Below are 59,915 nucleotides of genomic sequence, written 5' to 3' on the forward strand. Positions count from 1 at the left end.
AAGAAGTGATATATAAATTTTATGTCGAATTGTAACATGATTTCGAGCTTTATTTGAATTAATTATGCAATATTTACTAAGAAAATATTTTTTTAGTATAATTGAAAATTTTAAACTATAACATGATTAAATATTATAGACTATTTGATTGTGTTACAACTTAGTCATTATTGATTTCAATTTAATATGATTAATAGAAAAACATTTAGGGAAAGATAAAAACTTAATCTTAGACTAAAAAATTGTTTAAAAATAAATTACTGAAAATACAAAATTAAAAAATAAATAAATTAAAAAAGAAATGTAAATATCTGATTAAGGAAATGAAATTGGAAAACAATTACAATTAAATAGAAAGGGTAATAGAAAGGGTAATAGTGTAAAGGTATTGGAGCATTAAATGACCTATTTGAGCTATAACATCTAAATTTTACTAAAATGCCATTTTATGGCCCGTCATAATGTGGCCATGTAGCATTTCCCTTTTTTTATATATACATTCCTTAGACGTGTTTCCTATATTTATAAAAGCCCATATTAGAAAAAAGTCCAATAAGAGAGGAGAGCTATTTATAGATAGCTCTATGATGGGAAACAACTGACAAAAAAAACCTCATAAATGAACTTATAATTTTATTTGACTCAAAAAATATCTAAATTACAGAAATAACAGAACGACTTAAACATAATCCAAGAAGAGGGGTCTGGCACCTTGATGTTGAGTCTGGGCCTCGTGCTTGAGGTGGCACGGATGGCCTGTTTGAAGAAGCAACTGAACTCAGGCTTGAAGAATGGGTGGCTGATGGTATGTCCGTACTGATACGCGCTTCATTTCTGTAGCAAGACACATTCATTATGAAGTGAGAACTACCATTATGGTAAAAAAATCCTAGTAAAATAGTAATCATCAAGGAAAAGTCACGATTCGAAGGTCTTCATTACCGAGTTCCTCTTGCTCCACCTTTATTTTTCGAGCTGAATCCACCAAAGAATCACTACATCGTAACAACTTAATTGACTTAAGTGTTGGTATGTCTCCCATGCATGAAGGTATCTCCCTCAACGTTTCTATATAGCCAAGATGAAGGTGCTCAAGGCGTGGAAAGTGGGTGCTGTCTGTGATCCAACATTCTAGATCACAACCATGAATCAGCAAGAACCTGAGATTCAAGAATTGGTCTTCCAATGTTTCCCACTTAAACCCCATAAAGGAACTTGTTTTCAGCTTGAGAACTTGAAGATGGGGTAACAAACCTATTTTTGTCTTCATGTCTTCCCATTGAAGAAGGGTATATTGCAATGTCAACTTCTTGAGCGAATCTGGAAACCTCACTTGTCGCGTAAAAGAACACTTGATGCCAAGAGATTCGAGCTTTTGGAGGCAACAAATGTTCTCGAGCTGGCAAATTTCATCTCCTCTACTGATGCCTATATAGTACAACTTCAATGTTTTGATATTGGGGTCTGGGGATTCTTTTTAGCACCCCCGCATCAAACTTGAGATTGTTCACACAGTAAAGTGACTCAAGGTTTTCCATCACCATATCCTCTTCGTCGTTGAGAGGATCGGGGACATTAAATGTACCACCACCATTGCTCGATGATTCCAACGTGCCTAAGTTGAGGCATTTTCCAAAGATCGAAAGCATAATTCCTACACGTGTCATGTATAATCATTGTCTGCAGATTCCAGAGAAAAGAGATGGAGGAAGGAATTCTGTATAATCCATCGACAACCCTAATAAAAAGAAGATGCGAGTTAACTCGCTTAAGAAAATTCTTCTCATAATCTACCCCAGGGAATGCTTCAAACATAGATACCCTCAACAATCTGAAGTTATTTGATAAATTCGTTGGAGCTCTCCCAAAATAAGAACGGACAGGTCCTGTGGATTTCAGAGATTGAATGAGTTGAGTTGGATATTCCCATTGCTGTAAGCTGCTTGCAATACGTCGATAGGATATATGCCCTCTGGAATGCTCTGCTCTTCCAACACATACAGAAACCTCAATTTCCGAGCTTCTCTCAAACACACATCCCTCAACAAGTCATGCATTTTTAACCATTTCAGTTTCCCATAGTGGTGCTGTTTTTCAACTATAAGGAGATTTCTATCAACAAGTTCTTCTACGTACTTTTCTGCTACCTCTTCCAAACTTTCCCACTAATTGGTTTTATGAATCCTTCAGCAGCCAATTCTAGGTTGACTTGAGATACTCTAATCACTTCATCTTCACCATATCTTCCAAAATAGAGAAAACGTGGTTTTAAATGAACTGGCAAATTATTATAACTCATGTATAATATTTGCAAGCATCTCTCATTATCATCCAAATTCACAATTGAACTTATATTTATTTCAAACAATCCCCAACTTTCTTTGTTCGTTCAGATTTTGATAAAAGCCCCCCTATCACGGCAACTGAGAGTGGAAGTCCCTTGCAACCTTTCACAATCTTTTTCCCAACGTCCTCCAACTCAAGAGGGCAAGCTTCTTCCCTGAACACAGTTTTGCAAAATAGGTCCCAACTAGCATCCTCATCCAAAAATTTCAGATCAAAACCGTTGGCGTAGTTAATTTGAGATGCCAAGTTTGATAGTCTTGTCGTCACTACTATTCTACTCCCGTCTTTATTATCCGGGAAGAATCTCCTAACTTGATCCCATGCCTCAATATTCCACATATCATCCATCACCATGACTAGGAACTTGTCTAAGAATTTCTCTTGCATTATAATCTTGCGAAATTGCAGACCACGCACAAACATTAAAATGTTGTTGGACAAGTGGACTTACATAAATATTCCGAGCTAGAGTAGTCTTGCCAATCCCACCCATTCCAACAATCGGGAGAATTTGGCGTTTGAGTCCTCCTCCAGTGATCTTGTCCAGCATTTGATCCAACACATCATCAAAACCAACCATTGTAACCCTATGAGCAGCGGAAACAGATCTTAACGAGGCTGCATCATCATCAGCAGCAGCAGTGTACACAGACTTTACGATGTGGAGTTGATCTTGGAGAACCATCTTCTCATCAATCTCAATCTTGATCAAATTCATGTTTTCTATCACCTTCTCCAGACCTGTTCAAGACCAATGACTTGATTAGAGATTTAAGGGATTGATTACTTGAAAACCGAAATCATGATATATATAAGGCTTCAACCAATCAACAATACCTTGATAGAATTCAGGTGAGCTTAAGTGTTCTGATCGAGCACTAATTTGGTCGACAATATACGACTCGATCACATCTTCAGCTTCATAAGCTGCTTCAGCAATGCGGCACTCCCAGACATCTTCTTCTTCAGTGTAGCCACCGTGGGGAAAATAGCTTTCAAGAAATTTTTGCAAGGAAGTAATAAGTTGGGTGAGAGATTCAACCTGATTTTGGTCAATGGAAATTGGTGAGTTTGGAAGAGTTTGAATTTGATCTATAATATGCATCACAGAAACTAGAGCGCCATAGGCAGCCATTCCTCTCAATCACAATTCACATATAGTTGTCTCAGAGACTAGCAAGGTGAAGAAGACTATGTTTGTATTAGAAATAAAGGAAAAACTAGTTTATCATGAATAGTGTAGCCATTCCATAAGTGATGCTTGTGTGTTGCGCACTATCTGTTATGGGATGCTAGCTGTAAAGTCTTTACTCGCTTTTTATGCTATCAATAATTCAAACCTAAAACAAAAATAAAATAACTAAGGTAATACTGGTAGATAGGGAATAGTATAATTTTACTGAGGTATATATATAGAGTTGTGATCAATATCGAACCAATTTTAAAGACCGAACTAGAGACCAAATTAGGGCCATTAGACTACAACATGTTTTTACTTGCTTCCATTAGGTTTTGAAATGATTCAAGATATGCTTCATTCGAATTCATTGACCTGGGTTTTTACTTTATTCACTTTAAAAAATGCAATTTATTCAAGTGGATTTATTACTTCATTCACAAACGTTATTACTGTTGGGAAAAGTGGTGATAATTATCACAGAGTATCAAAAATAAATTGATACTTGCACAGCGGAACTAGGATAATTCTTTTCCCTCTTGCTGGATTAAATAATGGGACCAAACCAAGAAAACAAATTTGGTGCAGAATAAAAGTGTGAGACGAGAATTTTACGTGGAAACCCAAATCGGGAAAAAACCACGAGACCGAAGTCTAAATCTTCCACTATGTATATAGTAGGCTTACAAATCTCCCTACACTCTATAGGGGAAACACAAATCTCAAGTTGAATAACTTGGAATACACACAAGAGGATTGAGCTACAATTCTAAGGGAGATAGGAATTTTTCCTCACTTTTTCTTCTCTCAAAATGCACTCACTGAAACTCTCTCTTGTTCTCTCTCACTAGCTGATATGATTCTCAGCTCTTGCACTGCCTTCACCGATGGAAGTGAGCTCTATTTATAGAGCAATTGAGCAGCATTTTTCCACTCCTATAGCCACCCTCTATGGCCGCAATATTTGAAGAAATATAGGAGGTGTGCAGCAATCTTACTGCAAATGTTGAAAACCCATTTCCAAACACTAATCTTCACAAGCTTAGTCAACAATTGTTGGCTTGTGGCACGTCCACATTGAGGTGGATTCATCTCAACAATTCTCCCCCTCCACCTCATGTGGGGATTCAACGAGACCGGCTTCTTGCCTGCAGATCTCAAGCTTATCTCGGGGTAAGGACTTGGTAAGCATATCGGCACCGTTCTCATCGGTGTGCACCTTCTCCAGCTGCAAAAGCTTTCTGTCAAGTGCTTCTCGTATCCAGTGATACCTCACATCAATATGCTTCGTTCTTGAGTGAAAACTCGAATTCTTACTCAAGTGAATTGCGCTTTGACTGTCGCAGTAAAGCACATACTTCTCTTGCTTCAAGCCCAACTCTTGTAGAAACTCCTTCAACCACAATAGGTCTTTACAAGCCTCCGTCATAGCTATGTACTCAGCCTCCGTTGTGGATAATGCCACGCATTTTTGAAGTTTCGATTGCCACGAGATAGCTCCCCTTGCAAGTCTCATCAGGAATCCGGACGTGGACTTCCTGGAATCTACGTCACCAGCCATGTCTGCATCCGTATATCCATCTAGTAGGATATGGTTGTCGCCAAACTTCAGACAAAGTTTAGAAGTACCTCGCAGGTACCGAAATATCCATTTCACTGCGGTCCAATGCTCTTTTCCCGGATTAGAGAGAAATCTACTAACCACACCAACTGCGTGAGCTATATCTGGTCTGGTGCATATCATAGCATACATTAGACTGCCCACCGCAGAAGCATATGGCACCTTCCGCAGCTCTTTCTTTTCTGTCTCACTTGTCGGGCATTGCGCAGAGCTGAGCTTCATATGACCCGCAAGTGGAGTGGTGATTGGCTTCGACTTGCTCATACTGAATCTTTCAAGAACTTTCTCAACGTATTGTTCTTGAGATAACGAGAGCTTCTTGCTCTTCCTATCCCTGGAGATCTTCATTCCAAGGATCTGCGCAGCCGCGGCCAAGTCTTTCATCGCAAAAGACTCGCTTAGCTCTTTCTTGTGATGATGTGGGACAATTCTTGATGGGGACAATTCTTGATTGGACAATATTTACATAAATGATGTGAATACATCCCTGGCGTGAAATATGACAAAATAAATGAAGAACATATATTAATGTTCGAGTGAGATTTAATATTGTGTGATGGTCCGCATGTCAGATACTAATATACTACACTTATCTTAGCCAAAAGTTTCTTAGCAAAGCAACATGTGGGCCTTTTATTAACTTTATCACGTGATCCAGCATATATATAATTAATTGAGTATCTTTGACTGAAACCTTCTTATATAGTGTACTACTACTATTTGTCTTTATAAAAATATATTACTTGAAAAAATACCTTAGTTTTGAATTAAAGCAAAGAACAATTATTTATGTGGGACTACTATTAACTTTACTATATGCTGAAACATGTAAATCTGAAGCAAGAGGAATGAAATCAAATCAAATATTGAGCTTATGATCAAAATCCAACCTAGACTCATCTTTGATCTAAATTGCAATTACAAAACAAATTTCAATATGTAGCAAGGGCATACCTGACTGAAGATCACAGGAAGTCAGATGTTGGAATTATTTGGATTAATTTTTTTTTTTATCAGTTTCCAGATTGAAGATCACAGGAAACCAATATTAATGCGTAGCACCGCCATTTCTTTCAAGCATTTCGTCGAATACGTCTTAGGCGGGAATATATGCAGCAGCAGCAGCAGCAGCAGCGGCGCAAGAGATGGTGTCCGGCGTTTGGACAAACATGAACCCAGATGCCACCTTCACCTTCCCCCAATTCAAAGATCGATGTGATTTTCCTCCACAGCCATGAGCAAGATGTGGTGATTTTCGGAATGGTTTCTTTTCTTCACAATTCAGTTTTTTAATTTATTTAAAACCGTAACAAAATCGAATTACACTTAATATATGGAATAACTTTTTATTATATTATCTAACTTTACTTTTGACATCCCCTAACATTAAAGGCATATTATAATCTACGATGAAATTCAGCACTTAATAATTGAGTGAAAGCAAATAACAAATTAATAATAATAGTATAATGAAGTGCAACTCAGTTGCTAAGATGCTTCACCTCCAACCGATAATTCGAGAGTTGAGTCTTCATGAAAATATAGATGAGGAATCATTGTTGATCCTTAAAAAAAATTAATACTAATACGTGGGGATTTTTTTTTTTTTTTTTTTTTTTTAATACGTGGGGATTTTTTCAGGCTGTATATTTCTTGTCAAGCATTTCGTCGAACACGGTTTGGACTAAACCACATATTTACTCAATTTCAGGTATTTTTTTAAATCGTGATAATAAAACCCACCATCATACTTAGCTTAATCTGTTTGTACCGATTTTTAATATAGTTATATAGGAACTAAAAAGCTCAATGCTCGATCTTCATCATGATTACATATACAAAAGGAAAAAAGTAGTCAAAGAAACCGGTTTATGCACAAAACAAAAATATTACTCCCAACAAACAACATATAAAAGCATGAGCACAAAACAAGTGAAACAACATAAAAAATAACCAAAATCGAATCAAGAAGATTCCAAAAAGTCAAAAAGTATAGAGGAGTATTGATTATTTGTATCAATTCAAACCAATTAGTGAAGTTGACAACACCTGCAAATTACATCTTCTTAGCTAACTCTCTCCTACCACAACTTAGGCACACAACAAAGTAACATGATGCACATTCCAACCCACAATAGTCAAACACATTCCTAGAACAAAGGTCACATCTTCTCTTAATAGAGACACAACTGAATGTAAGAGGGTGACTAGGGTGAATACCACGCATCATAAAACGTCGCCCAAATTTGACGTTTTTTAACCGGCCAGATGAGGACTTGAGGCAATAGAGGTGGAAAGAAAGGTCGCATTGCCGACAATGATACATCCACATCTTGGGATGCAATTTCCTTTCACAAAAATCACAAATAAAGCCGGAGGGATGGTCGAGAGCTGCATCAGATAACAACATTAATGAATGGTATTTGTCCCACTCATGCCTTGTTATGCTTGCAGGCAGCAGCATAGCACATCTCAAGTCCAATTCAAAATCACAATCTTGCCGGCTGCAGCAATATGTAACTTTCTTCGTGTGAAATCCACAGCCATGGCAGTGCTTCCCTTTGCCACCTTCTGATGGATTCAAGACTAGATGTTTGTGATATGCGTGAAATTCATGTCTAATACTAGTCGGTAGAGACGCACACTTGACATCTATCTTCATCTCACACCCTTCACACTTGTATACTGTTCCATTTGTAATAAAACCACAAATCTCACACTTACACAAACTTGTATTCATATCCAACAATTCTGAACTTGTGTAGAGTGTGAATTCATGGTTTTTATCATGTGTTTTAGAGCATTCACCATAAATATTAGGAGAAGATGACGACGATAATGTTTTGGGTAACATGTAGCAAATGGCATGGATGAAATATTTGCAAGAAGCGCACTCGTAATATGGAGGTAAAGATATGGGTGTTACACACACATCACAAACCTTCAATTCATCATTTGTTGCCTCGTCTTTGTCTTCGCTTCATCTTCTTCTTCCTCATGCATGATTTTGTCATCATCATGATGCTCTGCAACCAAACTCAAAGGATGGTTGTGATAATTGAATAGAAATGAGAAACTTGCTGTGGTCTGCGGCATATTCACAGTTGAAGGCATATCTTTGACATCTGGGATCTTGTTGAGACCGTTTTCTCTCATCACAAAAGGTGTGATTAGCTCCTTAGATATGTCATGGGCATATAGTGGGAACTCAATCATAGTAGTATCACACTCTTCTCTGAAATTAACAAAAACAAATCCCATGTAAAAAAACCAAATTAAACAAATGAAATTACAAAAAGAGAAAAGGTATCTAACAAGATGGAGTCTTGTTTTGTGGTCTCAGCTGTGGTGAATGCGACACACCTAAGATGAGCAAAGAATCTGCAATGAAATTTGACTAGGTAATTCTCCACATTTCTTATGGAGGATAATTCTATTCGAACAATTTTGCACTGTGCAAACATATGCCAACTCCAAATCAGTTACAAGATCACCACACCCATAACAATCTAGACTATTATTGTCACTCACATTTTCAGTGAGAATGATAGGAACTCGCCAACGGAGGAAGAGGATCATACCGCCGAGGATGAATCCGCACCAACTCGAATGGAGCAAACCCAGCAGCCCAAGCCCAGAACCATGAAGAAGTCAGCCCAACCAAGACGAGAACAACCCAAGCGCAATGTGTCTCGACCCAACAAGTACAAAGATTACGTATCAAGATGATCAGCAAGAGTTTATTCGCTTTCCTTTATTTTGAGAGATATTATTTGGTTTCCTTAATTATCGTTATTTTTGTTTAGATAGATAGAGTCAAATCTTTTCGGGTTTTCTTCTTGATTCTTTCCCGAATCGTAAGTCCGAATCAAGTAGGGGGAATTCTATATATTATAGAATTCCCGTAGATCGAGTCTTGAGAAATAAGTAATACAAATTGCCTATTGTCTCAACCCTAGTTCTCGTCCACAAATTCCCAGCACCTCCACTGGGGCAATTCATCGAACATCTTGCATACAATCTGTGATAGGACCTTAAATCCTATCAACTGGCGCTTCATTGAGCCTCTCTTCCCCCGCTGTGTTGTTTTTTATCTACCAGCCATGGCGTCCGACGACGTTGTCACCGGTGGAGACCCCAAACTCGACTACACCCTCCAAGAAATAGGACAGATACAGTCGAATCGCTTCGCGCAGGAGGCTTTTGAACAACAACAAACTCAATGGAATGCGAGCATGGATGGCCATATGACTCGTCTGATAAAGGCGATCGAAAATCTGGGCAAAAAGCCTCCCGACGCGGCAGCATCGGCCTCAACAATGGCTACCCCTCGTGGTTGGAACTTACCACCCTCGACCACGATCAAACCGACAGGATTTAACCAAGATTCTTGGCCGAAATTGAAGATGGATCCACCCTGTTTTAATGGCGAGGGGGTTGTTATGTGGATCAAGAAGATTCAGAAATTTTACAACCATAGTTTCACCCCGCTTTCTGACCGTTTATATCTAACGGAATTTCTATTGGATGAGGCGGCAGAGGAATGGTTCGAGCGGTGGGAATCTAATAACACCAACCGAGGATGAGACGATTTCTTACTCGACATTAAGCGGCGCTTCGATCCGGATTTGTATGAGGATTACGTTGGGCGTTTGGCCACTCTGCGACAGACAGGATCCTTGGAGTCGTATCTCGCTAAATTCGAGCCCATATTGAGGAAGGTAACACACGTAGGCGACGACACTTTAACATCGCTCTTTATCGCAGGGCTTTCGGCTTCACTCAAGCACGAGCTTTTGATTCGTCGCCCCGCTTCTCTCAGCGATGCAATCGCGCTCGCCCAACAATTATCAGCTTGTCAGGCGGCTACTAGTTCCGATCAATCACTGCGACCTCGCCCGACTTGGCAGTCTCGTGAATTCAAGCAGCCACAGAAAGCTGCGAGCACTGCACCGAAACCGACCGACTCTGTCCGCCTGCAGAGTTCCCAACCCCGCCAGCAGCGCGAGTCACGGGGCCCAACTGATTACCCCGTCATCCATATTTCGGCTGCAGAGCGAGCGGAACGCACAAAAAAGGGGTTATGCTGGTGGTGCCCGGAAAAATACTCGAGATCACATATTTGCAGCAAGAAGTTTTATGCTTTTATGGGTGACGATGAGGATAGTGCCTCTGTCCATGGTGATGAGGAGACATTTGCAGACGAGGAAGCCGAGAATATGGTGATTTCAGCCGACATATCTCGTGTCCTTGTTATTGGACCCAAGCTCAAACCACGCTCGATTCGTGTCACGGGCATGATTCATAAAGTTCCGGTATCAGTGTTGATTGACGGTGGCAGCACGCATAATTTCATAAAACCCACCGTCGCTGAACAGCTAAGTCTTTCGTTGCACACTATTTCTCCTTTTTGAGTATTTGTTGGCAACGGTGCCTCATTACGTTGTGATTATGTGAGTCTTAAGACACCGTTCTTTCTGCAGGGCACTCGTTTCGACATCGACCTATTCCTCTTACAAGTGGAAGGCCCTGATGTTATATTGGGAGTGCAGTGGCTTCAGGATTTGGGAAAGGTGTTGTTGGATTTCCGAGACTTGACCATGGAATTCTTATGGAATCAGTCGCCGGTTATTTTGAAGGGAGAGGATAAACCACCAAAGCAGGTATCTTATAACAGCCTCTTCTCGCTCATTGGCCGGGACCAGGAGTCAGAAATTTTTGAAATTATTCCTCTGGGGTCGGACTCCAATACCGCCATTGCAGCCCCAGCTGATTTAGACCCAACTTTGGCGTCTGCTATTGAAGAATTTGGGGCGGTTTTTGAGGCCCCTTCTGGCCTACCCCCATCTCGCTGTTGGGACCATCGCATTCATCTACCTCCGGCAACCAAACCGATTAATGTGCGCCCATATCGCTATCCCCATTTCCAGAAAGCGGAGATTGAAAAACAGGTTAAAGAGATGCTATCTCAAGGTGTCATTTAGCACAACACTAGCCCATTTTCATCTCCGGTCCTCCTAGTCCGTAAGAAGGATGGTACATTCCGATTTTGTGTGGACTATCGAGCATTAAATGCCGCAACAACGCCAGATCATTTTCCCATACCGACGGCCGACGAGCTGTTTGACGAGCTACACGCAGCGGTGATTTTCTCAAAATTGGACCTCCGTTCGGGTTATCACCAAATCGGAATGAACGTGGATGATATTCATAAGATGGCATTTCGCACCCACGATGGTCACTTTGAATTCTTGGTGATGCCATTTGGCCTAACCAACGCTCCGTCCACATTTCAAGCAGCCATGAACGGAATCTTTAAACCGTTCCTCCGCAAATTCGTCATAGTCTTTTTTGACGACATCCTGGTCTACAGTAAATCAGCAGAAGACCACCTTGGCCATCTCCGAGAGGTGCTTAAGATCCTCCAATCGAACTCTTTCTTCATCAAGAGGACGAAGTGTGCTTTCGGTGTATCGACAATTGATTACCTGGGGCACATTATCTCTGCAGGGGGGTTGCGTGTCGACCCCACCAAAATTGAAGCTATGTTGGCTTGGCCACCTCCTACCAATACCAAGCGTCTCCGTGGATTTTTGGGACTTACAGGATACTATCGCAGATTTGTGCAGAATTACTCGGTCATTGCAGCACCGCTCACGGAACTACTAAAGAAGGACTCCTTTATTTGGAGTGAAACAGCAGCTGCCAGTTTTCAAGCCCTTAAGGAGGCGATGAGCTCTACTCCGGTACTTCGTCTCCCTGATTTTTCTTTACCATTTGCGATCGAAACTGATGCCTCCGACTACGGAATAGGGGCTGTCCTAATGCAGCAGGGCAATCCGGTGGCGTACTTCAGCAAGAAACTAGGCCCGCGAAGGCGCGTGGCCTCCACTTACCATAAAGAGTTGTACGCCATCGTGGAAGCGGTTCAAAAATGGCGACAGTATTTGTTGGGACGGGAGTTCATAATAAGGAGTGACCAACGCAGTCTTAAGGACCTCCTCTCCCAGGTGATTCAAACACCGGACCAACAGTTTTATGTGCGAAAATTAATGGGGTTCAAGTTTTCTATTGAATACAAATCCGGTGCTTCGAATAAGGTGGCAGATGCCTTGTCCCGCCGCGACGATGACAGCCCTGACTCCGCGGCAATGATGTTCGCACTTTATGCTCGCCCAATCCCGGCCGTGATCGAGACAATTCGCCGTGAGAACACCCAATTTCCAGATTTGATCGCGCTGCATTGGGCAGTGGATGAGGGAAATGCCCCACCTCACGTCTCGGTCTCAGATGGTCTGCTCTATTTCAAACGAAGGGTGTATATTAGCCGGGACTCACTCACTCGCTCGACTATTCTTGGTGAGTGTCACGACTCGCCCACTGCGGGCCACCCCGGCGAGCGCAGAACGCTAGCGCGTGTATCGGCGGTTTTCTATTGACCGGGACTTCGCCAGGACGTCCACGACTATGTTGCAGCTTGTTTTACCTGCCAATCCACGAAGTATGTGCGTGATAAACCCAATGGCTTAATCCAGCCCCTTCCAATTCCGGGTATGGTATGGGAGGCTGCATCCATGGACTTCATAGTGGGCCTCCCTCCGTCGCACGGATACACAGCGGTGATGGTTGTGGTTGACCGCCTGTCGAAGTATGCCCATTTTGGGGCGCTGAAACCCGGGTTTGATGCTCCTCGTGTGGCCCGGCTGTTCGTCGATACCGTTGTGAAGCTGCATGGATTTCCAGCCAAGCTATTATCCGATCGTGATTCCATCTTCATGAGTGATTTTTGGGATGAGCTCTTGAAGCTCAGCGGGACAAAACTCCAGTTTACGACAGCCTATCACCCGCAGACGGACGAGCAATCAGAGGTTACTAACAGAGCGTTAGAACAATATCTGCGGGCGTTTACCTTTGACCGTCCGGCGCGATGGTTGGATTTATTGCCATGGGCGGAACTGGCCCTCAATTGCAGCATCAACGCTAGTATTGGCATGGCTCCTTTCCAGGCGTTGTATGGTCGTGAACCCCCGAATATTTTCGCGACATATCCTCGGCCATCCCATAATCAAGCTGTGGAGGAGTTGCTATCTGAGCGCCAAGAGACTTTGCGCACACTAAAGCAGCGCATTGCGCGATCGCAGGAAGCTATGGCGGAGTTCGCCAATCGCCATCGCCGAGACGTGGAATTCAACGTCGGCGACAAGGTCTTTTTGAAGCTGCAGCCTTACCGCCAAATCTCAGTGAATAAGCCAGCTTCTAATAAATTGGCAATGAGATATTTTGGCCCTTATGAGATCACCGAACGCGTGGGAAAGGTAGCTTATCGCCTTTTGTTACCAGCAGATAGCAGAATTCATAATGTCTTTCACGTCTCACTTTTGAAGAAGTTTGTGCCGTTTATTTCGGCCACAAGGGACCTTCCGGCGGCCTTTTGCCGCAGCAACCCATGTGATTCTCCAATTGGGGCGTCGGCTTCGCGTACGGTGCTTGTCGGCGGCGTTCCGCAAGAGCAATGGTTGGTAAGGTGGTCATCTGACGCTGGCGCTGCACCGACGTGGGAATCAGCGTCTCTTTTGAAGACGCACTTTCCTGATCTTCACCTTGAGGACAAGGTGGCTTTCGTCGATGGGGGAGTTGATAGGAACTCGCCAACGGAGGAAGAGGATCATACCGCCGAGGATGAATCCGCACCAACTCGAATGGAGCAAACCCAGCAGCCCAAGCCCAGAACCATGAAGAAGTCAGCCCAACCAAGACGAGAACAACCCAAGCGCAATGTGTCTCGACCCAACAAGTACAAAGATTACGTATCAAGATGATCAGCAAGAGTTTATTCGCTTTCCTTTATTTTGAGAGATATTATTTGGTTTCCTTAATTATCGTTATTTTTGTTTAGATAGATAGAGTCAAATCTTTTCGGGTTTTCTTCTTGATTCTTTCCCGAATCGTAAGTCCGAATCAAGTAGGGGGAATTCTATATATTATAGAATTCCCGTAGATCGAGTCTTGAGAAATAAGTAATACAAATTGCCTATTGTCTCAACCCTAGTTCTCGTCCACAAATTCCCAGCACCTCCACTGGGGCAATTCATCGAACATCTTGCATACAATCTGTGATAGGACCTTAAATCCTATCAGAGAACCAAAGGATGTTCATGGTAGAAACGGTCAATAACATTTTCTTCCATGATTCAATCTCTAAACATCCAACAATTGATCATAAAAAAAAATGAGCATGCGAGCAATGCAATGATCAATCTATAAGCTCAACAACAGATTATCCAAAAAAAAGCTTATGTGCAAAAGTGGATCATGAAACTATAGATAACAAATACAAAAAGAGTTTTGACTATGAAGAAGGAGATATAGACCTCAACTCTCCCTTCCCAATTCAAAAGAGAACTAATTGATAAAACTATAAAGTTGTGGTGATGATGTGAGAATTGTGCAAACCTCAATATGCAGATAAATACTTCAAAAACATATACCTTAATTTAGACCAAAGCAAAGCACAAATGTTTATGTGGGCCCACTATTAACTTTACTACATGAAATTAAATTAAATACAATAAACTCTTGAGAGGGGTATGATATATATATAAAGTAAATATACCTTTGATTGACATGAAAGCAAAGAACAAAGCATTTGTGATACTAAAATTGTTAATACATCCACTCCAAGTATAGGTTCTATATATCTTTGCACTTTTATCCCCACAATTATAACTTTTCACCTTTTATTTTATTTTTCTTCATCTTTAAACTTTATTTGCAATTATCATTTTGCAAGATTTACATATATTGACTTTTATCAAATATTGAGGCCTATGATCAAAGACCGAACTACAGAGCTAATAATTGAGTGAAAGCAAACAACAAATAAAAGGCATATACTATAACCTAAGACCAAATTAAACAGTTAATAATTATATTGAGTGAGCGAAAATAACAAATTAACACCCCCGTGGGGATTTTCAGAGTGTATATTTCTTTGAGGCATTTCGTCAAACACAAAGATGGTGTTTGGTGTTTGGCGTTTGGAGTAATATTAACCTCGTTGGTTCCTTAATCCTGTCCTCCTTTGTAGCTTGATCGTGAGCCCAGGCGCCACCTTCGCCTTCTCCCAGTCAGGTCGATGCGATTTGTGCAATTAACCTTGAAATCCTTCGCTTGTGAGTTGTGACTTGTGACAAAGGTAAGGAATTAAAAAGTTGAAGTTTTAATACTACTAATATTTTAAGGAATAAAGATGAAGTGAATAAAATAGAAGTTAACTTTAGACATTATCATACTTCTATTATAGTTAATGAAAGTTTAAAACTGTGGCTGAGGGGCTGACCAAGTTTAAAATTATAGTTAATGAAAGTTTAAAATGTGTTTGTTATGAACAAAATCATGGTTGTTAGATTTAGACATCAAGTTGAATATTCTATATTGACATTATCATATTCTATTTTGAGAAGTTGCACATTCTATGTTATCAACTCCAACTTGACAAGTTACATATTCTAAAATTGCAAAATTGATTTGTTATCAGCTCCAATTTGACAAGTTACTCTTGACAATGGAGACAATGGATATATTCCCGGTGCGGACGGCCACAATACAGAGGTTCGAACCGAATGCATATGGAAGAAGTGGTTGTTGGCAGTGGTGGCGGTAGTCGATTCATTAAATCTATACAATTCAATCTCCTAAATCGAACCGCCCCCAAAAAAAACTATCCAATTTTAATACTACCTCCGTCCTCCAAAATTTGTCTCACTTTGACCCACCACGTGTTTTAAGAAATGTAATAAAAAGTGAGTTGAAAAAGTTAGTGGATTGTGGATCATACTTTTATATATTTGTTTTATAATAAAATATGAGTAAGAATGAGTTAGTGGAATATGGAGTCCACAACCAAAAATTGTAAAAAGTGAAATGAGACAAATTTTGGGGGACAGACGGAAATGAAAAAATGAGACAAATTTTCAGGGACGGAGATAGCAGTTGGTATGTGATGAGCCCACATTGTTCATTAATAGCCCATAGGGGCCCAAAAGAATTTGGGCTTGATAATTATCAGGCTTCAGAAATTTTGGTATGAAAAACTTTTTGGCTACGTTGGAAAAGTAGTTTTTTTTTTCAATATTTACGTGACTTATATTTTTAATGTAATTTGCGTGAAATTTATGTGACCTATTTCTTCAAACGTTGTCGTCTGATTAGAAGATTTAATTGTGTTATAATCAAAGATTGGGCAATGAACATATATTTCCAAAAAGTTAAGTACAATTTTTGGCCAAATCAAATTCTTGCTGTACTTTTAAGATATTTTTCATTTGGAAATAAATTTTGGTCTCATTCAACAGTCATTTATAGTTTTATACTCAATTAATTAAATTGTAATAAATTATCTAGCTTTGAGGCATTTATAGTTGTATATTCAATTAAATTATGTTGTAATAAACTAACTTTCATCAAAATGATTCATTTTTACTCATAATTAAATTTAAGATACAAAATTTTTTAGTCAAATTGGTCTCTAATTTTAACCAATAAAACGTATTCGCTCCCCGTCCTACTATCATTGATGCATTTCTTTTTGTCACGTGCTTCGAGAGAATAGTGTTTAATGACTTAAATAAGGAAAAATAAAATAGAAAAGAAAACAAAGTAGACAAATGTGGAAAGAACAAAATAATATATAGAATAAAGTAAGAGAGATTTAATATGTTACTTAAAAAAACTCCACTATAATTGGGTGGACCAACAAAGAAATACCACTCAATTAACATGAAGATGACTAATTAATAATGAACGATGGAACAATTATAAATTTTTCAAACTAGATAATTTATAGTTTTATTTTTTAAAATCTCATATAAACCAAAATTTAGCAAATATCGTCTTTTCGGCACGGAGATTAAGAAAAATTGTGTTAAGTGAGTTAAGTAAAGGGAGAATAAAGTGAAAAATAAAAAAGGTAGAGAGATGAAGAGAGAAAAAAGTAAAAGAGAGTGAAGTAGGTGTGAAAAAATGTGTTGACTTTTACTAAAAAGGGAAATGACTCTATTACTATGGAACGTACCAAAATGGCAAAATTACTCTAATACTATGGAACGGAGGGAGTACAAATTTGTCAGTAAGTTCACAACTCACAAGTACTTATTAATTTTCAATCTATTGATCCAATAAGGCCCAATATATATGTTACGTAACTCATGCTAATGGGCTAAAGAGTGAGCTCTATAATACGGCTATAAAAATGCGGCCCAATATGGACCCAAAGACACGTACGTCAGTGGGACAAGAGACAGTGAAATCCACAAAATAAAATGGATACTTTAAAATGGTTGGGCCGAAAATTACCATTTAAATGGCCGAAAATTACCATTTTTGATAGTAGACCCACGTTCCACTAAGAGTGTCCACAATGGTGGCCCTCAAGGGCCACCAAATGTGGCTCTCCATGGCTCTCCACAATGGTAAACACCAAGGGCCACCAAATTTGGCCCTCTCCAAACTAAAAATTAATTTGTTTACTTTTTTAATGATATTTTTTTATTTAAATACAATAAATATTATTAGACTAATAATTTGGAAAATAAAAATAATTTAATAAAAAAGCAAATTAGAACCAAATTTTCGTCGTATTATAGATAGAGGAAAATAAACATAATTTAATAAAAAAAAGACGCCACCGCATCCTACTCGGTGGCGTCATCGGAATCCGGCACATCTTCTTCACCACCTTCGTTGCTGCCGCCGCCGCCCCCACTGCCGCTAGCTTCGCCCGTCTCCGACCCTTCGGCCCACCCCAACTTCGACCTCAATATAATAATGAGGTCGCAGCACATACTCTTGGTGAGAGTGTTTGTCGACTTCTCGTACAAGGAATATATAAAAGAATTTTAGAAGAAAAAAAATAATTTTCGGTGGCTGGGCCGCGGCTCTCGGCCCGCTGCAGTGGACGGCCGCGGCTCCCTCTCGGCCCTCGGCTCCCAGCCGCCCGTCGTGGCTCTCTGCAGTGGGGGCCGCGCACCCGAGCCACGGGCCGCGGCTCCCCCACTGTGTACACTCTAATTCATTCCCACTCACATTTATCCACCAACAACTAACTTTTTCAACACACTTTCTATTACTCCCTCCGTCCCCCAATTTGAGTCACTCTTTTCCATTTCGGGCCGTCCCCGAATAAGAGTCACTCTTCCCACTTACCATTTTTGGACATCAAAATTACCCTTTATTACACAAAAAGTCAAAGGGGCCCCACATTTCACTACCTAACTCTATTTATTACACCACACATTCAAACTTTTCCTTAAAACTCGTGCCGAGTCAAAGAGTGACTCAAATTGGGGGACGGATGGAGTATATTTTTAAAACCCGTGCGGGGTCAAATGGTGACGAATTAAGGGGGACATAGGGAGTAACTTAGTAAGTTCTGAAATACAATTTCTGAGGTATCTGTTAATTGACCCGACCCGACCCGACCCGATCCGATCCGAGCCGATCCGATATGATCCGATTATGAAAATGAATTTTTTTAAATTCAAATTTTTTAACACCAACTAGAAGACAAAAGATATTCAAAAAGCATCTGAGCCGTACACAAGTCCACAATTGCAGAAAAATCAAAAGCATATCAGCTGTACACGTGTCAAAGCAGATGTGAGATCCCAACTGAGTTAGTATCCCATGCGGATCGTGTGTGATCGTATTTCTTTCACCAATTACTATTCCATCTCTCTCTCTCTCCCAATATTCTGCACAAATTGTTCCACATCAAAAACCTAATTCACTCGCCGCAGCTGAAATTCCACTAGTACGTCGTCGTATCGCCGTCTTCTTCTCCTTTTTCTTCTTGATTTCACAATTTTCATTCGGTCATTCCGATTTTGCAGGGGTGAGATATGTGGACATTCCTCAAACAAGGGTTTATAGGGAAGATGAAGGAGTTTGAAGGAGGCATCTTAGAACATACGATTCGTATACTCCCCGGCATTCTTTATACTGCTGTTATGTTTGAATTCATCGAGCGTCAGGAAAAGGAAAAAAAAGTGGCCAAAGATTTTATCAAGAAAGAGGGCAAACAACAGCATTCCAAGGAGATCAAGAAAAACTAAATAGATCTAGTGTTCGTTGTCAGCAGTGGCGGATCCAGGATCCGAAAATGGAGGGGGCGGAATATATAGTATTAGCTTGGTTTAGTGTGGACATGGCTATTTTTTTTGTTGTTCGGGGCGACGCCGGAGGCAAACGGAGGGGGCGGACATGGTAAATTTACATCCCGATAAGGGAAAAATAGTCGCACGGAGGGGGCGACCGCCCCCTCCTGCCCCCCTAGATCCGCCACTGGTTGTCAGTGTCAAACTTACCTAAATCAAAGGAGGCAAATCGGGGAGTCAATAAGGAGACAAATTGGGAGACAAATTGGGGAGTCATTGATACTCAATTGATATGCATACTTTGTTCTAAAATAGATTCCCTCCTATATGAAGGAGATGAACGATTGTAACATTGAGACAAGAAAAAATAATACAAACTCTTCTACTCCCAACTCTTTTTCGCCAATATGTCCATCGCCTATCTCGATAACCATTAAGATGGTATCAGAGCAGTGTCGATCCTGTGGATCGGTCACTAGATTGACACCTTCCACAGAAAATCTCACAAATACAAAAATCGTGAGTACAATCCAAATACCCCATATTCTCGATTCTGAATCACTCCTTGAATGCATATCAAAGTTGATTGCTCAATACAAAGAAACAACCTACCAGCGGTGCAACGAACAACATGTCGCCGCGGCTGGGAGAGGATCAACATCCTCCATCAATGTTGCAACCGGGACAGAATCAGTCCCTCCAGCCACCGAAAGACGATCTGCAGCACAAGCAGCGGCCGCCGCCGTGAGGAGAGAGCCAGCGGCTGCCTACGCCGGGAAGGAACTTACCAACGTCGTCACGCGTCGCCAACCTCCATCATATGCCGAAGTAGTATCCAATTCCGGCGACAGAGACAAGGCAGCAAGGTTCCCCACTGGAGAGGATCCGGCGGAGGAGAAGAGAGCAATTTCCTCTCCGATCTCAAATATCACGAGAAGAAGGCTTTAAACGAGCTCAAAACCAAGCTCGAAGCAAACATCCTCGAAAACTCCATTTTCACCAAGAAAGAATTCCCCAAAAAGGAGACTGCTGCTGCGGCAGTGCCGGAGGAGGAGAAACCCTCAGAAGAAACATGTGAAAAGAAAGAGGAATCAGAAGTCTGCGAGGCAGAAACAAAGAAGCCGGCAGCCGAGAAGGCCCCTGCGGAGAAGAAAGCTCCGGCGGAGAGAACGGCTAGGGTTCCTGGAGGAAATGGAGAATTTCCCTTAAAAGCCCCCAAGTCTCAAGAACCCAAAACTGACCCTCGGAAAAAATTAGCCTCCCAGATCCTACCCCATAAATCCCATAAATTACACAACCACCCCATAATCCTTAAACCACCCGATATTGGCCCCCAGAAAACCCAAAAATTCCACTCTGACCCCCACACAGAAAAAACCTTACAGATTGCACCCCAAATTCTTGAAAATTTTGAAAACCTACCTTCTATACCGTGTAAAAATTCCTTTGATGTCTTAGCATGTTCCTCTATGTCCCAAATAGGCCCTACAGATACCCATTGGATTTTTGATTGCGAAGCAACTGACACAATGTCGTTTGATGCTTCTGATTTTCTGACTATCTCAGAACCCACTAAGTCCTATGTCCAGACGGCCAGTGGGGACCTAGCTAGAGTCCAAGGGGCCGGAACAATCAATATTTCGCCCACTTTACGCCTATCTAACTGCCTTTTTGTCCCATCATTATCGCATAAACTCCTATCTATCAGTCATGTGACTAAGGAGCTCAATTGCAAACTACTGATGCATCCTCAATTTTGCATGTTACAGGATATCAAGACGGGGACGATAGTTGGGCGTGGCACTGAGCGCAATGGACTGTACTATGTAGACGAGATAGCCCAACAGAGTGCTGCAATGCTGACTCACGGACCGATTGACAGGCAGGCTTGGCTTTGGCATCGTCGGTTAGGACACCCATCCATGGGATATCTTCGCATGCTTTATCCTAAGTTAGGTACCTCTATGAATTCTTTTCATTGTGAAACTTGTTTGTTAGCCAAAAGCCACAGACACACCTTTAAGTTGAACAATACGAGAATGAAAACACCTTTTGCTTTAGTCCATTCTGATGTTTGGGGCCCTGCTCCTATTATTGGGGGACAAGGTTTTCGTTATTTTGTGCTATTCATTGATGATTATTCTCGCATGACTTGGATATATTTTTTGAAACATAAGTATGATGTTTTGACAAATTCACTGAATTTTATACCCTAATCCAAACTCAGTATCACCAAAAGATTCAAATCCTTAGGTCAGATAACGGGGGGGAATTTGTCAACACAAAAATGCAATACTTTTTCCGGGAAAATGGAATAGTTCATCAAACATCTTGTGCTTATACTTCAGAACAAAACGGGGTCGCCGAAAGGAAAAATCGATATATCCTCGAAGTAACCCGAGCCCTTCTACTTGAATCCAAAATACCCAAGTCATTCTGGCCCGAAGCCGTAGCTACTGCAGTTTACCTGATGAACCGCTTACCAACTGGGATTCTAGAATTCAAATCTCCCTTAGATGTCTTTTCAAAACATTACGAGCTCCCATCCTCCTTATCTCTAGAACCTAGAGTGTTCGGGTGTACAGTCTTTGTCCATATCCCTAAGCATGAACGTACCAAATTTTCCCCATGTGCCCTCAAATGTGTCTTCCTTGGTTATGGGAAGAATCAGAAAGGCTATAGATGTTATGATCCAACCACTCGACACATACACACTACCATGAATTGCGACTTTGTGGAGGGCGAGTACTTCTACAGCCAATCTAGTAGTCAGGGGGAGACACAACCTTCAGATAATCATCCGAACAGTGACCTACTAAATTGGCTGCCTACACCCATACCCAACACTGGTCCAAGGGAAATACACTCAGGGGGAGAGTCACAGCCAAGCCCTGTCGCAGAAGTTGGTCCAACAGAAGAAGTTAACGGCACCGCCGGGCCGTCGAGTCCCGTAGTACAGAACGAGACGCAAGGTGACATTGACCAAGGATCAAACCCGTCTTCGATTCCTGAGGTAAACCGTTCCAATAATAATGATAGTATGTCTTCAGAGAATACTAATGTTGATAGGAACAATGGAATCGAATGCGAAACGAGTGGCGGATATGTGGAACAACCGTACGAGCTACCCCCAAGAAGTACAAGAGGAGTTCCACCGCGGAGATACTCACCAGAATGGAAAGGGAGACGGGCCAGATATGCAATAGCAAATACCGTACAGGGGCAGCTATCAGAAATGGCTCGAGCGTTTGAAGCAGCGTTGTATGAAGATGAGGAAATTCCTCAATCATTTGAAGAAGCATCCAGGTATCGACTTTGGAGAGAAGCTATGAAGAAGGAGATAGATGCTCTCATCAAAAATGAAACATGGGAAAAGTGCACATTGCCTAACGGGAAGAAATCAGTCGGATGTAGATGGATCTTCACCATTAAAAGAAGAGCAGATGGTACAATCGAGAGATACAAGGCAAGACTTGTGGCGAAAGGATACACCCAAGTGTATGGAATAGATTATGAAGAAACCTTCTCCCCGGTTGCAAAGATGGACACCGTCCGAACCTTATTGTCTGTAGCAGCCTGCAAAGATTGGCCCTACACCAGTTCGACGTCACCAATGCCTTTCTCCATGGGGCATTAGAAGAAAACAAGGAAGTTTATATGGAAGTACCGCCAGGTTTCTCGGCAGAATTCGGAAAAGGCCAAGTGTGCCGTCTGAGGAAAACACTGTACGGATTGAAGCAATCTCCAAGAGTCTGGTTTGGAAGATTTTGCTAGGCAATGGTTAAGCAAGGGTTCAAACAAAGTATCTCCGATCACACACTCTTCACGAAGAAAAGGGGAGACAAGATCACTTGCCTAATTATCTACGTGGACGACATGATCATCACTGGAGATGACAGTGAAGAAATTCAAAGCCTGAGAGAGAATCTGTTTAAGGAGTTTGAAATGAAAGATCTTGGAGCATTGAAGTACTTCCTTGGAATTGAAGTGTTGAGATCTAGACACGGAATATTTCTACGACAAAAGAAGTATGTCCTAGATTTGTTGGCAGAAACAGGCCTATTGGAGTGTAAGCCGGCAGAAACTCCCATGATCCCAAACCACGGTTTAAGAATAGAAGAAGGAGCTGATCTTGCAGACCGCGAGCGATATCAATGACTAGTAGGGAAGCTTATCTACTTATCCCACACTCGGCCAGACATTACCTATGCAGTTGGCGTAGTTAGCCAGTTCATGCACCATCCTCAAGCTGCTCATATGGAAGCAGCCTTAAGGATCGTTCGGTACCTAAAAGGAACGGTGGGCTATGGAGTATTCCTAGCTAAAGGGGAAGACTTGGAAGTCGACGGATACACAGATGCAGACTGGGCGAGCAATCCCGTCGATAGGAAGTCCACGGGGGGCTACTTCACCTTTGTTGGAGGCAATCTTGTCACATGGAGAAGCAAGAAGCAGAAAGTGGTAGCTTTATCGAGTGCTGAAGCTGAATTCAGAGGAATCAAGAGTGGACTCATGGAAATCCTGTGGCTTAGGAGATTACTCACAGAAATTGGGTTTCCACCAACCCGAAAGAGTCAGTTATTCTGTGACAATAAAGCCGCGATTAGCATCTCAGAAAATCCAGTGCAACACGACAGAACAAAACATGTGGAAGTTGACCGACACTTCATCAAAGAAAAATTGGAAGGAGGCATTATTGAATTCCCTTTTGTCCGATCAGAAGAACAATTGGCGGATATATTAACCAAGGCAGTTCACCCCAAGATCTTCAAAGAAATATTGTGCAAGTTAAGCATTGGAGATACCATTGCTCAACTTGAGGGGGAGTGTCAAACTTACCTAAATCAAAGGAGGCAAATCGGGAGTCAATAAGGAGACAAATTGGGAGACAAATTGGGGAGTCATTGATACTCAATTGATATGCATACTTTGTTCTAAAATAGATTCCCTCCTATATGAAGGAGATGAACGATTGTAACATTGAGACAAGAAAAAATAATACAAACTCTTCTACTCCCAACTCTTTTTCGCCAATATGTCCATCGCCTATCTCGATAACCATCTTTAAGAGTCAGTTCTTGTTGTTTAAGGGAGCTTCATTAATGATTTAAATAGAATGCTTTGGATTTATGTTTAATTTGTTGTTTTTGGAGTTGAATATGAATGAATCATCCACTAATTAGCTATAAATATGGTTTATTCACATAATCACACAGTTTTATTAGGTGATGCTGTTGAGTTTCTTATGGCGACATTTCTACAAACAGTTTGGCTACATTGAGCTGCAGGGATAAGCCAATATAAAACTGAGGCAAATATACACAAATATCCAATTTTATTATTTTATTTATCTTTTTAGATAAAGCCAAAAATAAACCGATAATTTTTTTTAACTTATTCTCTCAAATATGTACGTATATTTCCTTCTTTTTTTTTAAAATTCTTACTCATTTCATAAATGAAGTTGCAAAATTTCTGCAGCATTAAGTAGTATTTATAATTAATTCACTTCCCCACAAATATTGTATTTATACTACATTCATACATTTAAGTATTAACAACAAACAAAATAAAATAAGAAATATAGTGGTCTAGTCGAGTAATAACTGATTTATCTATAGTGGGACTATAAAATGAATTTTGATAATAGAATATCTCAAGTTTAGATCAAAGGAAAGCACAAATTAATGTTTATGTGGGCCTACTATTAACATTACTACATGAAATTAAATTAAATACAATAAACTCTTGAGAGCAAATACAAAATTCATAAAATATGGAGTACTATAATGCACACACAGATATATATAAAGTAAATATACCTTTGATTGACATGAAAGCAAAGAACAAAGCATTTGTGATTCTAAAATTTTTAATATGTCCCACAATTATAATTTTTCACCTTTTATTTTATTTTATTTTCTTCATCTTCAAACTTGATTTGCAATTATCATTTTGCAAGGTTTACATATATTGGCTTTATCAAATATGGAGGCCTATGATCAAAGACCGAACTACAGGGCTAATAATTGAGTGAAAGCAAACAACAAATAAAAGGCATATACTATAACCTAAGACCAAATTAAACAGTTAATAATTATATTGAGTGAGAGAAAATAACAAATTAACACTCCGTGGGGATTTTCAGAGTGTATATTTCTTTGAGGCATTTCGTCAAACACAAAGATGGTGTTTGGCTTTTGGAGTAATATTAACCTCGTTGGTTCCTTAATTCTGTCCTCCTTTGCAGCTTGATCGTGAGACCAGGCGCCACCTTCGCCTTCTCCCAGTCATGTCGATGCGATTTGTGCAATTAACCTTGAAATCCTTCGCTTGTGAGTTGTGACTTGTGACAAAGGTAAGGAATTAAAAAGTTGAAGTCTTAATACTAATAATATTTTAAGGAATAAAGATGAAGTGAATAAAATAGAAGTTAACTTTAGACATTATCATACTTCTATTATAATTAATTGTCTCAAAACACTAGGATTAAACGAATCAATTCGAATCCATTAATTTTATCTACATTTATTTATTAAAAGTATATTTTTATTTCAATTGGTGAAAGTTAAAAATGTTATCCATCAAGTTTATGTATGTTGTTGTCGTCTGATTAGAAGATTTAAGTGTGTTATAACTTATTATTTAAGATTGGGCAATGAACATATATTTCCAAGAAGTTAAGTTCAATTTTTGGCCAAAATTAAACTCTTGCTGTACTTTTAAGATATTTTTCATTTGGAAATAAATTTGTTCTCGTTCAACAGTCATTTATAGTTTTATACTCAATTACATTAAATTGAAATAAATTATATATCTAACTTTAAGGCATTTAATGGACATGGCATTCTAATTCCATCATTTGTAGAAGCGATTTAATGGACATAGCAGCTAATTTACATGGCTGTAAATTTTTTTAAAATTAGGTAACTATCAGTTGATTATTGAGGTGCCAAATTCAATTTTTACCAAATTTTTAGCATTCTGCTTTGTATGCTGCTAATTTACATGCTGTTATGTTTTTAGTTAGGTAAATTTCTGATGCTTCCCATCCGTTTGTATGTTTGTTTGTTTTCTAGCTTTCACAAATTTGATCTTACAAATCTAATATTGTATATTTCCACTAAAGAAATCTACATGATTGGGGTGCCAATTTCAACTTTTACCAAATTTTTAGGTGGAGACAGCATCTGATTTTGTATGCAGCTAATTTACATGGTTGTTATGTTTTTTTTAATTAGGTAAATCTCTTTTGATTCTCCTCCGTATGCATAAATTTTACCAAATTTTTTAGGTGAACCTAACTAAGCATCACTTGTATATTAATGAGAAATGTGATGACTAATTAACTTGAAATTCATTTGCAGAATTCAAGTGAGAGAAGTCATGGCCAGATTACTACTAGCGCTTGTATTTTCCTTGGTTTCTATCGGAATCATCGACGTCAGCGCTCACAATGTTCAGATAACTATATTGGAGAGTGCAATTGCTAAAGGAGCAGGTACATACATACATGCATATATATGAATAATTATTAATGGGTAGGTTATTATTTTGCTTAACTAACTAAATTATAGTAGTAATTGATATTTTTGTATAGTTTGCCTCGATGGTACCCCTCCGGGTTACGCTTATAGCCGAGGGTATGGAGCAGGAGTCGATAACTGGCACATCTACTTACAGGTACTCAAATATGAACAACTTCCTCTTAATTAATCTTGTAAATTTATCAAAATATTCCATATTCTAGTATACTAATTACTTGTATGGAGTATTTTCTTTTGTGAAACACGATAGATAGATTCATTATATTAAAACTTTTATCCTGCAATTTCAATGAATACAGATTCACTTAGTAATTAAATTAAACCAATCGTGTGATCTTTGCTATATAGTGGAGTATTAAAAATAATTCATAAAACTTTGATTTTAATTTGATCAATAGGAGTATATATATTATTTAGGAGTATGAAAAGAAATAAATTCATGATCGTACAAAATAAAAGAATACAAAAATTGAGAAATTGAGTTTGAAACGAGCCTCGGTTCAGAAATTTTTTCAACACCCAAATCCAAATAAAACCTATAACCATAAATCCTGTATTATTATAATTAGTTATCTTCTAATCTTAACATAATTTTGATTAATAAGACTAACAATTTGGAGTTGCAAGGGTGGTGAGTGGTGTGTGAATGTTGATGACTGCCTTGAAAGGACAAGAACTCCAATTGGAACTGGTCCAACGCCCGGCAACATGTCTTTCGGCGGGATGCTCGAAGATAATTCCACCTTTAATCCCGGTATATATACGTAGTTAATTTTAATTCTGTAATTTCAACTATTAATATATATTTTATTTGTTACACATATATTTCAGATTTTTACAATTGGAATACTGTTCATATTTTTTACTGCGACGGTTCGTCCTTTTTTTCCAATGTCGACGAGGTAGATCCGGTGAGTAATTTCCTCTATATGTATAACTTATATTTAACTTAGTTGACTATAATATTAATTACATTGTTGCACATATATAGGCACACAACCTAACTTATAGGGGTGCAAGAATCTATGATGCCATGATGGATGAGCTACTAAGGCTTGGACTTGGAAATGCTAAGAATGTATTGAATTATTAAATTATAACCAAACGTGGGTTAGTAAAATTATAATTGACAATTTGATATTATTTGCCCAGGCATTATTGTCTGGCGGTTCAGCGGGGGGACTAGCCACAATCTTACATTGTGATAAGTTCAAGACCCTATTTCCTAATACTACTAGGGTTAAGTGTCTATCAGATTCTGGATTTTTTATCCATGGGTAAGACTCTCAAACTTAGTTACTTAATTCTCACAATTCAAATTTTATTTTATTATAAATTTAAAGCAGAAAACTTGTCGTTGATTGACTTCTTCTACATCTCTAATAGAGAGCATTTTGTTGGAGCTGATTGGAGAGAAAATCGCTTCTCCGACGTGATATCAACACATGTATATATTCTTTTTCCTATTTCAACCTACTTTGTTACTTAATCAATTAGAGTATATTTTATTAAGATACATCTTTTTTTACATTTTACTCATTTATGCCATGTGTATAAATAGGGCTTGACAAATTTGTTGCCTCCGTCATGCACATCCAAATTCAATCCAACTCTGGTAAGAGTATATTAATGAACTTATGTTTCACATAATCATAAACACATTCATTACTTTTCCAAAAAATAATACTCCATATTTAAGTATTCCTCATAATCATATCCATGTTTGTAGTGTTTCTTTCCTGAAAATTTGGTCCAAGATGTTAAAACTCCATTATTTCTAATCGAATCAGCCTTCGACCTATTTCAGGTATGGGCAATCTTACAACATTAATATTCATTAATATCGTTGCTGTCATTAATTCTATATATACATTTCTTTTCCAATCTACTGCCATGTTACAGATCACACAAAATGTGTTCCGATATATAACTCCAAGATGGTACGATTGCACACATAACTTAATGCTTTGCAATTCGACCGAGATAACAATTATAAAAGGTATATACAAGATTTTCACTATTTTGGACTCAGATTAATAAGAAGCAGACTCTCATGTTAATTTCTCTATTTTGTTTAGATTTTAGGAACACATTCCTAAACACGATTACGAATACATTTGCTGATAGCTCCTCGAGAATAGGTTATTTTGTACATACATGCTATGCACATGGCCACCTATGTAGTCAAGACTATTCAACATGCTCATCATCGGCCGGACACAACGTGCTTAATAATAAGGTAAGACGGAATATATACAAGTGTCTAATTAACAAATCAATCTCTTCATTGTCACACGCTCTACTAATTTGATTTTATGTTTTTTTTTCAGACGATAACACAAGCCGTGAGTGATTGGTTCTTTGACCGGAGCGAATTCAAGCAAATGGACATTTGCAATGACATGCCACGGAACTGCACTGTCACCGACTGGAATTCTTTTCTTCAAACGTGTGCAGCGTGGAATGCCATAAATTAATAGCCTTCGGATTTTAATTTCTATTTTCTGTTAATGAATGAGGATCAAAGTTTTCGGTTAAATCCAGCTTTTTGATTACAAGTTAATTGCTATGAATTAAGATGATGATAATATACCTATGTAGGTTACTATTAATGAAATCTGAGTGAGTAATATATATTTGAACTCTGCAAAATCAAGATGTTGTAACTAAGGTTATATATTACTCTTAGAAGCATGAGTCCTCAAAAATCAAAACATAATGATGGTGATTATGATAATTAATTTGATTGTAATGAGTAAATTGAAAGTAATTAATGATGCTACTAATCAACCAATTCATTACCCTTGCCAAGAAGACCCAACGCTGCTTTCACTATGGCCATAGAAATATGGCAATCTTGTGTATTTTGATATAATTATTATCAACTTTTATTAATAATAATCTATTAGGGGTGAGCAAAAAAACCGAAAACCGAATATCCCAACCGAACCAAACCGAAATTTCGAAATTCGGTTGGGGCGAAAAAAACCCGAAAAACCGAATTATATTTTAAATATAATATTATATATATTTATTCTATTAATTTAATATATTGTATCATATATAGAATATATATTCTTTTAATATATTTTATATAATATGCATTATATATATTCTATTATATATATATATATATTATATTCTATTAGGATATATAAAATAAAATATTATATATATTAATGTATACTCCATATTTATTTTTCGGTTTTTCGGTTTTTCGGTTTTGTTCGGTTTTTGAAGTTCGGTTTTCGGTTTTTCGGTTTTTGGATTTTCGGTTCGGTTCGGTTCGGTTCGGCTCGGGTTTTGAACATAATTCGGTTTTTCAGTTTTGGTTCGGTTTGGATAAAAAACCGAACTGAAACCCGAATGCTCACCCCTAAATGTTAATCTATCATGGATAAAAATTGGCCATTGTATTGATGAAAAATTATGAGATTAAATAGTGAAAATGCAAGTCTTTTTAATTTCTTTTTCTTGTGACCTATGTTTTATTCATAATAAGTACTAGTATATTTTATTTGTTGGAAAACCTACCAAGTTTTACTCAATTTGAGGTCAATCCTTACAACTTTTAAAAACAATAGATTATATTATAATTTTGACTTTTTTTTTAATTCTTCCATATAGTATTAGATTTAGGAAAAATCATATATGATGTGGCAGACAAAAATAATACTCGTGGACAAAATATTTGACTACTTCAATGATGCCGGTTAATACACCTATCCAGTCAGGCAATCACATCTTTAATTTTTACTTATGTATGCACCATGTCAATAAATTCAAACATATATGTAACATGCCAAATGTTTTTTCTATGAGATAATGGATAAAAATGTCAAAGTAATAATACATCCGTTCCTTGTTAATAGAAGCATTTCTTTTCGGCACGGAGTTTAAAAATAGTGTGTTAAATGTATGGTAGAAAAAGTAAGAGAAAGTAAAGTAAGAGAGATGAAGAGATAATAAAGTAAAAGTGAGAATTACTTTTTGCCAAAAATATAAATGACTCAATTAACTTGGAAATTCCCAAAATAGAAAATGACTCTATTAATATGGAACGGAGGGAGTATTTATAAATATTTTGAAATTGACCAAATTTGGAGTAATATTTACTAGCAATTTGCCCTTTACTTTTTAGAATATAATACTCCCTCCGTCCACGAAAAATAGAGCACATCTTCCATTTTTTGGTTGTCCACGAAAAATAGAGCACATCTAAAAAAGGAAAGTTTTCAACAACTTCTCTCCTACTTTATTCTCTTCTCTCTTACTAATAATATGGGCCCACATTCCACTAACACTACTTTTCTCTTACTTTTTTCTCTTCTTTCTTACTTTACCAATTTCGTATTAAAACTCATGTCACTTACAATGTATCATATTTTTCATGGACGGAAGGAATACTTCATTAGCTAACTGTATTTTAAAAATATAATAGGGGCAGTAGTATATATGAATGAAATAAGAAAATGGGATGTTATTGGGCATATCAATAAATAGGTTAATGGGTCATGGGCCATATAATTCTATTTCGTATTTTCAGCCCAATTGCTCGAATTATTTATTATTTGGGATCGGTGGGAAATTGGTGTTGTGGAATTATATGGGCTGAAAAAGGAGATAGAAGTGGGCTGAAAATACTAATTTGATTTAATTGGTCCGTAACCTATTGGTTCATTTATTGAGGGCACCCCTTTTATATCATTATATGTAGTAGGAGTACCATTCTTCATTTTCAAATGGCCTCTCGTTGTACATGCTTTTTGCACTCTTAATTATCCAAGCCAGTTAATTAATTAGGCTTTGTCCATTAATTGTCGAGGGAATTTATCCCAATTCCCATGTAATTCACTTAAGCAATCGATACAAAACATTGGGACTCATGAACCGCTGGCCCGGCCCGAAATCCACTGAGTTGGCCCAATTGGCATCTCTTTTCAAACCCAATTTCATTGGAACACATGGACCGTTGGTGGGGTCGGTTAACCTCTCTTGACCCATCTAAACCCGGACCTACATGTGGGTAGGATTGAACCGAAAATCTATATGTACAAGGCTCATAAAATAAATCAAACTAAAGCTACTTGATTCTTTTTCGAATTTCAAATCGAAGTAGAAGCGAGGATAATACTTGAAAACCAAATATCCGAATTATATCGAATTTTTGAATTTCAATTAAATTTGATTTGAAATTTTATTATATTCTGATTTCACTTAGATTTGGTTCAAGAAAAAAAAATAGTTTTAATAGCGCTACTAAATGTATATTGGTTCATACATTTATTTTTATGTAGATTCTAGAAAATTATTTTCGAATTTTGATTTTTTTATATTCTGATTTTGACAATGCAATTATACATTTCGGTGAAATATGTTTGCCTAGTTTGAAATTTGAATTTCGAATTTCAGGTTCATTTTTCAAATAAATCAGATTGATTCAGTTTTAAATTATTTTAAAAATCTGGTCTTAGGTTTAGTTTGATGTGAACTAATAAACAAAAGAAATATGAATATTTAACCCTAGATGATACAATAAGTATTTGGAAGGAAACCATTGAATATGAAATGGCATTTTTTTTTACGGAACGAGAGTAATATACACAAAAACCAATAGTAGACGATTGTGGTGCTCAGAATATTCGCCAAGGTTGCATGATGACAAAAAATAAATTCAAAAAATACAGGGATTATAGTATTTATAGAATCTTAGACCCCGTGTGATTCGACTTTTTTAATACGATTCGGAGAAAGAATCAAGAAGATTTACCTAAATCTGATCACAACAAAGAAACATAAATTTGAAGCGCATAAGAAACCTTGTATTCTTTAAAATAATTAATGGACAATCGGCGTGCTAACCCGCAATGGACTTGACCGAAAACCCGATTTTATATGTGGGTTGCAATTTTATAGTCCTAACCCTATAATTTTATCGGTTATTTGGGTCGGCATACGTGTTTCCAAAACAACTGCGAAAAAGAAAGACCTCAAATAATGTGCGACAGAGGTAGCAAAATGCTAATGCTAATACGATTATATTATAACACCAACCTATGAAGTTAATTATATGTTGTTTTATTGTATAGTGATTAAGATTCAAATATTGTATAACGGTTTGTATAAATTAAATGTAAGTTTTAACTGGTGCATTGAATTAATATAATTATAACATATATATACATGTAACATTCATATTATAAAGGTTCAATCAAAGTCATGATAAAATAAAATGGGCATGGACTCTAAATCGAAAATGATGATTAAGATTATGTTTTTTCTCCTAGTGAATAAAACCTTAGTTTTGGGTGAGAAATGCTATAGTAATATGGATCCAGATTGTCAAAATAGAATTCTCGAAGCTTTGTGTCAAGAGTTTGAAGCCCCAGTGGGACCCATAGTTGGGTCTTATTGCTGCAATCAAATTAGCAATAAACTTCCAGCCGAGTGCTTCACTATCGAAATGGTTAATGAATCAGTGGATCGCTGCAAATTGGATCACGACAGGGTTTACAAGAGGATGGGTCGTATTTACACACATTGTGCTGATTATACCTATGAATAGTTTCTTTTCAATCCAATAGTGGGAATCTTAATTACATTTTAGCACCCACAGTTTATGTAATAAAATATTGTCCGAATTACTAATTATAGACACAATATTGAATATTCAATTTCCAATTGGTTGTTGAACATAAATCAGTACACAAATATAAGGTGAGTAGTGATAAAATGCAAACTCATATATTGTACAAACTCCAAATATCAACAGATGACAAAATAGTAGCAACAGAAAATGTCAACGCAGCATCAACCGTTGACACTGTGTTGACATTCATGTTGCTACTATTGTGTCATCTGTTGATATTTTCTAACGGTCCAGATCATAGTTTGGAGTTTGTACAATATTTAGAGTGTGCATTTGATTACATTCCTACACTAAAATATTGTTAATTGTAATAAAACAATGTCAAAAATATTGAACTCATGTGAAAACAATTGGAATATATAGTTCCTAAACAATGGAGTAGTAAAAGCTGAGTGTAAAACTAAAATTATTAAAGTTGAAACATGTAAAAATTGAAAAAATAATTTGAGAAGAACTACTAATAATTTTTGTAAGGTGAATACATATGATAATACTAATCCCGAGGCTATTCTCTTAACTCACTCGCCTATTCAAATACCATATCAATTTAGATTAAGATTAAATAAAAAAACTACTCTACTAATTTGGATAACTTGGTCAGGCGAACGTAAACTTTTATGGTTAATGTCAAATATCAATTGAAATGAAACCGCTATCAAAATAGTTTATAAAAATAGTTGGACTTAGACTAGAAAAAGAATGTAATGACAGGCGTAATTAACATTACAGTTAAAACTGTAAAAATAATCAAAGATAGTACATTTTCCAAAAAAATTTATTAAATATTTTTGAGACATTTGAAAATGGGCTGAAACGTGAGTGATGTGTGAAGGAAGGATCAAAAGGGAGAGTATGCATGAAGAAGTACTCCGTCCGTCCATAATTTAAAATCTCACTTTCACTCCGTGCGTGTTTTGAAAAATGTGAAGAAAAAGCGATGAAAAAGTTAGTTAACGGAAAATGGGTGAAATGCGAGCGTAATGATTTCGAGATTTATGGATTCCACTTACCTAAAACATAAACAAAATGAGAATTTAAATTGTGAATGTCCCAAAATGGTAAGACAGAAACATTATTTTGTAGACTGATGAAGTAATATTTAGAATAATCTTTATTATTTTAGATTTTTATTAAGTTAAATAACTTAGGATTTTTTTTTAAAGTTAAATAACTTAGGATTCCAGCTTAGTATTTACGTAATGTTTGAATTTTACGATTAGATTAGTATTTTGTTAAAGTAGTGAGAACATTCTAGATTTTTTTTATAAATTTGATTTATTTCATTTTATTAAAATTTAAAAAAATACCATGTACTATGTGTTTTTCATCCACAAAGGGAATGGAAGATGGAACACACTAAGACAACTAAAGATCCAATTAGTTTATTAAACATACACATACAAACCATGAACTCTCATTCTACTAAATGAAGTTGACATCACCTGCAAATTACATCTTGTTAGCTAACAACTCTTTCCCACCACAACTTAGGCACACAACAAAGTAACACAATCCACATTCAAATCCACAGCAGTCATACACAGCCACAGAGCAAATGTCACACCTTCTCTTGATAGTGACACAACTGAAAGTGAGAGGGTGATCAGGGTGCATCCTATCCAACTTGAACTGGCGCCCATACTTGACGTTTCTGAACTCACCGGATGCAGTCTTGAGGCACCGAAGGTGGAAAGAAACGTCGCATTGGCGGCAGTGATACATACACCTCTTGGGATGCAATTCCCCTTCACAAAAATCACAAATAAAGTCGGAGGGATGGTCGCGAGCGGCATCAGATAACAGCATCAGCGAGTGGTATCTGTCCCACTCGCGCATTGTTATGCTCGCAGGCAGCATAGCGCAATTCACGTGCAACGCAAATTCACAACTGGTGCAGCAATATCCAATATCCATCTCATTCAAGTGGGATCTGCATATAAAGCATTTTTTCCACTCAGTGATGGTGATCAATTTGAATGTGTGATGTAGGTGAGATGAGTGCCTTATGGTTAATGGTAGAGCTGCACATTTCACATCTATCATCATCTTGCACACTATACACTCATACACCCTCCCATTTGTGACAAAACCACACAACTTACACCTGCATAGATTTGTATCCATATCCAATTCTGAGGTGGTATAGAGTTTGAATGCATGATTCAATGCATTCAAAATATTGGTCTCGCATCCACCAAATAAGGGGGAATAAAAAGATGGATAGAACATTTTAGGTAACGAGTAGCAAGTGGAGTGGACGAAATATCTGCAACGAGCACACTCGTAATACGGAGAAGAAGATATGGGTGTCACACACACGTCGCATATCTTGATCAACTCAACCATCATGTTTTTGTTGTGATCATCTTTATTGGCCAACTCTTTCACCAGCCTCAAATGATGCTTGTGGTAATTGAATAAAAACGAAAAACTTGCAGTGGTTTGAGGCATAGGCATTGTTGTTTGTGTCGTTCTTCCACCAATTCTGAGCCAGTTTACATTGTCTACAAAAGGTGTGATCAACTTCTTAGCTATGTCATGAGCATGTAGCGGGAACTTAACCACACCGTCACCCTGTTCTCTGCAATCATCAATAACATATTACAAGTAATGTTTAGCAATAATGTTTCTTGTAGTTATAGAAAGGCAAAGAAAAATCAAATTAATGTGCATAAAGCAGGATATGGAGTCTGTATCTACACAAACAAATATCTTACGAGTTTGGGATCTTAGTCGGGAATGCGACACATTGGAGATGAGCAAAGAATCTGCAATCACCACAAAAATACACCCAATATGTCTTATTCAACCTTTTGTCGCAAACATCACAATATGATATATACTTGCGATGTTTAGTTGGAAAAGAGAAGGCCAGGGTAAGGTCGTGGTGGTGGTGGCCGTGGCGATTTTTGGGGAAAAGGAGGGGCAACGAGGCACACCTCTTGTGAACCCAAATCTCACATATGCTGCATATGTAGGCCATGTCCACATCTTTTTCACCACAACCATCACAATAAAACTGAAACGACGGGGACTTCCTCATCAGTGTCAAAGGGTGATGAGGATGGCTTGGGTGTGGTAACTCTGTATTTTTGCTTAATAAGGCATCTATACTTATCTTTGGGCATTTGTATGTTATGTCGAAATCGAAATTACAACTAGAACATTTGTAACCAAGCGCCATACCAAGTTTGCGCAGACAAATATCACACCAAGGATCAGATGAGTGAGGGTTGTAATCAAATAAGTGAAGGGGATGCTGAGGGTGTTTAGGGTGCGAAATCTGACTAGGTAACTCTCCACATTTCTTGTGGAGGATAATCCTATTCGAACAATTTCGCACCCTGCAAACATATGCAACCTCCAATTTGGCTACGTGTAACAATGTAGATTACTCTCTTTTTCACTCTCATTTTTTGCAAGAATCAAAGGATGTTTGTGGTAGAAACGCTCGATAACCGTCTTCTCCATGGCTGAATGCAATGCAAGAACAGGTCACAATTTAACTGAAAATAAGATTACAACATATTATTATGATTATTTTGTGAGAGAAAATATATATGTACATGAATAAATAAAAAGATAAGCATGCATAAACATAAACCTGTATGGACAAGGAGAGAGTGTGATGTGGAACAACTCATGATCAAACCACAATATATAGTGTACACTGATGGGGTACGTACTAAACAAGCCCAATAGCAGTGACGGCCCATCAGCCCAAAGCCCAAGGAAGAATATCAGTTCGGCATTACCAAAGAGTTCGGCCCCTGCCGCATTACCAAAGAGTTCGGCCCCAGCCTACAGCTCGGTAAAAGCCGACCAATCAAGCTCTACTCTCAGATCGGCAAAAGCTGCTCGGTCATAGTTCAGAAGTTCGGTCTCAGTATTCGACCGAACTGGGAGATAGTGGACTCATGCAGAACCTCCACGACCTCCACTACACGATCTATTTAGTGGTGTCAACTCATGCAGGATCTCATGCAGGATAGCGGACCAAACAAAGAGATAGTGGACCCATGCAGGATCTCATGACCTCCACGACATCCACTACCTAGTTAGTGGTGATGCAAGCCACGACCTAGTTAGTGGTGATGCAAGCCACGATCTTAGTTCAATGTATAAATAGAACTTAGATCAGATAGAAAAGGGCGCTCTAGACATCAAAAATATTATATAGCAAGTCTGTATTTGTAAGCTGGTAAACCAGATCAAGCAATACAATCTTGCCCTCCTTTCTTCCCGTGGACGTAGATTTACCTCAGTAAATCGAACCACGTAATTCCCTGTGTCGTGATCTATATTTTTTACCCGCATTCACTACCATCAAAAATTCGCCAAACCATCACTGGCGCCGTCTGTGGGAAACAGAGAACCAAATTTGTGATAAAGCGAATTTTTGACCCTTTTTTCCACCCCAAAAAAAAAAATGCATACCAGATCACGTAACACCCATAATACCGTTCATGATAACCATGAGGAAGCTAGTCCAGCCCGCAGATCTGGAAAACAGCCTCGGGAGAAATCTACTTCCAGTTCTCACGGAGAAGGAACAAGCCGCTCAAAGACTCATCGCACCGAGTCTTCCCAGCAGCCCGATTTGAACGAGGCTGTCAGGTTGTTTTTGGCCGAGAAGCAGGAAGAGTTCTTAATCTTCCTGCAAAAGGGCCAAAAGCCGGAGACGAAAACGGTGGATTCTCCCTCCTCATCCAGACATGAAAGTCACTACCGCAGTAGTGCCGTGTCTTCCAGGAAGAAGAATCCTCAACCCCGACATGTTCCTGTTCCTCCTCAGTACCGGAATCACAGGAAAACTCCATCTCCTCCATACCGAAGAGATGTCGGGTTCGCCATGTACGGAGCATTGAAGACTCCGTTCTCGGACGATATCACCCGAACTCCCTTGCCACAGAACTACCGAACTCCGTCGATGACTTATGACGGGTTAGAGAATCCTCATGACTTCCTGAGACGCTATCAGTATAACATGGCGAACCAGGGTCTTAATGAGGTCCATATGTGCAAGCTGTTTCCCGAGCTGCTTATCGGGAACGCAAGAAGGTGGTTCGATAGCCTCCCCCAAGGCAGCATTAGATCTTACCGAGATCTAATGGATGCTTTCCACAGGAGGTTCTTTCAGAAAGCGGAAGCCCGAATCACTTCGGCTCAGCTGCTTTCTATACGTCAAGGTCGCGACGAAAAGATCAGCGACTTTATGACGAGATTCCACAAGGAATGCCTACAAGTAGATGATCTCAATGATCTACTTGTCATTTCGGCATTCCAAAATGGAATCCTGCCCGGAGCTCTCTACAGAAAGCTCGTGGAATGCAGTCCGCAAACAGCTCAAGAGATGTGGGACATTGCGGACCAGTTCTCCCGTGCCGATGAGGCAGACCGTCGCAAACGGTCTTTAGACAGCTCATCCCGAGGAGACAGGAGGAAGCCCGATCATAGCGATCAGGGACATCCTCGCCGAACTCCTTTTGGCGATCAGGGACATCCTCGCCGAACTCCTTTTGAAAGGATTCAAAGGACTCCGGTGCAGGACCGATTGGGGCCACGTCTCAATCCTGAGAAGCCGCCCGCTCAGTTCGTACCATTGAACAAATCGAGAGCGGAAATTTTCGAACTACATTCCGATATGTTCGAAAAACCAAAGCGGATGACGAAATCGGCCGCGCGTCGACCTCAGGATCAATATTGCTCCTTCCATCAAGACCACGGTCACGATACCGAGGAGTGCCGACATTTGGCTGCAGGTATTGATGCTCTTGTGAAAGCAGGGACGTTAAAAAAATACCAAAGCAAGCAGCCGAAAAAGAACAAAAAGCAGAGAGGTGCAAATTGCGCTCCTCAGGATCTGAAAAAGCAACAGGACCCCGAAGACGATGACGAGATGCAATATGATGGAGTAATCCTGACTATTGATGCTCTCCCTGCCGGGAAGACTAAATCGTCCCTGAAGTCAGAGCGCAGAGGCTTCAATCGAGAGGAGCCAACGCATAAAAGGCTGAAGCAGGACGAAGTGATTACATTTTCAGATGCAGATCCCGTCCCGGCCATCTCTCCTCATCAAGACGCTATTGTCATCCAAGCCGGAGTGGCAAACAAACTGATCCACAGAGTGTTTGTGGATACCGGAGCGTCAGTCAGCATTCTTTTTAAAGAATGTTTCGATAAACTAGAAGTGGATCCAGCTCGGCTCAGTCCGGCTCCACTTCCTCTGAAAAGTTTCGCCCAGGAGGACACCCGCCCTGAAGGTATTATCAGCCTTCCGATCACGGTGGGAAAAGCGCCTACAAACTCCAGTACGATGATCGAGTTCTTTGTGGTAAAAGCTCGGTCCCCGTACAACATCATCTTGGGAAGAGACTGGCTCAACGCAGTTCGGGCCGTTTGCTCTACTTATCACCTCACCATCAAGATTCCCACTAAAGGTGGGATAGCGGTCATCCGAGGTGATCAAAAGAGAGCAAAAGAGTGTCTGCAGATTGCGCTTAAAAGTGCCGAGCAATCAGATCGGCATCATCAAGCATAGCAATCACAGCAGCCGGAGTCTGAGGCAAGCGAAATGACCGAAGTCACACCAGAGTCGAACTCAATGACCGTTCAGATATACGAAGATGATCCATCCAGAACGGTCAAGATCGGTTTCGCGGGAACGCCTCTACTCCGGGAAAAGACCATCCAGCTCCTCAAGGAGTACAAAGATGTCTTTGCATGGTCTCCGTTGGACATGACCGGAGTGCCCCCTGAGGTAATCACTCATCGGTTAAATATTGATCCTTCAGTTCGGCCTATAAAACAGAAGCAAAGACTCTTTGCGGCAGAAAGAAATCAAGTCATCCATGACGAAGTCCGCCAATTACTGAAAGCGGATGTATTATTCGAGGTGAAATATCCTTCTTGGGTGGCCAATCCTGTGATGATCAAGAAAAAAGAAGGAGGATGGCGGATGTGCATAGATTTTACCGATCTAAACAAGCACTGTCCTAAAGATTGCTATCCCCTTCCGAACATAGATAAAAAAGTAGAAGCTTTGATCGGCTTCGAAATTTTCTGTTTTCTTGATTTATACAAAGGCTACCACCAAGTTTTAATGGACGAGGATGATGCTTCAAAAACGGCTTTCATTACTGACTTCGGCATCTTTGCTTATAAAAAGATGCCATTTGGTTTAAAGAATGCCGGAGCCACATATCAAAGGATGGTAGATAAGCTTTTTCGGCATTTGATAGGAAAAAAGGTTGAAGTGTATGTTGACGACATAGTCGTCAAAAGCAGAAGCACTTCGGAGTACGAAGACAACCTCAAATCCACCCTCGACGTGCTCAAAAAAGCCAACCTCAAACTCAATCCCCAAAAATGTACCTTTTTGGTAGATTCGGGAAAGTTTCTGGGTTGTTGGGTTTCAAAGGACGGACTCAAGGCAAATCCCTCAAAAGTTCAAGTTGTTCAGAACATGGCGATGCCGAAGTCCATACATGATGTGCAAAGGCTAACTGGATGTCTAGCCGCACTGAATAGATTCCTTTCCCAAGCAGCCGAAAAGCAACTGCCGTTCTTCAAAGTGTTGAAAAAGGCACCAAAGTTTGAGTGGGGAGCCGAGCAGAAAAAAGCTTTTGACGAGCTCAAAAGTTATTTAGCCAAGCTTCCAATTCTCTCTGCTCCAACCGATGCCGAAGTAATATTCTTATACTTAGCGGCATCAGATCAAACCATTAGCGCGGTGCTTGTACGAGAAGAAGGCCTAAAGCAGCTTCCCATCTACTTTACAAGCCGAGCATTAAGAGGTCCAGAAACAAGGTATCAACCTCTGGAAAAAATTGCTCTGGCGTTAGTAAATGCAGCAAGGAGACTGCGGCCATACTTCTATGCTCACAAGGTATGCGTCTTAACCGATCTGCCACTTCGGCAAGTTTTGACCAAGCCAGAAGCATCAGGCAGAATCGCCAAATGGGCCATAGAGTTGGGAGAACACTCAATAGAATATCTACCTCGGAAAGCCATCAAGGGACAAGCCTTGGCAGATTTTCTTGCAGAGGCAAAGTTCGATCAAGCAATCCCTATTATTGCCGAACAGGAAAATCCTGCCAATGACGAACTAACACAGCCCCAGGAATCCGAAGTAGAACCGCTGGACTGCTGGAGTGGATTCGTAGATGGAGCTTCGAATAAGACGGGAAGTGGAGCTGGTATTCTACTTATCGCTCCCGACGGACACGAGGTAACTTATTCACTTCGGTTCTTATTCCCAACTACTAATAACGAAGCCGAATATGAAGCCCTCCTTGCCGGACTTCACTTAGCGCAAAGTCTATTTGTCAAATCTCTCAAAATCCATTGTGATTCACAAGTCATAGTGAATCACATGCTGGGTACAAGTGAAGCCCGAGATGAGAGGATGAAAAAATACTTGGACAAAGCGCAAAGCATTAGCCGAAGTTTCTCTTATTTTCGGATAATCCGCATTCCCAGAGCGGAAAACAGCCGAGCAGATACTTTAAGTAAGTTGGCCTCATATCCGAGCTCAAAGGTGGAGGAATTACTACACCGAAGCATTGATGAAGCTGAAGTACATTCAGTAACCAGCTCGCCGAACTGGATGACGCCGATCTTACAGTATCTAGATCAAGGACAACTGCCCGAGGATAAGAGAGAAGCTCGGAAAATCACATGCCGAGCCACTTCGGTATGAACTTCATGAAGGAGTCCTATACAGAAAGTCCTATCTTCAACCGTTATTGCGATGTGTAGGACCAGAAGAGACGGACTACATCCTTAGAGAAGTTCATGAAGGATCTTGCGGTAGCCACATCGGAGCTAGAGCTTTAGCTAAAAAAGTTCTGAGATGGGGATATTATTGGCCAACTTTGGTACAAGAAGCAGTGCAGCTCGTCAAGACATGTACGAAGTGCCAAATTCATGCAAATATCCCAAGGATGCCGCAGACCGATCTATGTGCTATGCAAAGCCCTTGGCCTTTTATGCAATGGGGCATAGACATAGTAGGACCACTACCACAAGCTCCTCGGCAAATGAAATTCCTTATCGTTGCCGTGGATTACTTCACGAAGTGGGTGGAGGCTGAACCATTAGCTACGATAACGAGCTCGAAGGCATTGGATTTCGTCTGGAAGAACATAGTGTGCCGATTTGGCATACCCCACATCCTCATTTCGGATAATGGGACTCAGTTCACCGACAAGACATTCAAGAATTGGTGCCAAGAGCTGAATATTCAACAGCGGTTCACTTCGGTCTCCCACCCACAAGCAAACGGACAAACGGAGGTAACAAACCGTATCTTGGTGAAAGGGTTAAAAGCTCGGTTAGAACAAGCCAAAGGACAATGGGTAGAAAATCTCCCTCAAGTCCTATGGTCCTACCGAACTACACCCAAAACCTCCAACGGTGAAACTCCGTACAGTCTGGTGTACGGCACTGAAGCCGTGATTCCGGTTGAGATCGGCGTACCCAGTCCCCGAACTCTAAATTTCTCCTCAGAAATGAATGATGACGGACTAAGAGCCGAACTAGATCTGGCCGAAGAAAGAAGAGAATTGGCCTGCATAAAAGCAGCCAAGTACAAGGAGCAAGTAGCCCGGTATTATAACCAAAGGGTGAAAAAGCTGCAATTTCAAGTGGGAGATCTCGTCTTAAGAAACAACGAAGTAAGCCGAGCAGAAAAGCTGGGCAAACTCGAACCCACATGGGAAGGTCCATATCGGGTGTCAGAAGTCCTCGGCAAAGGGTCTTACAAATTGACTCACATGTCAGGAGAACAAGTACCCCGAACATGGTACATTTCCAACCTCAAGAAGTTCCATTTGTAAGAGACAGTCCGGTCAGTCAGTCTTGTGTCTAGTTCGGTCATAGGGGTATGTGCTTTCTTTGTTTTTTACTTGTTTTTCATGTTTGTCTATGTGCGTTTTGTTTGTCTATATGCGTTTTGTCTGTCTATGTGCGTGTCGTCTCTTACAAATGTTACTGAGGTATCTTGTTCTTCGAAGGCTGATCCCCTTTTTAGAACATATATAAGCCAACAATTGTGAGTCCAAGCTTCTAAGGAGGATACAAGACCACAATTCAGCTTAAGAAACAAGCAGTTCGTCTGAAACGAACTGCAACAAAGGGAAAGTCCGATCCACGCGATAAAACTCGCCGAACTAGGACAAGGGAAAGTCTGATCCACGCGATAAAACTCGCCGAATTAGGACAAGGGAAAGTCCGATCCCCAAATTAGGACAAGGGAAAGTCCGATCCGAGCGATAAAACTCGCCAAATTAGGACACAAGCTTAGTCCGGTCAAAGAAATTTACTTCATAAAGACCAAAGACGAGTCCGGTCAAAGAAGTTTATTTCATAAGACCGAGGACCAAGTCCGGTCAAAGAAGTTTATTTCATAAGACCAAAGACGAGTCCGGTCAAAGAAGCTTACTTCATAAGACCGAGGACGAGTCCGGTCAAAGAAGTTTACTTCATAAGACCGAGGACGAACACGATGAAATTTTTTCGCTGAGCTGTAAATACGCAGTGATAGAAGCGAAATGAAGATTTCATTTATTAAATCTTGTTCGGCATACAACTCCGCTGCCCTACGAGAAGGCGTTACGCTATTACAAAGGACTATTCTACTGTCCCTGGTTGCTAAAGTTAAGCCATCTATTCACAAAATCCTCGTGAAGCCGAGTTCGGGCGTTCTCGGCAGCTGAAGAATAAGCAGGTCGACGAGATGCTCTAATCGACCTACCGCCTCTTCCCTGAGCCCGGGAAGCTCTAGCACCTCGGCGGCGAAGAGTCTCTTCACGAAGCATTTGTTGATCTTGCTCACTCATAATCACAGCTCCTCTACGAACTTCAGTCCGTCCTTGTCTTGACGTTTCCGGTTGCTCCTGAGTCCGTTCTCGTCTTGACGTTTCCGGCTGTTCCTGAGTTCGTTGCTGACTTGGAGTAGGGTTTTGAGCAAGTGAATCAGGGGTTTGAGCTGGAGTGCGACCATCTGTTGGCGGGAAATGCCTAAGGAATCTCTCGATTGAGGGACGCCGGGAAAGAATGATGTCGTACCGAGAAGCCCAGCGCCGCAATGATTTCACGACTTGTTGGCAAGCCGAGCTCTCCAGCGCATTGTTCCTCCGGAGTACGTGATATTCCTCCCACAGTTCGTCAACTCGTTCCTGAACTTCAGAGATGGTCATTCCCCCGCGCCTGCAGATGAAATTCTCATACGCAGTCCTCTCAGCGACGGCAGTGTTCAGCTCGGCCTCCAGATCCTTCTTTTCGGACTCTAAGTCCTTATTGTCGGCCTCCAGCTTCACTAAACAAGCCAAGAGTTCGTCATTCTTCATCTGGTCAGCTATGGCTTTTTTCTCAGCTTCGTCTAAAGCAGAAGAGTACAGCTGCTTCCAGTGAAGTACCTCCAGCTCCTTAAGAGTTAAGAATACAAAGCAGCCTATGTCAGTTCGGCGTTTCAGTCTGCTGAGCAGGTAGTAAACCACAACAGGAGTAAAAGAGAGTACGAAAAGCTATACGAAGACACAAGTGCAGAAAGAAGAATTTTTTCATTCATAAGAAAAAAAATTTTACACAAGGGCTTCAAGGCCATTTTACAACAAGGAAGAAACTAAACTAAGAGAAGGGAGACGAAATCATACTCCGCCAGCTTCGTCTCCGGCTCCTCGGTGAGGTTCAGCTTCCTTCTCCTTGTCTGCCTCAGCTTCAGCCTCGGCCTCCTTGCTCCCCCCAGCCTGCTCGGTGCCCCCATCACCGATCAACAGCACCTCTTGCTCGGCCTGCCTGTCTCCGGTCTGCTGATCAGGCTGCTCGGTCTCACCCTCTCCGTGGAAAATTGGAGCGGGTGAAACTGGCCCTAAGGAGGCAAAGATAGCCTCCATATTCTCATCCCGGTCAGCTCGGCAACTACGAACTCGGTCAGCAGAAAGCAGGACCGAAGACGAAGCAAGCTCCTCAAGGAGCGGCAGACTCTGGAGACGAGCTGCTATCTCTCGGCCGTACAGCGGCAGGACGACTTCGGGCCCCTGCTCGGCATTATCGGTCATCAGTTTCAGCAGATCACCGACAAAGGCCGAAAATTGATTGCTCAGAAAGAGTTTCTCCGCGAAAGCACGGAGAACCTCCCCTTGGGCAACCACGGCGGCAGCATCCCTCCGTTTCGTCTGCTCTCGCTGGATGACGAGCTGGTTTTTGGCAAACTGGGCTTCATCCTGGGCCGAGATCCTAGCAGCTCGGGCCTTCTCAAAGTCTGCCTTAGCCTGTTCGGCCTGGTGACGAGCAGCCGCCAAGTTCCTCTGCATCTCAGCATAATCGTTGGACGCTTTGGAGAGTTCAACGGCGACGAGCTTGGAGAGCATATCGTTCCTCTGAAAATGGAAAAAGGAAAAAGTCAACCGAGGGGCCACAAAAAATACAGGAAAAAAAGCAAGGCCAGAAAATCAAGAAGAGAATTCACCTCGGCGAAGTCCGTGGGCCATAAAAAGGGCTCACAGATATGTTCCGAAGGAGGCGCCAAGACCACGTCTTTCTCTGGCGCTCTTGGGGGCTTCTGGGTCTTCCCCTTCCTACTTGCCGAAGTCGACTCCGGCTTCTTTGGATCCGAAGAGGTCTTTTGCCTCTTCGGATTCTTCTCGGCATCAGACGCCGAGCTGCTGGTTTTCGGCCTCTCCGGTTCCTTAGATTCGGAGGATTTGCGACCGAACTTGTTTAGCAAGTTCACTGCCAAAAAGCAAGAAAACAAGGTTAGTTTTCGTCGTCAAGGCAGTAATGCATAAAAAAAAGAAATCCTCACCCTCAGCCTCTTCGTCCGAAGACGAGGAGTCGAACACGAAGTCGCCCTTGACGAGCTCAGACTCCAGGTACTGCTTCCTAATCATAGGAATCTTATTGAGCTCGCCCTCGAGCTCGTCCAACGGTTCTAACCGAGGATGAGGAATCACGGACTTCGGCCCTCTCCAGGGAAAGCCCGGAGCCGCTGTCCTATTATAAAAAAAGAAGCGATGTTGCCACTTTGGCCACTTGGTTTTGCAGAAGGCCCTAAAAGGCTGTAAAGGGATCAAGTAAAACCAAGATCCTTTTCTCTTAAACTGGAAAAAATTAAGGATTGCCCTCAGAGACAGATCCTTATCTAGCCTACGCAGTTCGGCAGCAAAGGCCGATAAGTGCCTCCAAGAGTTCGGAGTCACCTGACCTAAAGGGAGTTGAAAAAAATCTAGCAGCTCTACAAAGGCAGGGGGAAGAGGGAAACGAAGCCCGCATTCCAAGCCGGCTTCATAAACGGTGGCGTAACCCTCCGGCGGCGAGTCAGCCCTATGAAGGTCGTCGGGAATCGCAACCTTCCCCCCAGGAAAAAAAATATTTTTCGTGTAAGGATATCACAGTATCCTTACTCAAGATGCTGTGAAAATACTCTACGGTCTTCTCCCCGGATTCTTTCCGGCTAGAAGACCCCTTATCCCCTTTCCTACCGCTACCTGACTCAGAAGAAGAAGAAGAAGACATAGTTCTTACTCTTTGAAAATCTGAAAAAATTCTGAAGAAATTCTTGAAAGTGGAAGGAAATTTTTGCACAAAAGAGAGAGAAGGCAGAAGAAGCAATAGCAAAAGTGTTCAAATGATGAAGAAAGGACGTATTTATCAGATTCGGGGAAGATTTCAAAATCATCGCACCGTTTCGAATCCCACCTTTTCAGGATTCAACGGCCGGATTTTACTGTCGCATTTAATGCAGTCACGCGCAAGGCACGTCCCCTGACGTCAGCCTCCCCCGTACCTTTATCCAGAATGCCGAAGTGACTCGCTTCGCCGAAGTGATTCACTTCGCTTTTCGGGGGGGGTAGTGATGGGGTACGTACTAAACAAGCCCAATAGCAGTGACGGCCCATCAGCCCAAAGCCCAAGGAAGAATATCAGTTCGGCATTACCAAAGAGTTCGGCCCCTGCCGCATTACCAAAGAGTTCGGCCCCAGCCTACAGCTCGGTAAAAGCCGACCAATCAAGCTCTACTCTCAGATCGGCAAAAGCTGCTCGGTCATAGTTCAGAAGTTCGGTCTCAGTATTCGACCGAACTGGGAGATAGTGGACTCATGCAGAACCTCCACGACCTCCACTACACGATCTATTTAGTGGTGTCAACTCATGCAGGATCTCATGCAGGATAGCGGACCAAACAAAGAGATAGTGGACCCATGCAGGATCTCATGACCTCCACGACATCCACTACCTAGTTAGTGGTGATGCAAGCCACGACCTAGTTAGTGGTGATGCAAGCCACGATCTTAGTTCAATGTATAAATAGAACTTAGATCAGATAGAAAAGGGCGCTCTAGACATCAAAAATATTATATAGCAAGTCTGTATTTGTAAGCTGGTAAACCAGATCAAGCAATACAATCTTGCCCTCCTTTCTTCCCGTGGACGTAGATTTACCTCAGTAAATCGAACCACGTAATTCCCTGTGTCGTGATCTATATTTTTTACCCGCATTCACTACCATCAAAAATTCGCCAAACCATCATACACTGCAAACAAATATGCCTTAGTGATACATGAAAGCAAAGAATAAAGAGAATTAAATATTCTGGGCAAAGCACACATGTGGGCCTCTTATGAACTTTACCACATGATCGAGCATATAATTAATTGAGTGTCATTGGCAAAAGTTTTATGCTTATAGTTATATTTGTCTATACCAAAGATCAGTATAATTTTGCCCGTGCAACTCTCGAATTACAGATTTTTTTATTTGATACCTTCAACAACAGCCCAGTGTTTATTACTCCCTCCGTCTCTTTTTGCCATTTCGGTCTATTGGCAAATAGAACTCTCATTTCATTCTGACTGTAAAACTAATGTATAAAAGTATGATCCATAATCCGCTAACATACATTTATTCAAGAATACAATTGTACTAACATTTTCCCCAAAACATAAAAATATAGTAATAACAAAAAAACAACTTTACTTACAATTGATTTAGTTTTAATTGAACCAGCAATGGAGTTCAGAAGCTGCTGGCACTTCTCAAACTGATTGTTCAACGCACCAACCTTCACATTAAATACAAATGCCACTATGAGTTGGTGTATCCAACTAATCATTCTTTAAAAAATGGAAAAATCTATTGATATAATTAATTATATAGGTAATTTAATGTAGTTAGCTAATGAAATGCTATCTATATTTATGTTTAACATATGCGTAAACTTTTGTGATTGATTTCATTTTCATTTTCGAACTATTACCGATTAACCCTTAATTATTCCACGACTTTTTTTTGTTATAATAATAAATTTCATCGAAATCCATTTGTATGGTGCAACCGAGAATGTGAAATCAGTACATGCATGATTATATGTCCCGAATGGTAATACTACTAGTTATTTATAATAATGCACATTCATAAAAAAAATTGACTAACAAATTCATGAGACTTACGAGGAACCGAAGATATAGTATGCACTATAAACATATTATTCTCCCTCGTCCCTTAAATATTGTCACAGTTTGACCGAGCACAAGTTTTAAGAAATATAATGGAAAATGAGTTGAAAAAGTGCGTAGGATGTGGAACCTATTTTTAAAGTATTAGTTTTATAATAAAATGTGAGTGAGAATATGTTAGTGGAATATGGGGTCCACCAAAATGATCAAATTTTCATATTTGTAGGACCAAAAAATCCAAAAGATAATGTTTAGGATAAAAAACGTAACCCTAAATGACCATATGTTCAGGACCAATTTTGGTCATTACTCATCAGATAACGCAGAGTGAAAAGGGCAAAGTCACAAAATAACAATAACTTGTACAAAAATTCATAATTTTCAAATGACAAATATATTAAAAAAACGATAGCGTAGAAACACAACTTGGATCATCTCCTTTTCTTAGACCAACCAACTCCCTTGCGAGACACAACTTGGATCATCTCAGATAGCGTACAAGTGATAAATAGGAACAATAAATTTCAAAGAACTCTATTTCTAGGGCGAAGAAAGCGAGATCAACGGGCTCCGATGACCTCCAATAGTTTGTCGAAATTCTTGGACGAACTCCCTTGCGAATCAACGGCAGCCACAGCCTTGTTTCTCAGCAGACTAACATTCTCCCTCATCTTGGCCCCCTTCTCCGTCGTCATCAACTCCTTCAAACACTCAATCGTCCCGCTCTTGGTGAACACGCCTCCTTCAACCCTAACCCCAATCCTCCACGAATCCGCCACCATTCTGCTGTTCAGCTTCTGATCTCCGAAAAACGGCCTGCAAATCAGCGGCACGCAGCTCGTGGTGCTCTCTAAAATCGAGTTCCAGCCGCAGTGGGTGACGAACACGCCGACGCTCTCGTGCGCGAGGATCTGCTGCTGCGGCGCCCACGCCACCATCTTCCCGTACGAATTCGTCCGATCGATGAATCCGTTTGGGAGGGATTTCATCGCGTGGTCCTTCATCGACCACAGGAATGGGAATCGGCATGTTTCTAGGGCTTCGCACAGCGCCGCGAGCTCGTTCTCCGGCGGCGTGATCACGGTGCCGAAGCTGATGTAGACGACCGAATTAGGGCGGTTTTGGCCTCCCAGCCACGAGAGGCATCCTGTTTCGTCTGAAATTGCGGCGGCGGGGGGCGCCGGTGAAGCGAGGATCGAAGGGCCGACGTTGAGGAAATTGGGGAATTTCGATTTTAGGTCTTTTGTGATGATCGGATCGATTTCCTCGAACGAATTCAATACGACGGCGGTGGATCTGGGGAGATGCTCCACCATTTTGTTGATCGTGATCGCCAGCGGCGACGCGTTGTTTCCGAGGAAAATCTCCGGCGGGAGATCGGCCGTGGTCGCCATTTCCAGTCCTGGAATGAACGACAGAGCTCTCTCTTGTTTCTCCTTCTCTGTAACATTTCGTCGAGCATTTTACACGCAAACAAAAAAAATCTACTCCTACAAATTATGCAGAATTTCTTCAGTTAGAATCATCACCTGTTGATTCAATCGCTCTAACGATTTGATCGGTGTAGACATGCGACGACAGCGAGCACGAAGCAGCGGTCCAAAACGGCACCCACGGCACCCCTCTTTTCTCAGCCATGTCGCTCGAAAACCAAAGAAATGCATCGGTTAATAAGCACCGGATTTCGAGGCCGCTTTCCCGTTCCGCTTCTCGAATAGCTGTCTCGAAGTTCCCCGGGGATGCCTCCAGGAACAGCCCGACAGCCTCGAAGTGTGAGCCCGCAAAGGGCTCGCCGCGGGGTGCGCCATCCCACACGTCACGCGGACGTATATTGTCAAACACGGTCACGTTGAAAAGCGCGGCGTTGGATGCTGCGCTGTTGAAAAAAGAAAATAGTGCGTCTGGTGCGGAGGCAGCCAGTCTCCGCACCAGGGCGAGTAACGGGGCTGCGTGTGTTCCAAAAGGGAACGCTAATGTGTAATTTAAATGCCATGATTTTTTTATGATATGAACTAGAGAAAAATCAAGAAAATTGCAAGGAATTGTAGTTTGAAGAAAAGTGGGAAAGTAGCATTTATGTATTGTAAACAAACCAAGAAAGAAACAGACAACTAACTATCTAATAAAAATATCGACTCGTGGCGACCTATCTACCTTTCAACATGTGTATGTAAAATAAAACCCAACGATATATAGGTTTGTAATTTTCTAATTTCTATTGCTAAATCTATTAGGTAACTAAGGGCTTTTCTAGGGAAAAATTGGAATTTTCTCCCACTACATGCCATAAAAATTGAGTAAGACATTTTAATTTTATTTTATTGTAAAAATGTTGGTATACTTGTGAAAACAGTTGATGGTGCGTTAATTATAAATATTTACATCAAAAGATTAAAATTATGGAGACTTAATAAAAAGTACTAGTGAGGAAGAAGGAGATAAAGTGGCACACTTCAACCACCGTTCAATGTCTCACGCCATCAAACTTCCCATCCTCATACCAACAAACTTCGAATAAAGGCATCTTATATTTGTACTAACGTTATAAATTAAAGTGTAGTATATATTACATATTTTATATACCAACAATATCCTCTTTTATTTTAACTTTTTTCAGGATAGTCTAGTATTTTATACGTACGTAGGGAACTTAAAAAATGTCAAATATAGAACTTAACAATGTCAAATATAGCCAATTTTGAGTTAAGAATCTGTTGCATTAGACCAATTAATACAAGAAAGACCAAACTTTGAGTAGTGTTGCCCACGGTTCACGAACTGGCGGTTCCGAACTAGTCTAGTATTTTATACGTACGTAGGGAACTTAAAAAATGTCAAATATAGAACTTAACAATGTCAAATATAGCCAATTTTGAGTTAAGAATCTGTTGCATTAGACCAATTAATACAAGAAAGACCAAACTTTGAGTAGTGTTGCCCACGGTTCACGAACCGGCGGTTCCGGTTCGGAACCGCCGGTTCAGGTTCGGTCGAAGGCGGAACCGGAACCGAACCGTGAGGCTATTTCACGGTTCAGGTTCCGGTTCGAAAACCGGCGGTTCCGGTTCCGGTTCGGAACCGGCGGTTTAGGCGGTTCCGGTTCGGAACCGGCGGTTTCGCGGTTCGGTTGTATTTTTTTTTAATTTAAAATTTGGATTTATACAACAAATTGGAACAAGACAATGTATACTTCAAATAGAAATACGGCGAATAAGGAAGAAATGATATCTATTTTATTGAGTTTGAGTTGTAACGGACAACGATACATTACAATTTACAATACATATGCAAGTATACAACATACAATAATGTAATATAAATTTGAAATTTGGACTTATACAATAAATTGGAACAAGAGTACAAGACAATGGATAATTTAAATTGAAATAAGACGAAGAAGGTGAAAATGATATCAATTTTATTGAATTTGAGTTGTAACGGACAACGATACATTACAATTTACAATACATATACAAGTATACAACATACAACAATGTAATATAATTTACAAATAAAAAAACATGAAATGGAGGGAAAAATGGAAGAACTACGGGAACAAGTATAAGTGTATAACAATGCGTAATAAGAGTAGCACTTGAGTAATTAAATGGAAGCACAATAGCACAAATGAGAAATTGGAGACAAAGAGAGAGAATTGGAAGATTGAAGAGAGAAACTCTTATTAACATAAGAGTGTGGTGAATGTAAATGAGAATAGAGGGGGGTATTTATAGATTAAAAAATGGGGGGAAATGGAAGAATTTAATTTCAAATTTATATGACATTATTGTATATTGTATACTTGTATATGTATTGTAAATTGTAATGTATCGTTGTCCGTTACAACTCAAATTCAATAAAATTGATATCATTTTCACCTTCTTCGTCTTATTTCAATTTAAATTATCCATTGTCTTGTACTCTTGTTCCAATTTATTGTATAAGTCCAAATTTCAAATTTATATTACATTATTGTATGTTGTATACTTGTATATGTATTGTAAATTGTAATGTATCGTTGTCCGTTACAACTCAAATTCAATAAAATTGATATCATTTTCATCATATTCGTCTTATTTCAATTTAAATTATCCATTATCTTGTTCCAATTTATTGTATAAGTCCAAATTTCAAATTTATATTACATTATTGTATGTTGTATACTTGTATACATATTGTAAATTGTAATGTATCGTTGTCCGTTACAACTTACAACTCAAACTCAATAAAATAGATATCATTTCTTCCTTATTCGCCGTATTTCTATTTGAATTATACATTGTCTTGTTCCAATTTGTTGTATAAATCCAAATTTCAAATTAAAAAAAAATACAACCGAACCGCGAAATCGCCGGTTCCGAACCGAAACCGCCTAAACCGCCGGAAAAACCGGCGATTTTGGCGGAAAACCGCCGGTTTTCACGGTTAACCGCCGGTTTCCGGTCCAAACACCGCCGGAACCGGCCGGTTTTGCCGCTGAAAAGCTGCCGCCGGAAGCCCCATCCCTGACGCATTGATTTACGCGCCCGAACCGGCGGTTCCGCCGGTTAACCGGCGGTTCCGAACCGTCCCGAACCGCCGGTTCGGTGACGGTTCCGGTTCGAAAAATCATGAACCTGAACCGGACCGCGACCCGAATTGCGACGGTTCCGGTTCGAAAAAATTGCGACGGTTCCGGTTCGGAACCGGAACCGCCGGTTCCGGTTCGCCGGTTAACCGCCGGAACCGGAACCGGTGGGCATCTCTAACTTTGAGTGTAGCATGAAAGAGATATTAGTATTTCATAATCATGTATTCATGTGGGATTTGTTTCAAAGATGCATCACAAACATGGATGAATTGTGGTGTAAGGGATTTTAATGTTTCCCTTTTATAGAGGTACAATTTAGATTTTAAATGATTTGGTGATTCTAGTATTTTATAGAGATATTCTACAACAATTTGCATTCATTTTACAACTCTTTATTTTATAGTTATAATTTATAACCGAATTTGTCTTGATTTTTCAACGTGAGATACTTAAAAAGGTTGTAAGTCATGAACTTTATTCAAGAAAATTGACAAGGCTTTTATGCTTGTGGACCCTCCAAACATGTCCTTGGTTGAGTAAACATGAAGCTCATAGCTCATCCACTCGAAAGATTAAAAAACCAATCATTTCAACTTACTAACAAATGTTACCATAAAAAGATTAGCCTTAGAGTTTTATTCTTAATGACTCTAAACTTGACGAGTGAAGATGGAAACAAATTAAACAATTCATAGTACTATTTACTTAAATAAACTAACAATTGAGAACATATGATGTTGAATGAACATATTGTGCAAGTGATAGAACCTTGTTCTATCGGGATTGAGCACGCACGTTTGACACGAGAATAAAAGGAAGATAAACCCTAGTTGAGGTGCTAGGGGGCGATTTCCGCCAGAACCAGGAATGAGAATAAGTTTATACTTTATTTCTCAATGTTTTTGACTCTCTAATGGACTCTAGTATTTATAGAGTCCGGACCCTACTTGATTCGACTGTACGATTCGGGAAAGAATCAAGAAGAAAACCCGAAAAGATTTATATAAATCCTATGCTAAAATACGGTAAATATCTTGCTTGAGGAGCAAGGTTTGTGTTCCAAAAATACTATAGCTAAACAAGGAAATTAAATAATAAACTAACAATAAAAGATGTCGGGCCACGGCTTAGTTGGTCGTTTGGGCTTCGGGCTCGAGGTCCCTATCAACTCCCTCCCCGATAACAATCGCCTTGTCCTCAAGGCGGATATGAAGAAAATGCAGCAGAAGATCAACTTTATAACTCCGTGTTCTAAAGCTCGAAATTGAAGCAACACACAGGAGCCACAAGCCATGTATGCTTCCTTTGCAGCTGATTGCCTAGCTTCCAAGCTTGCCATCTCTGCTCCAATTTGAACTTCTAGCCCTTCATCTGCACTCGCTAAATTAATTGACGACTCGGTCTTGATGCTAGGATTCTTACCTGGATTGTATACTGCTCTTGTACTCCGTTTAGCTAATAAATGGGCTTGAATCATTAGCAGCATAACGTTGAGAACAACCTCTTCAAACTCTCTTGAGATTGCATTTGCTTCCCTACATATGTCTGCTATAGCAGCAATCCAAGTTCTCCCCGTTCCTAGACCAGAACCACCTCCAATGATGACGAAAAGTCGCGGTGGCCATGAGTCGAACTTCAGAGAACCCGTCACACCTATCGTAAACTCCAACAAACACCTGGCAACCCCATCTGCCTCATCAAGCTTAGAAACACCACAATGATAAGCAATCATGCCCTCTCTCGTAGTGAATAATCGAATCAGCGAAAACTGATTTTTGTTAAGAAGCCATGGACGAGAGAAGAACCCATCGATAACTCGCTCCCCATCTATATTGTATCCGAGGAGGAATGGCTCGTCCTCAATCGGAAAGCAAAGGTCTACGCCTCCTGATTCCTGCAAGGCCTTAGTCACATCAAATGCGTGAACTTGTACGGCACTCGAGAGACATGGCCGCATAGTATAATTGCCAAACTCATCAAGCAAGCCAAAACACTGAATGTTCGGCCCAATTATAAGCCTCGATCTCGGCAGACCAATGTTGTAGAAGCTCCTGTTATCAACGAACAGACATCCCTTGTCATTATCCCCACAAGCTGCTATCCCAAAATCGAGTGATAGATCATTCTCGACATGGTCTCCTAACTCCCTGGAGGCTGCATGGATTTCCCCACCTAAGTTTGCTACAACATCAATCCAGCTACTCTCTTCTTCTGAATTGAAACCCTCTACCATGATTACATTATTCTCAACTTCCTTCAAATGATCAAAAATGGTTGCATGAAGCAAAACTAGAAACACCCTGCCTTGTTTCCTTTTCAAAACATCAGACGGGTCAAGCCATATGCATAAAAATAGCAATTGCCAAAATGCAAATTGGTAATATTCATCAGCAAACAAACCTTCATCTCCATCAGCAACTAAATTATTTTCACTGGTTAAACTTGGATCTTTATCAGCTTCACCAGCTCCATTTCCCCCACACAAAATCTCATCTTGACACTGTTCTGTAAAGTCAGGAACGAAGGAAATAGTAGTCTGTAGCTGCTTGTAATCTCCATTAGTCTCTAATCCGTTTCCTTCCTTATCATGAGGCAAAATAGTTGCATCACCCTGTCCAAGCTCAAAAGTAGGGAGTAGTTGTGATGCCACTAAAGAAGCAAATCCATTTGATGACTGCAGAGCTAGAATGAAATCGGTAAACCAGAGAGTGCTGTGCGGAGCGTAGAGCAGAATATATGCCATCTGCTCGAAAACTTCATCACCATCTGCAGCAGAAACTCGAGAATCATCAGATATGTACCATTCAGTGGAGTGTAAGTGAATGAAGCTGTAGTAATGACCAGCCTTAGATGTATCTCCTTTGTGCACTACATTAGCATAGAGCTCGGAATTAGAATGCCACCCGAGAACAGAAAAAGGGGCGTAAAATTGCCTGCTCAGCTTGGTGGAGAGGGGGCAGCTGACAGATATTTGGTAATAAGGCTGTTTCATGTTCTCCCCCTGTTGCTTCGTCATTTTGGCCGTAAAATGGTCCAACAATATCTCCATCTCAAGATTCAGCGGACACGGGGACGGAACTTGAGATTTGACTGATCCCGTCTGTAAGCAAGTAGGAATGCTTTCATCTTCATGTTGAGGTCTCATTCCTCGTTCAATGTCAGTTGCAACAGAATCTTCATCTTGCTTTTCCCGATGAGGAAGCTCCAAACCATGCTTTACTAAGTAGTCCATCTTCGCACCATCTTCTACTCCACAATCTTCACCGTTCACATTCATGATAACAGTAAAACTGAGTACACGCGGAGGGATCGAGCGACCATCGGTGGTGAGTGTTTGTTCCAATCTGAACAAGTTTTGATCACCAACACCGAGCAAATTTTGTTGCTCGAGACATGACTCCGTATAATCACTATCGGATGGTGTAGGAGTAGCCATATATTGTGCATCTATTTGTGCAGATTCAACAGCAAGAAGAGCATCATCACCATCAACCTCGTGGCTAGAAAACTCGCACAACTTAAGAGCCTCGTCGCTAGGATCAGTCACAAAAAGTGAGTCTGTAACACGTTTTGATGCAACGGAGAGAACAACTCCATCAGAGGGAGCGCCGACCTTGCTAGGGACATCATCAGACACCAATTCCAATGCAAATTTTTGTGAAACAACATCGGCGTCCATCACCTCGTTGGGGATACCAACACACAACGAACTGCCACCTAATTGCTCTTCATCGTTGACCTCCACAGTGAATCCCAGAGCAAATTGGTAACGGACTGCCAATAGAAAATCGTCCCACCCTTTGCCTTTATTGTTTGCCTCCCAGTACGTCATCCACTCCGCTGCTGGATGATCAAACAAGAATTGGGTCAGGTATAAACGATCATGGAGCGGCATGTACTGATTATTGTAGTAGTGTTGGATTTTATGAATCCAATCCTGAGCATTTTCGCCGTCAAAGCGAGGGGGATCGACGCGAAGGCTCGGTAAGGGCTCTGCCTTGAATCCCGGCGGCGGCTGTGTGATCGACGGAGGAAGTGTCCAACACCGCGGAGGCTCTACGACTGGCTGCTGGGCCGGCGGCCGAGTATTCCACGGTGGATGTGGAGGTGAGCGCTCGACAAGGCTGTCCGGAGGCTCCTCGGTCAGTGTATGACGTCTGAAATTGGCTAGAAATTCACCATGAGCAGCAACCAGTTGGCGCAAGTCCACGAGGATCTCACGGAGAGCATGTTGTTGTAAAGATTCCTGAATAAAAGCCATGGAAACAAGCGGTGGCTACGTGGCTGTGATGATTGGAGTTTGGATTGAGATTGTGAGGATTTTGTCGTGAGTAGTGAGTTTTGAGAGATTTGGATGGAGGAAGAGTTAACAATGGAAGCACCAATTGATAGAACCTTGTTCTATCGGGATTGAGCACGCACGTTTGACACGAGAATAAAAGGAAGATAAACCCTAGTTGAGGTGCTAGGGGGCGATTTCCGCCAGAACCAGGAATGAGAATAAGTTTATACTTTATTTCTCAATGTTTTTGACTCTCTAATGGACTCTAGTATTTATAGAGTCCGGACCCTACTTGATTCGACTGTACGATTCGGGAAAGAATCAAGAAGAAAACCCGAAAAGATTTATATAAATCCTATGCTAAAATACGGTAAATATCTTGCTTGAGGAGCAAGGTTTGTGTTCCAAAAATACTATAGCTAAACAAGGAAATTAAATAATAAACTAACAATAAAAGATGTCGGGCCACGGCTTAGTTGGTCGTTTGGGCTTCGGGCTCGAGGTCCCTATCAGCAAGCATTGTTTTTCAGTCTCCTCGCACAATAAAGGATCACTAACATTATCATTTGGGCTTTGTTAATAAATAGTCACTCCATCTTAACAAAAAAGAATAGAATAAAAAAGAGAAAAGAGATAGGAAAATATAATAAAACAAGAGAAATAATGAAGTGGAATAAAAATAGTCTTCCATTTATCAGTACTCGTACTATTTTTCAATATTATGATAGTACACTTCATTTTACCTCACCAACGCAAAACCTCAATCTCAAAATACTATAAACAACATTTTAAAAAGGGAGGAATCACAAAATCAAAATAAATTGAAGAAATGATCTCAATATTGAAATTAATTACTACTTATTACGCATAGCAAACAAACACAACTTGGATCATCTCGATTTTGTAGACTATCATTAAGGTAAATAAAACCCTAATTATGAAAGTAATCATGAAAGAAAAGAAGTTCGAGTTGTTACCTCAAAGAATAATGATTTGAAGGTCTTGATTGCCAAGTTCCAGTTGCTCCTCCTCCTTTATTCTTTTAACTTGAGACTGCTCACTTCATAAAGTGTGTGTAGGTTTTCCAATGCGCAATCCCTCCATATCTTATGATTACTTGCCTAAGTTGAGGCATCTTCCAAATCTTGAAAACAATATAAATATAATGTCTGTAAATTCCAGAAAGTAGACACCAAAGAAGTGATTTTGGGTAACTTACTTAGTTTAAGAAGACACATGTTAACTAGCTTATCAACAATATCTTCATTTTCATAGTCCCCAAAACAAGTTAATCTCAACAATCTAAAATCATGTAATAAACAATCTAAAATCATGTAATAAACTCTCTTCACATTTAAAAGACCGGACAAGCGATGCAGATTCCAATGACTGAAGCAGTAGAGCTGGATATTCCGATAACGTATGGCGTTGAGAATTTACACCTTGTGGAATGCTTCCTTCTCCCAGCACACACATAAACTTCAATTTCCGAGCTTCTCTCAAGCATAAATCCCTCAACAAGTCATGTATTTTGAATAGTTTGAGTTTCCCACAATAGTTGACATCATCAAAACCAATCATGGTAACGTTCTGAGCAGTGGTAGTAGATCTAGTCGAGCCAGCAACAGCAGTAGTGGCCATAGACTTGATAATGTGCAGTTGATCTTGGCCTACCGTCTTCTCATTGATCTCAATCTTGATCAAATTCATGTTTTCTATCACATTCTGCAGACCTGTTGAAAACAAATGATCACCACAACTTGCTTACAACTTTGGAGAGATATATCTATAGAAACTTATAAGAGATTAGTAGCAAGCAGACCTTCATAGAATTCAGTGGAGCTGATGGTTTCTACTTCATTCCTTGATCGAACATGAATTTGATCAACGATATACCACTCGGTCACATCTTCAGCAGCATAAGCCACTTCAGCAATGCGGCTCTCCCATACATCTTCCTCTTCGGTGTAGCCAACATGGGGAGAATAGCCTTCAAGAAATTCTTGCAGGGAAGTTATTGCTTCAGTGAGAGATTCAGCATGTTTTGAGTCAATGGAAATAGGAGGATGTGGATGAGTTTGAAGCTGATCAATAATAACAGAAACTAGAGC

The 59,915-nt window shown here is 40.2% G+C and overlaps 3 protein-coding genes across 4 annotated transcripts; 1 reads left to right on the plus strand and 2 right to left on the minus strand.

The window, feature by feature from the left end:
* Positions 1-616: 616 nt before the first annotated feature.
* On the minus strand, positions 617-3,611 carry LOC121801598 (putative late blight resistance protein homolog R1B-17). Its single transcript, XM_042201121.1, has 3 exons — positions 3,184-3,611; positions 943-3,087; positions 617-834 (listed from the first exon to the last, which is right to left on the minus strand). The coding sequence occupies exons 1-2, from the start codon at positions 3,479-3,481 to the stop codon at positions 2,687-2,689; spliced, it is 699 nt and encodes a 232-aa protein (XP_042057055.1). The 5' UTR covers positions 3,482-3,611; the 3' UTR covers positions 617-834; positions 943-2,686.
* Positions 3,612-26,642: 23,031 nt separating this feature from the next.
* On the plus strand, positions 26,643-29,383 carry LOC121799032 (pectin acetylesterase 11-like). 2 transcript variants are annotated; one of them, XM_042198350.1, is made up of 12 exons: positions 26,643-26,798; positions 26,898-26,980; positions 27,472-27,598; positions 27,676-27,755; positions 27,836-27,922; positions 27,997-28,121; positions 28,231-28,291; positions 28,406-28,459; positions 28,574-28,651; positions 28,747-28,843; positions 28,923-29,083; positions 29,175-29,383. In XM_042198350.1, exons 1-12 carry the CDS (start codon positions 26,684-26,686, stop codon positions 29,319-29,321), a joined length of 1,215 nt encoding a protein of 404 aa, XP_042054284.1. In that variant the 5' UTR covers positions 26,643-26,683; the 3' UTR covers positions 29,322-29,383. The 2 variants fall into 2 exon arrangements, with proteins under 2 accessions (XP_042054284.1, XP_042054285.1); XM_042198351.1 differs by lacking the exon at positions 27,836-27,922.
* Positions 29,384-34,942: 5,559 nt separating this feature from the next.
* LOC121799727 lies at positions 34,943-36,536 on the minus strand. Its single transcript, XM_042199181.1, has 3 exons — positions 36,337-36,536; positions 36,211-36,261; positions 34,943-36,074 (listed from the first exon to the last, which is right to left on the minus strand). The coding sequence occupies exons 1-3, from the start codon at positions 36,534-36,536 to the stop codon at positions 34,943-34,945; spliced, it is 1,383 nt and encodes a 460-aa protein (XP_042055115.1).
* Positions 36,537-59,915: the final 23,379 nt, after the last annotated feature.

Source organism: Salvia splendens, chromosome 4 (assembly GCF_004379255.2).
Source record: "Salvia splendens isolate huo1 chromosome 4, SspV2, whole genome shotgun sequence".
In the NCBI taxonomy this organism is placed as follows: domain Eukaryota; kingdom Viridiplantae; phylum Streptophyta; class Magnoliopsida; order Lamiales; family Lamiaceae; genus Salvia; species Salvia splendens.

Bases quoted from the DNA above. Each gene is read 5' to 3' on its own strand.
- LOC121801598 (XM_042201121.1), bottom strand. From the start codon at position 3,481: ATGGCTGCCTATGGCGCTCTAGTTTCTGTGATGCATATTATAGATCAA. The intron at 3,088-3,183 runs GTATTGTTGATT...GGTCTTGAACAG, and splicing joins CTCACCTGAATTCTATCAAG to GTCTGGAGAAGGTGATAGAA.
- LOC121799032 (XM_042198350.1), top strand. From the start codon at position 26,684: ATGGCCAGATTACTACTAGCGCTTGTATTTTCCTTGGTTTCTATCGGA. The intron at 28,122-28,230 runs GTAAGACTCTCA...CATCTCTAATAG, and splicing joins TCTGGATTTTTTATCCATGG to AGAGCATTTTGTTGGAGCTG. The intron at 28,844-28,922 runs GTATATACAAGA...TATTTTGTTTAG, and splicing joins CGAGATAACAATTATAAAAG to ATTTTAGGAACACATTCCTA.
- LOC121799727 (XM_042199181.1), bottom strand. From the start codon at position 36,536: ATGAGGAAGTCCCCGTCGTTTCAGTTTTATTGTGATGGTTGTGGTGAA. The intron at 36,262-36,336 runs GTATATATCATA...TGGTGATTGCAG, and splicing joins TTTCCAACTAAACATCGCAA to ATTCTTTGCTCATCTCCAAT. The intron at 36,075-36,210 runs GTAAGATATTTG...TGATGATTGCAG, and splicing joins CCGACTAAGATCCCAAACTC to AGAACAGGGTGACGGTGTGG.